General features: G+C 47.4%; 8 protein-coding genes across 14 annotated transcripts; 5 read left to right on the top strand and 3 right to left on the bottom strand.

Annotated features, from left to right (window-relative positions):
• The first annotated feature begins 3,971 nt into the window (after positions 1 to 3,971).
• Positions 3,972 to 5,553, top strand: LOC112875624 (peroxidase 51-like). Its single transcript, XM_025939545.1, has 3 exons — positions 3,972 to 4,306; positions 4,399 to 4,593; positions 4,679 to 5,553. Exons 1-3 carry the CDS (start codon positions 4,082 to 4,084, stop codon positions 5,246 to 5,248), a joined length of 990 nt encoding a protein of 329 aa, XP_025795330.1. The 5' UTR covers positions 3,972 to 4,081; the 3' UTR covers positions 5,249 to 5,553.
• Positions 5,554 to 8,418: 2,865 nt separating this feature from the next.
• LOC112873592 (peroxidase 35-like) lies at positions 8,419 to 11,305 on the top strand. Its single transcript, XM_025936601.1, has 4 exons — positions 8,419 to 8,944; positions 9,099 to 9,299; positions 9,464 to 9,629; positions 10,551 to 11,305. The coding sequence occupies exons 1-4, from the start codon at positions 8,735 to 8,737 to the stop codon at positions 10,946 to 10,948; spliced, it is 975 nt and encodes a 324-aa protein (XP_025792386.1). The 5' UTR covers positions 8,419 to 8,734; the 3' UTR covers positions 10,949 to 11,305.
• Positions 11,306 to 16,982: 5,677 nt separating this feature from the next.
• LOC112875676 lies at positions 16,983 to 17,991 on the top strand. The gene is made up of 2 exons (XM_025939613.1): positions 16,983 to 17,257; positions 17,412 to 17,991. Exons 1-2 carry the CDS (start codon positions 17,176 to 17,178, stop codon positions 17,612 to 17,614), a joined length of 285 nt encoding a protein of 94 aa, XP_025795398.1. The 5' UTR covers positions 16,983 to 17,175; the 3' UTR covers positions 17,615 to 17,991.
• A 2,399-nt stretch (positions 17,992 to 20,390) lies between these two features.
• Positions 20,391 to 22,138, bottom strand: LOC112873525. The gene is made up of 2 exons (XM_025936504.1): positions 21,983 to 22,138; positions 20,391 to 21,885 (listed from the first exon to the last, which is right to left on the bottom strand). The coding sequence occupies exon 2, from the start codon at positions 21,834 to 21,836 to the stop codon at positions 20,916 to 20,918; it is 921 nt and encodes a 306-aa protein (XP_025792289.1). The 5' UTR covers positions 21,837 to 21,885; positions 21,983 to 22,138; the 3' UTR covers positions 20,391 to 20,915.
• A 4,971-nt stretch (positions 22,139 to 27,109) lies between these two features.
• LOC112875918 (QWRF motif-containing protein 2-like) lies at positions 27,110 to 32,024 on the top strand. Its single transcript, XM_025939926.1, has 6 exons — positions 27,110 to 28,663; positions 29,574 to 29,693; positions 30,594 to 30,710; positions 30,810 to 30,899; positions 31,427 to 31,534; positions 31,626 to 32,024. The coding sequence occupies exons 1-6, from the start codon at positions 27,134 to 27,136 to the stop codon at positions 31,689 to 31,691; spliced, it is 2,031 nt and encodes a 676-aa protein (XP_025795711.1). The 5' UTR covers positions 27,110 to 27,133; the 3' UTR covers positions 31,692 to 32,024.
• Positions 32,025 to 33,488: 1,464 nt separating this feature from the next.
• On the bottom strand, positions 33,489 to 37,660 carry LOC112876334. Of its 2 annotated transcripts, XM_025940421.1 has the most exons (10): positions 37,338 to 37,660; positions 36,958 to 37,038; positions 36,430 to 36,826; positions 36,185 to 36,291; positions 36,018 to 36,103; positions 35,839 to 35,929; positions 35,309 to 35,740; positions 35,093 to 35,221; positions 34,495 to 35,008; positions 33,489 to 34,415 (listed from the first exon to the last, which is right to left on the bottom strand). In XM_025940421.1, the coding sequence occupies exons 1-10, from the start codon at positions 37,530 to 37,532 to the stop codon at positions 33,634 to 33,636; spliced, it is 2,814 nt and encodes a 937-aa protein (XP_025796206.1). In that variant the 5' UTR covers positions 37,533 to 37,660; the 3' UTR covers positions 33,489 to 33,633. The 2 variants fall into 2 exon arrangements, with proteins under 2 accessions (XP_025796206.1, XP_025796205.1); XM_025940420.1 differs by having other exon boundaries at positions 36,185 to 36,826.
• Positions 37,661 to 37,716: 56 nt separating this feature from the next.
• LOC112876336 (casein kinase II subunit alpha-2-like) lies at positions 37,717 to 42,647 on the top strand. 6 transcript variants are annotated; one of them, XR_003225292.1, is made up of 12 exons: positions 37,859 to 38,181; positions 38,273 to 38,402; positions 38,956 to 39,150; positions 39,699 to 39,856; positions 40,228 to 40,318; positions 40,391 to 40,456; positions 41,256 to 41,338; positions 41,417 to 41,480; positions 41,565 to 41,633; positions 41,723 to 41,799; positions 41,883 to 41,926; positions 42,309 to 42,647. XR_003225292.1 is itself a non-coding variant. In XM_025940425.1 (11 exons), exons 1-10 carry the CDS (start codon positions 37,859 to 37,861, stop codon positions 41,780 to 41,782), a joined length of 1,239 nt encoding a protein of 412 aa, XP_025796210.1. In that variant the 3' UTR covers positions 41,783 to 41,799; positions 42,309 to 42,647. The 6 variants fall into 6 exon arrangements, 4 of the variants coding, with proteins under 4 accessions (XP_025796208.1, XP_025796210.1, XP_025796211.1 ...); XR_003225291.1 differs by having other exon boundaries at positions 41,723 to 41,926; XM_025940425.1 differs by lacking the exon at positions 41,883 to 41,926.
• Positions 42,648 to 42,815: 168 nt separating this feature from the next.
• LOC112876335 (protein transport protein Sec61 subunit alpha-like) lies at positions 42,816 to 46,480 on the bottom strand. Its single transcript, XM_025940422.1, has 7 exons — positions 46,324 to 46,480; positions 44,937 to 45,284; positions 44,562 to 44,789; positions 44,121 to 44,475; positions 43,917 to 44,041; positions 43,665 to 43,800; positions 42,816 to 43,403 (listed from the first exon to the last, which is right to left on the bottom strand). Exons 2-7 carry the CDS (start codon positions 45,278 to 45,280, stop codon positions 43,164 to 43,166), a joined length of 1,428 nt encoding a protein of 475 aa, XP_025796207.1. The 5' UTR covers positions 45,281 to 45,284; positions 46,324 to 46,480; the 3' UTR covers positions 42,816 to 43,163.
• Between the last annotated feature and the right edge of the window lie 4,570 nt (positions 46,481 to 51,050).

Below are 51,050 nucleotides of genomic sequence, written 5' to 3'. Positions count from 1 at the left end.
TATGATAAGCTACTCCACTTTACCGATAAGTTTGTGGATGGAGGCACTAAAAATTGCCGCTCACATTCTTAATCGAGTATAAACAAGTTGGTTCCAAAAACACCAAGTTGGTGGATGGAGGCACTAAAAATCGCCGCTCACATTCTTAATCGAGTACAAGCAAATCGGTGCCAAAAATACCGTATGAGTTATGGATAGGAAGAAAATCCACATTAAATTATTTACATGTGTGGGGCTGTCCAGCTGAGGCAAAAGTATTTAACCCAAACAAACATTGGGAAGGTAGATCCCAAGATAGTTAGTTGCCATTTTATTGGCTATCCAGATAAGTCAAAAGGTTATCGATTATGTTGTCCTGATAGAAATTCGTAGAAATGAGACACACTGTCTTCTTGGAGGACGAGATTGTCAGGGGGAGCATGGTAGCACGAGAAATTAGTCTTGAGGAGAAGCGGGTGCATGCACACACTTCGATGATTCAGAAACTATTCTTCTCGATACCTGCTATTGCTGCATCGACGGTACATGACACTGCGGTGACAACACCTGTTGTTAGTTCTCCCGTGGCAAAATAAGGAACCTGTTGTTTAGGATCCTATATAACCCGTTATCGAGGATGAGCAAGAGCTACAACAACCACAGGTAAAAGAGGTGTCAATTAACGAAAGCCCAAAGAGGTCTCAAAGAACTAGAAAACCAACTATCTATAAAGACTACAAAGTCTATGTTAGCGAAGAAATTCAAATGGAAGATGATTCCACCATATTTGAAAAAGCCATGAGAAGCGCTCACTCGTCGAATTGGCTTGAGGCCATGCAAGATGAGATGAAATCAATGAGTACCAATAAAGTTTGGGACTTAAAAAAATTCCTAAAGAAGCCAAGATAGTAGACTGTAAATGGGTCTACAAAATAAGATGTGACTCAAGAGGGAATGTAGAAAGATATAAAGTGCGAGTCGTGGCGAAAGGCTTCACGCAAAGAGAAGAAATATATTATAATGAGATATTTTCTCCAGTCTTATGCAAGGATTCTTGTAGAATCATAATGACATTGGTGGCACACTATGATTTAGAATTACATCAGATGGATACGAAGATGGCACTCTTTAATGGGGATTTCTATGAAAATATTTACATGGCACAACCTAAAGATTTTGTCGTGGAAGAAAAAGAGCGTATGGGATACCGTCTGAAGAAATCCATTTATGGATTGAAACAAGTCTCTAGACAGTGGTATTTAAAGTTTGATAAAATAATAAGAAAGTTTGGTTTAAAGAGAACGAAGAGGACAATTGCATTTATAAAAAGTTTAAGAATGAGAAATTTATTTTCCTAATCCTATATGTGGATGACATCTTACTCGCCAGTAGTGATGTTAATCTGCTGTTGGAGACGAAGAAGTTCTTGTCCTCAAATTTTGATATGAAAGATGTCGGTGAAGCTTCATTCGTATCAGGAATAGAAATTCTTCGAGGTAAAAGAAATGGGGTATTAGAATTATCGTAGAAGGCATACTTAGAAAAGATTCTAAAAAAATATAGTATGTACGCGAGCAAGCCAACACCTGCTTTATAGTTAAGGGCGATAGTTTTGGAAAATTCCAATATCCCAGGAATCAGTATGAGATCTATCAAATGAAAGCGGTTCCATATGCTTCAACTATCTTACAGTATGCTCATGTAAGCTTACAGTATGCTCAAGTATGTACGCGCCTTGACTTAGCATTTGTTATCGGGATACTTAGCAGATATCAGAATAATCCAGAAATAGAACACAGGAGAATGGTAAGAAATGCTCTATGCTAAGTGCAAGGCATAAAAGGTCTCACGATAAGGTACAGAAGATCTGATTCCTTAAAGATGGAAGGGTTCTCAGATTCAGATTTTGCGGAAGACGTAGATGATAGAAAATCTACATCAAATTATGTGTTCACTCTCGCAGAAGGAGCAATATCCTAAAAAATCTCTAAGCAAACCGTCACTGCATCATTGACGATATGACGATGTATGCTGAGTTTTTAGCTTGTTATGAAGCCACAGGACATGTAAAATGGTTAAAAAAATTTGTACCCGGATTGAAAGTGGTAGACACCATTCAAAGACCTCTTAAAATATACTGTGATAATGAGCCAGTAGTATTTTATGCTCACAGCAACAAGTCAAGTGGTGCTGCCAAACATATTGATATAAAGTTTTATGTTGTAAAAGAGAGAATCTACAACCATATGAGCATGTAAGAATAAAGAAAATACTTGCGGATCCACTCACAAAATTTTTACCACCTAATGTGTTCAGAGAACACTTAGCCGGTATGGGTTTATAGGAAAACCTATGATTCCTGGATAGTAAGGGTCTAGTTGAGAAGCTGTTTCAAAATAGAAAGGTGTATTGTGGCTATTAATCTATTGTATTAACTGTTATGCCGAGGCATGCTCTATACACCTATCTGTAATAAAATGGATTGAGTTAAGAATGTAACAAGTAAGTAAGATGAGATCAAGGGGGAGAATGTTAGGATTGATCTCGTCCGACTCGGTTGTGATCGAGTCGGAGTCCTTAATCGCGTCCTGATCGGGGCACCCAACCGAGATGTGGTTGGTGGACCTCCATTGCGCAGCGCTATATAGAGGAGGTGAGGGCTGCGGGAGCACGTATGCCAAGGTTCGTTGTGCCCCAAAACCCTAATAACAAAATCCTAACCGATCTGCCGGGAGCGCTGAAGTGGAGGAAGCTCACCACCGTCTGCACCGCGCCACCGTCATCATCCACGACCACGCCGCCACCTCTGACGCGGCGTCCTCGACCACCGATATCGCTCCCGCCTCCACAACACTAACACCGTCGCCATGGCGAGCTCCTCCACCAAGTCCAATGATTATTCATCCTCTCTCTCTCCCTCTGCCTCTATTTGTTGGTGTAACTTAGGCCTAAACCTTGTTGTTTATGTCACTAATAATGCAACCCTCTTGATCTACTTCTACAGGTCCTGTTTAAGCTAACACCGACACGTAGCTTGAGACTTGAGTGTTCAGTCATAAAATTCGAGTTGGCATAGCTCCGTTGGTCAGATAATTGCACGCAAACCTGGCTTCCTAGCATGGAACCGTCTACCATTCATCCAACACAAAAAACGTGATGCATGGTTCAACGAAGTTGTCTTTGAAGTTTTAAACTACTACGGTTTATTGATGTCTGAAGAGGTAATGTGCTGACATATTTATTTAAGACATCTGCAAGGAAGCTTCTCGTTAATAATCAAATGATGCAAGGAGTAACGTAGACTAAACAAGAAATGCTTTTCTTTTTGGAACAAAACAAGAAGTGCTGATATGAGACAACAACAGCATATTATGCTACCTAGCATAGATGAAAAGGACATACCTTTAGACTTAGACAAAAACCAGGCAAAGTATTAGGCTTACGAAATCTGAACTTTACAGATAACTTACGAAAACAGAGCTTCGATCTACTTAACCCGTGTGGTGCAAACCATCTACAGTATGCTAGTCGACGATAAGGAAAGAAAGCCTTCTTGAACCATGGTAGATCATCAACCAGAGGTTCTGGTTGCAGTAAAAACGGCAATGTTTTCAGTTAGTTCAGCATCGCATTTTGACTCGAAACAGTGAGAACCGTCAGCAGATTCTAGCAAGCACTTGCCCTAGAAGCATCTTAGCCAGAGACTTACACTTCATTCCTTACAGAATAAGGTAACTCGTCAGTTTATCGCGTGATATTCATATTCCACGCATGACCTCAGCACCAAGATCGGCAGCATTATTCAACCATGCATGTCCCATTCAAGAAAAAACTCCATTTTAGATTTTTGACGCATCAAAGAATCAGCCCAAAGAGAGTTCAAAGCACACGAGTGGATACAATACTGAAGGGCCATGACATAGCTCTCCGTTGTGTCAGGAATGTCAACTCTTCTCGGTTTCGTGCACTGTTCGTCAGAGTCTTTTATTTCACGCTTGACACTTCACCACTTCGCATCCTTGGAACACCGCATGATATATACCCACCAATTTTGCATCACCTGGACATAGCCAGAGCACGAGCAAAGTAAAAGGCAACCAAGATGGCCAGGCCGTCGCCGTCGCCGTCGCTGCTCGTCCTCGCGGCCGTCGCCGCCGCCGTCTGCCTCGCGCAGCCCGGCGCGGCGGACCTGAAGGTGGGCTACTACGCGAGCACCTGCCCCAACGTGGAGGCCATCGTGCGCGGCGTGGTGCAGCAGAAGATGCAGGCCACCATCCGGACCATCGGCTCCACCATCCGCCTCTTCTTCCACGACTGCTTCGTCGAGGTCCAGATCGATTTTTTCAGTTGAAACTGTAGATCGGGCGCGCCACGTAGCTAGTAGGAAGCTAAGCAGAACGGTCGATACTACGCGCGCAGGGTTGCGACGGCTCGGTGCTGATCGAGTCGACGCCGGGCAACCAGGCCGAGAAGGACGCCTCCGACAACAAGTCCCTGGCGTTCGAAGGCTTCGACACGGTGCGGAGCGCCAAGGCCGCCGTGGAGGCCGCCTGCCCCGACACCGTCTCCTGCGCCGACGTGCTTGCCCTCGCCACCCGTGACGCGATCGCCATGGTACGCGCGCGCTATATCTGAGGAGACACCATGGCACGACACTAGTTTGCAGTAACTAACTTTCGCGCCCTTCTCGTGCATGCAGAGTGGCGGACCCTTCTTCCCAATGGAGCTGGGCAGGCTGGACGGGCTGAGCTCCACGGCCAGCAGCGTGCCCGGCCAGCTGCCCGAGCCGAACCAGACCATGGACCAGCTGCTCGCGGTCTTCAAGGCGCACGGGCTCAACATGTCGGACCTCGTCGCGCTCTCGGCGGCGCACAGCGTGGGGCTGGCGCACTGCAGCAAGTTCTCGGACCGGCTGTACAAGCACCGGCCGGGGAAGCCGACGGACCCGACGCTGAACCCCAAGTACGCGCGGTTCCTGGAGAGCAAGTGCCCCGACGGCGGGCCGGACAACCTGGTGCTCATGGACCAGGCCTCGCCGGCGGAGCTGGACAACCAGTACTACCGGAACCTGCAGGACGGCGGCGGGCTGCTGGGCTCCGACGAGCTGCTCTACACCGACAACCGGACGCGCCCCATGGTGGACGCGCTGGCCAACAGCACCGCCGCCTTCTACAAGGCCTTCGCCGACGCCATCGTCAGGCTCGGCCGCGTCGGGGTCAAGTCCGGCAGGCGGGGCAACATCCGCAAGCAGTGCGACGTGTTCAACTGAAAGGAAAATCCGGGGTGAGCAGCGGCGCATGTGTCATGCCATCATGTGTGTGCACACGGAATTGCGTGTACATTTATTTGTTGACATGCGTGTCGGGGGCGCAGAGGGAAATTAAAATTCGGTTGGGGTTGTTTCCGGTAATGTGTCTGTACATACACACATCTCTCTTGTTTGATTCGTTGCATGCGTTGGTTGTTGAAAGTGTATGCAGTGCACACAAGATGTTCTTCCGCAAATGTACACAGTGACGAGTTAATAAAACGTTCTCCAGAATAATAATTATTGGATTGGGCATAAAGCTGTCATATCGCGTCCATTTTTTTAATTTTTAGTGTGCCAACTGAATTACCCGAAACTTGCAGCAAACAGCTATAGTTTTTCGGTATGCAACTGCTAGAGTAAAATACTTGAGCAGTTTCCTGATGAAACGATGACCATTGCTATCAAAAAAAAAAGGAAAGGAAGCGATGATCGAAGTCTCAAAAGACTCGAACATTCCTCTTGCGAAATCTATCGCGTGCTGAACCTTCCATCTTCCTGCAGAGGGACTATTGGTGGGGATTTGAATTTGTCAATCTTATGATCAATTATTGTGCTGGAGGTCGATGTCAAACACGGTATTTCGTCGTGATAAGTAAAGCCCGAAAGTGAAAGGGGCGTGAAAACTTACCCTGCGTACAAATTTTTACTGAACACTTGCCGGTGTCGCCTTCCGTACAGCCAGCAACAAGTTGTGCCGGGAGTTTTCTTTTCGAAGTCCACCTCCTCTGAAGCGCTCGTTCAAGTCCAAACCAAAACCCGCCTCGCCGCCGCCGCCGCCGGGCTCGTTCCTTCAGGACACGCGGAGCCGCCGCGCCAGATACCTTCGCGCGGGCACCGCACCAATGGACAAGACCTGCGAGATCCATACAAATGGCGCACGCGCGCGTCGCAGAAAAGGCCAGCGGGGAGAGCAGAGCCTTGCGGTGCCGTGGCAGACCTGGCGCTCCGACCGGGCACCGGGGCACGGCAAGGAGAAAGAACCCCGGAGCCGCCCATGGGGTGCCTGCCTGGCTGGCTGCTTGGTAGGGACCCTGCAACTACCCGGGGAAATTGACAGCTGAACCGAAAGCATCAGAGTCGCCGCTCGCTCCGTTTTATTGTTTACCTTATCTCGTGCCGCGTCGGCCGTTGGATAACTTCCCAGGTGATGTCGGCCCGCATCGCGTAACGATCAGCGCTCGTGATGTGTGATCCGGTTGAGCAACTTGAGCTTGCTGTACGAGCACGATACAGCTGATGAGCTGATCCTGATGGGCGCTCGTGTTCTCTTTTTTTTTCCCCCTTTTTGGCGAGGAATGCCTGTATGTTCGACTGTTCGTGATTATGACTGGCGTCGAAAAGAAAAGGCCCGGATTAGAGTTTAGTCAGCTTTTGGGTTTTTGCTTGGGTTACCTGGCCCGCGTGTCATACCATGGGCCAGCCCATTTATGGTGCAACATTTCCGGCCCATTTCCAACAGTTTTTTCCATGCCCGTACGGGTCCTAGGCTCTCGCTGCTGCTCACGCCCATGTTTCTTGCAGCATCACTAGGCTCTACTGTAAGCCGTGGCCCATGGGCGTGACCAGCAGCTAGGAATCAGAGGGCGGCGTGTCCTCGACATGGGAGGACGACCAGGAACGGCGGCTCAGGTAGTCAGGTGGTTATGCGGCGTGGCACTGCCATTATCTGCCGCCCTAATCGCCACCGAAGATAATCCACCGATGGAGAAAGACAGCGACCGCAGGTGCAGCGGTAGGATTAGCATCAACCTTAACCAACAAGCCGGCGATTGCCGTTGGGACCTTGGCTTGGGGGGGATCAGTCCAGTGGATGCTAACATCACCGCCAACGTTCAAAAACACCCGTCATTTTCCTCTCCGACCGTTGCACTGGAACCAGCCTCAGTAGACAAGTAGTGCGCGCAGCTGCCAATCACAACGGATCGAGAAGGAAGCAGGAAGCAGTCTAGCTAGCTGACGCAGCAGCCATGTTGTTCTGGAAAAAAGAGGGGGCGCTGATGCTAGGATCCAAGCAAGGCGCCCAGAAGTGGCGCGATGGCGGCTGCTAGGGGCTACCGTCGGAAGGTTGAAGAAGCAACGGAACTCTTTTCCAGGCAGGTGCTGCTTTTTGGCTGCGAAGCGCTAGCTGCGATGGGGCACACCAATTATGCGCACACCTTTCGGTTCTGGCCGTCTAGCTAGTAATGGCCGGCTCCGGATGCCTCCAATCATGGAAAACCTGCCCCGGGATGCAGGCCGGACGCCTCGCCTTGCTTGGCCGCATCCGACTTTCCAGAGGGGCGGAAGCTCTTATCTGATTCTGCAACCTGTGCAAGAGTCACCACGGCATCCGCTAACGAACGTGCACGGAACCGCTGGTGGCGCCCATACGCCGCGTGATACATGTGCAATCTTGGCGTGCAATGTATTACCGTGTAAGAGTGATGGGAGTGGCACACTGATCCTATCTATAGTGAGTAGTGACATCGTTTTCAGTTCGTTCGAGTTGGGTCAAGTTGTGTTTAGGTTTCCCGTAGCCGGAGCGCGCATTACGGCCAGTGCACTCAACAAGGTATGCTTCTGGTCTTACAGTACCACTCGACCACATCAGAACCTCAAAACACATTCTGCTCTGGTTTAAAAAAGTTTTTTTTTAAAAAAAACGCATCGTTCCAGCAAGGGGGCGAACATTTTTAACTACCCTGCTGGTTGCTCCTCTCATGTGATCCCTGCGATTCTCTGAAGAAAGCGTGAGCTGCTACCTACCACTTGCTACTGCCAATTACGGCATTGTTACTCGTGCCTCTGGCGGTCACGGCGGCTGCAGAACGCGAACCCTGTCGTGAGCACGCAGCATGTAGTTCCAGGCGCGCACCAACCGCGCCATGTGGAGGTTGCGTTCGCACCACATGTTCGCCGCGCGGCCGGCCAGCTAGCCATACCGCATCCGCCCACGGGCCGCGAGCCGCCGCGCGCCGGGCGGATAGAGGTAGACAGGCGCATGTGTCCCCGTGGGCGCCGCTTCTAGATCCCCCGCTCCTCGCCATCCACCGCCGCGCACGGATCTCGGCGCCCCCCGCTGGCCGTCCGATCGCGTACGTCCGGCAAGCCGCCGCCGCGCGTATTAACTCTCGCAGTCTCGCTGACTGACTCCCAAGGTACGGCTGGCTCCCCCCACTCCGAGGAGACTTGGCTTCTACTGCATCGCAGGCGCGCACCACTTCGCTCGCTCGCTCGATCATAACCTCACCGGTCACCACCAGCAGCCGCAGCCCAACGCTCGACAGCGCCATCATCACTCGCAGTACCCCAAGCCGCGCGCGCCGCTGCCTGCTGGTGTGGTGTCATAAGCCGCCGCGCGAGAGTGCGAGACGCCCGGCGCTGGACAAGGGGGCGAGTGAGCGCTGCGTGCGGAGCCGGTGGGAGGCGCGGGGAGCGGAGGACAGGAGAGAGACAGCGCGCGTCATGGGCGCCGGGATCAGGATCCTGGCGGCGTTCCTGGCGGCGCTCGCGGCCGCCGCCGGCGTGGCGGCGCAGCTGCGGCAGGACTACTACACCGCGGTTTGCCCGGACCTGGAGAGCATCGTGCGCGACGCCGTGTCCAAGAAGGTCCAGGACCAGCCCGTCGCCGTCGGCGCTACCATCCGCCTCTTCTTCCACGACTGCTTCGTCGAGGTCCGTCCGCTCCCCCTCCCTCCATCGCTTGCAGCAAAGAGATTTTCCTTTTCTTCTCCAAAGATTTCGGTTCGAGCGAGCGGCCCAGGGAACCTGGACGGCGCCGCATGTGCGCTTAATTGCTCGCCATGTGATGGAGACTGTGATCCCCCAGGGATGCGACGCGTCCGTGATCCTGGTGTCGACGGGGAACAGCACGGCGGAGAAGGACCACCCGAACAACCTCTCCCTCGCCGGCGACGGCTTCGACACGGTCATCAAGGCCAAGGCGGCCGTCGACGCCGTGCCGGCGTGCACGAACCAGGTGTCGTGCGCGGACATCCTCGCCCTCGCCACCCGGGACGTCATTGCCCTGGTACGTCGTGGAACCAATGCCGCTGCCGCAGGAACCGAACCTTTCCGCCGCCCCAAATCTACACCTGCAAAGGCCCCGAGCTTTTGAGGATTCCTCTGCGTAAAGCGCACAGCTTTCTGGGCATTATTTGCGGTTCGCGTGCGTAACGCTCTCGATCCGTGCAGGCTGGCGGGCCGTCGTACGCGGTGGAGCTCGGGAGGCTGGACGGGCTGGTCTCGCTGTCGACCAACGTCGACGGGAAGCTGCCGCCGCCGTCGTTCGACCTGGACCAGCTGACGACGCTGTTCGCCGCCAACAACCTGTCGCAGGCCGACATGATCGCTCTATCTGGTAAGCAAATTATTATTACCACTACCACCCCAACAACTAAATTACTGTTGCTCCAGCGCCTTTCTTCTTTCATAAAGAAAATAGTATTTACTCCAACCGCTGTACTAGCCGTAGTGAAGTGCACAGACAGATTTCCATGTGCTCTGTTCTGCTCCATGTCTTTCTAGTCAAGCAAAGGGTCCAAGCCCAACTCCCCCCTAGTCCGCAATCAATTGTGTGGGCTCGAGAGATCCGTAGCACAATTGAAAAATGCATTAACATCTTATCCCTAGGTTAGAACAACAGAGATGACCAGACCAGTTGATCATCACAGTAAACGAAGGGTGTTAGTGTTAGGAGTGTGCTGCACACTTGCACTGTAGCTGGTCGACAGATCTGAAAGTGGTCAACTGTGGCGACTAGCTGTCATGCCGGTTGCCGCTGGATTGATTGGTAGCCTTGCTTGCACGTGAAAGAAAGGTCAGCATGGCATTATTGTACTCCATGTACATCCTTCTAGTCCTCCACAGCCCGCCCATGATCATCCAACCCAGACCGTTTGCGACTCGGGGAGCGTCCACCTCCATAATTTCGGCCCACGCATTGAGGCACGACGGGCCTGCCTGCCAAATGAGCTGTCGAAACTCGAAAACTAAAAAAAAAAAATACTCATGGGATCAGTGTCACGTAGCAGCAGCAGCATCGTGCAGGACACATTTTTGAATGGGCTGTGCGTCAGGTCCTACGTGTACTACAAGATCATCCCACTCACAGAATTTTTCTGCGTCGTCAAAAACAAAGAGAGAAAAAATTTCTGAGAAATAGAGAGAACTTTTTTTATAATATTTTGTACAAGAATTTGTGTGCTCCAAACAGGGCAGGGGCAATGGGACAGAGATCTCCCAGTATAATAACGTGCCGTCTCCCTCTGGTGCGTTGCAGCGGCGCACACGGTGGGGTTCGCGCACTGCAGCACGTTCGCGGAACGGATCCAGCCGGCGTCGGTGGACCCGACGATGAACGCCACGTACGCGGCGGACCTGCAGGCGGCGTGCCCGGCGGGGGTGGACCCCAACATCGCGCTGCAGCTGGACCCCGTCACCCCGCAGGCCTTCGACAACCAGTACTTCGTCAACCTGGTCAATGGCCGGGGGCTCTTCACCTCCGACCAGGTGCTCTACTCCGACGCCCGCTCGCAGCCCACCGTCGTGGCGTGGGCGCAGAACGCCACCGACTTCGAGCAGGCCTTCGTCGACGCCATGACCAGGCTCGGCCGCGTCGGCGTCAAGACCGACCCCTCGCAGGGGAACATCCGCCGGGACTGCGCCTTCCTCAACTGATCTGATGACTGATCTCGTGATCCGTCTCTGAAACTCTGAATGAAAAAAGCTGCAATGCAACATAACGAGGGGCTGGTTGTCTCAAAGTGTTCATATAGAATCTAGAGTAAAATTTCATCACAACTTAAGGTTAATGCTAAGAAGATTGTTTGATTCAGTGGTTGATAGTGGCACTTGGTAGGGCAAATGCATTCGTTTTCTTCTCTCTTTTTTTTGTTCAGTTCCGGAGTAAGATTTGTTGAGCTGTTTCTTCTTCTTCTTCTGTATGTGTGTGGATGTTAGGCTTTGGCTCATGAATGAAGAGCCTTTTTGTAGTTTTATGCTTTTTTTATCCCAAAACAACCTTGTTCTTCTCAAGCATTCAAGCAATAGCACTCCTTGGGTGCGAGGCAGAATGAAGGTGAGAATGCGTGTATGCTTCATCCAGACAGGCGATAGCTATAGCAGAACAGCTATTCTTGTGATGGATCCATCAGGCGCGCATAATTGTGTGGAAATGACTCTCTTGTGGCGTTCTTCCAGCACGGCTGCACAAGTGCACAGGGGTGCTGCATACAAAAACACAAGCCATATTCAACTCCAAGAAATCTGAGCTGCAAAAAACGCGGAAAGCAAATGCATTTTTTCTGGACAAAACACGGACGGCGGCGGTGAAACTATCGCATCAATCACCATTAGCCCGCTAGATAAAGACAACAACGTTCTCAATCAACTGATCTTTCAGTTTCATCGAAAGCATCTCTACCAGGTCAAGAATCACGAGGATATATGCCAGGGCAGTAGTGGGATCCTTTTTGTCATCAGCTGTACAAGAAATTACTATCCTAATCTTTCTTTCTCGAAAAGAAAACTATCCTACAATGACATCCATCGACATGACATCCATGATCAACACCATAGGCCAGGAATTGCAGAGCATGGATAAGGCTAGAGGGCCGTCGTCACAAACAAAAGGCGACGAAAAGAAGATCAAAAGGGCCGGAAAGGAACAGAAAAGAAAAAGATTCCTTCACTTCAGTGGGCACCCCAACAATCTGCAGAAATTGATTTATTGTCCACGCAAAGCCGATCGTCAGCACCAATCTGCACCCGTAATCCAGGTGCCTTTAAGCAGGCTGCCTACCAGCAGCAGGCTATCAGCAGCCCTATTATTCCCTTGATGACACCAGAAATGGTTTACTGGTAGGCACTCCAATTTCCAGTGATCAGAAAAGGTTCAAGGTGAGGGCAGCACCACTACTAGCATCCATTGGTAAGCATTCACCCCGAGGAAGCCAGCTTGTATTTGGTCAGTGGCGGCATCTGAATGTCCAGGCAGGATGCCAAAAGGCCTCACGCATACGTGGTACGTAGACGTTCAGATACATGGGAATCTTCCCTCAGATCAGCTCGAGGGCGATGCGGTAGGATAAAGTTTAGCCCGGCATATCAAACGAGAATCTTGCTATTAGAAGTATTAAATAAAATATGTTTATAAACTTTTTACACAGATGGGTGCTAATTCGCGAGACAAACTTAATGAGCCTAATTAATCCATAATTTGCCACAGTGATGCTGCAGTATCATCCGCTAATCATGGACTAATATACCTTATTAGATTCGTCTCGCGAATTAGCCCTGAGGTTCTGCAATTAGTTTTGTAATTAGACTTTATTTAATACTTCTAAATGATAAGATTCTATTTAACGTGATAGGTCTAAACTTTAGACACTAGGAAACGAACACACACTAAATTATCTTTCGTGACTGGACGCACTAGCATGAACGATGGATTCCATCGCTAAAATGGGAGAAAAAAAGACACGCGAAAGATACGAACCTGACAGGACACCTCTTGTCATCTTGTTGGCACCCATCTGAAGGAGTGAAGGTGTGAACCTGACCAATCAGCGTCGTCAAAGACTGGGTTCAGATCACTATTGACAGTAGGGCTCTGACCAACAAGGACGAGCCGGTGGGAGTCCAATTTGACTAGTGGGGTATGACTGTTCACACACGCAGCAGCACGCGTGACGCGACGCGGACAGGGCGCGTCCAAGGCGGGCTCACCTCGGCGCCGTGCGTGCACGCGCAACTGGCCAGCGGCTTTTTTACCCTGAGGCCCAGGGAGGCGCAACAGACCCGGCAACTGCGAGTCGGCCGGCGAGGTGAGTGACAGCCGGCGCCGCGGTGCATGCACGACGCCGGTCACACACACGGCTACAGCGCCATGTATTCACATCGGGGGCGGGATGGCGACGGCTGAGGGCGACGCACTCGGCGCCACTGGCCAAGTGATCCGCCGCGGAAGCGACGGCGCTACGCACTCACGGGAAAGGGTCGTGATGATGATGAGTAGCCGGTACGACTCCGCTGCAAGGTGCCAAGTTAAGGGCAACAGAGAGCTTTGTAGCAAGGCACCTGAGGTATATCCAGCAGAGATACCAACAGCTGCATGAGGCGCTTCAAGTGTCCTGTTGCAAATCAGTTCTCTTCTTGGAGACAAGACAAGGTGAAGATACATGCTGGTAGATCGTACATGCCACTAGGTACATCGTCAGAAAAGTGTTAGCCGTTACATGAGTGTGAGTTAGCTTGGGCGCCCAGAACTACTGGCTAGTCATGATCGATGAGACAATTAGCAAGGAATCAGCCGATGAAGAGCAAGGGGGGTTTGTACTGGTCATGTCACCATCTCAGCAAGTCGGCCGATGCAACCATTCATTGGGAACGCATCATGCTCCATCCATCTTCCATTTCTGTCGGGATCCTCGATCGCGCTCGCCGCTCGCTCATCGATCGTGCAGTGGGTGCGGGTGCGGCCGTACGAAAAGGTGAACGGCGATGGAATGAAAGCGAGCAGACGCTGGAGTCTGATGAGACATCATGATGTTGGAGCATGAGTTGGCGCCGATGCAAGCTGACCACTATAACAAACAAAGGCAAACCGGAGGCTTCGAATAATTTCCACGGAGAAACGCAAAATTTATGTTCTGGGGAAATCCATTTCGACAAGAGTACTTTTTTTGCGGGTATTCGACAAGAGTACTTACACAGATTAAACATGTTTTCCATCAAGGGCCCGCAGGTGAGATTATTTTATAGGTTCACTCTAGTGGGGGCGAAAGCTAAATAAAAATTAAGTGTGAAAAAGCACTGTTCCAATCATTTTTCAGATTTTCAATTAGGTCCATGAACTTTTGGAATGAGGATATCAGTCCTTGAACTTTTTAGGGCAAAGAATGCAAAAATACCTACAAGTCCGGAAGGGTTTCATACACCACTTGCATCTCAATTCCTTATAATCTAACTCCTGCAAATTTATGTGTTTTTATATAAAACTAGTAAAATAGCCCGCGCTAATAGCGCATGTAGCTAGTTTTTTTTAATTCTTTAAGGTTCTTTATCTTAACAAAAGAGATGTATTAGTTATTTCATTTACCTCTCGTTCGCTCTCGTTAAATACCACCTGCAGTTTTCTATATATAGAAGTTCATATCAATCATCGATTTTTAAGTTGCTTTGTTCTATAGTACATTTGCATATTTAATATTTAAACTTGCAAAATATAAATTTGAGGATTGAACTTAATATTGGGTCACCTTGAATAGATGTTGGACGTTAATTTGTGCCTTGTAATATTTTGATTATTATTTAGTGAAAGAATCTCTAGTCTAATTTGATTATTATTTAGTGAAAGAACTTGTTAGAAATACATGAGTAGCATCTAGCAACCTAGATCTGACTCATTGTGGGAGAAAATTAAAAATAATTATGGATTAAACAAAAAGTTATAATTAAAAATAGCGTTGGGCCTCCTTGCTAACTTTGGTCAAAAAATATTATATTTATTTATTTTCACTTGTCCATAGAAAATTTATATATATGCTATATTAATTTATATACATATGTTTTAAAAAAATCAGCCGAACCCATTGGTATTTTTTCCCACTTTGGTTACTATACATTTTCTATTTACTTTTAGCCTATTTGACTAACTACATAAATTGGTCCACTTTAGAATTTTTCCAACTCGGTGATATATAGTTCCAGGCATGTATTTGTTGTTGTTTCTAACTCTTTTTTTTTTGCTTCCATTTTCTTGAGCTATTTCGGCCGATTTCTCCATCTTCCATTTTTTCCTCCACACATTTGATATCAATTAGTGTGTTTCACATTCGATGCATCTAATGGAGAAGTTAGTTTGACTCAATTATTGAGTTTAGATTGTGCCTCAAAACTTGATGTTTCTTTTGAGAGAAGAGGACTATAACAATGACTGTTTGAATCATTTGTTGTGTATTGAAGGCTATCAACTTAGAACTAGTGTGCCAAGGCTCCAGCTATGACTGAAAAAGGTTGCTAGAACGATTTCTCCTATTTTTTCATGAATACATGGAAAGATGTCAAATGTCCAATACACCCCTAGCTATATGACTCGTTGTACAAATAAATTTTATTATTTTCCTACAATTTATAATATGATTTTATAATAATGTAGTTTCATATGAAATAACATAATAATGAATATAATTATAGAATAAACCAATAATTTATCTTTTCTCCTTTTCTTTTTCCCCTCACTTTTGTCATTTTTCCTACCTTTATTTTCTCCTCTCTTTTTCTACCTTATCTGTTCAACTTTGCTTTTTATCCTTTCCCCAGCAAGTTATGTGTAGGTTATGAAATATTTAATATATGGTGTAAGCCAAGACACTGTATCTGCTACATAGGGAAACGTGGATTCTTAAATGCGGACTCTGTATTTGCTACCCCACACAAGTTATGTATAGATTATGGAATATTTAATACATGGTGTAAGCCAAGACACTATATTTGCTACATATGGAAACGTGGATTCTTATATCATGCGAACTCTGTGTTTTCTATGGACTCTGTTATAGCTTTAGCCTTAATTGGATACGAACTCTAGGTAGTTTAGAATATTGCATCTTCATTATTGAATTCTATATGGACTTTTCTAGTTAGTTTAGACCGATAGATCATCATAAAATCCAACGGTGGAAATCTTTCTCTTTTTTAGATTAATGTGGAAATTTTTAGATGCTCTCGGTGAATGTATCGCCTTCTTTTAACACTCATTTATTAATATAATAGATAGATACAATAAGCAAGGAGGAGAAGCCATAGCTCGAAGTGTTAACCAAATTGGAAGGTGAAAATTGAATCTAATTAAAAAAAGATAAGTGCTCAGACCATGACAATATTTTGGAGAACAATATCTACGACTAATAAACCTGAAGTAATTTTGTAGTCTCCACCGCAAATCTTTTATTATTCCTTATAGGCATCAATTCATCTCTCACTAAAATACGAGCCTCGCCTTGTCACTTGTTCATGACGAAAGTTACCGATTTCTCAAAAGCCCAATGGCATGTGACCGATCAATCATCAACTAGTCACAGGTATTCCTAGTCCTAGCTGAAAATTCACCTCACCTGCCTCATTTCGATCGGGATAAAAAAGATCTACACCTATGTGTTAACAATCCGTGGTGACGGATGAGTGGCACTTCTGTAGTCGTGCATGACATTGGTTCCCACGCCAGACCGTTGACTTCGATCACAGTCCCCGTCACCCACCAGAAAGCATGCGCTGGAGTAAACATCGGAACGTGATCGATCACACGCCGCCGGTTTCACGGCCTCGCTCCACCTCCGCCGGCGCCCGGGCGGATGAAAAGGCAAAATTGGGAACCAAAGCCTGCCTGACCTCGCCCCCCTTTTTCCGATTTTCCGCCGAGCAGTTACCAGCTCACGGCGCCCCGGCCGTCGGATCGCTCACGCGGCAGCCCGTCGGGCGCCAGGATCGCAGGGGAACCCGCGCGGAAGCCGCGCGAGCCGGGGACAGCGACACCTGGTGCGCGGCCGCGGGACAGCGACCAACCCGAGCCGCTCGCGCGTCCAAATCGGACGACAGCGCCGCGCCGACGGGCCCGGGGCCGGATCGCACGCGCATCTCCCTTGTCTCCCCCCACTCCCTCCCCCTCTCCCCCGCGCCGCTACCGCCTCGGCTATAAAAGGTCGCGGCCACGACCGAGCTGGCCACGGCTCAAGCTCGATTGGCAAGGCAGCAGCTGACAGGAGTAGGAGTTGGTTTCTTCCGCTTCAGGGCATCTCGAATTCCCGATCTGTTGCAGCGGAGGCAGCGAGTGACAGGGGATTCGCCGGGAATAGAGTGACTTGGGATCATTCAGCGGAGGGGAAGAAAGCCGGAGATCGGGGAAGATGTGCATGGACAGAGCCGCCGTGCCGGTGAAGAGGGTCTGGCTCGGCCTCGTTGCGCGCCTCGGCCTCCGACGAAAGACCGGTACGTTACCTGCCGCTTCGAACTCGATCCCTGGACACCCTCCGATCTAGTTCTCAGCCGCCGCCGTGGCGGCGTGTGGCGCCGTCGCTGCTGTTCTTTCTATATACTTTCATCGAGCTTGTTTTCTGATCGACGGATGGGTTGATGAATGCAGGCCTGAGGAAGCTGAGGAAGGAGGTGCGGACGTGCGAGTACCGCGACGTGCACGTCATGTGGGAGATGCTCAGGACGACGGACGGGCCGGTGCCGCTGGCCGAGAAGGAGGCCGCCGCAGCCGCGGCTGTGGCGGCGGCCACCAGCGCCAGGAAGAAGAAGAACGCGTGGAGGCGGTTCATCTACTACTGCTGCGCGTTCTGAGCGGCTCATCGATCAGCCTCAAGGATGAACCTTTCTACTGATCCTAGCTCCTGAAAGATCAAAGATCGCTAGCTTTCTGGTCTCTGGACTCGGATCTTGAGCTCGATCGCGGGTTCTGCTCTTGGCCGGTGTCGACAGCGAGCAACCGAGGAGCTCAGCTCGTCCGAGACTACTGCTCCCCGGCGAAGATCGATCGCCCCGGCGAGAGAGGATGTGGTACATAGGAAGAGTTTGGAGTAAGTGTAGAGGGAAAGAAGATCGCGAGTTGATCGAGATGTATACAAAAATAACTCGAACAAAGGCTTTTGGTGTTGATCCGTGTCAGTGCAAATTCTCCTCAAAAAAAGAAATTACCCACCCAGGTGTTTCCCCCCCTCCATCTTCTTGGTAGTTCTTCTTGAGTTCGTTACCGTACGTGTGTCAATCAAAGGGAAGATCATATCGTTGACGAGAGGTAAGATATATAGCTACAGTACAACTGGAATCATCGGAATGAGCGTGTGAAGACGAGGAAAGCACGTAGTCCAGTGGCTTCTGCCAGATAGAGCTGGAGACCTGGAGTTGGTGATCGCTACCTCCTTCTGCAGCTGACGTACTCAAGCGGTCAAGATTCAGACTCGCTCAACCAGCGCATAACATACTGGTGTACTGGTGTTTCTTGCTTCCAAGCGATGGCAACTTGAGCTTAACGTACGCTGTTTTGCGGCAAATCCGTGTCGCCGAAGACTATCTGGATCCAACGGAAAGCGAGCTGTTATATACACAGCAAAGCAGAGATCAGGGGGAGATGTGTGAACATTTTACAAACAAGCTGGGGTTCATTATGAACTGAACACAAGTATTTGGGTCCAAAAACCTGAAAAGTATATTGAAGTCAGGAACACATTTTTACCGGGACATTAGGTGTTAAGTCTGAACCATGTAGTCATGTCATATTGCAGAAATGCTACATACCAATACCATGTCTCAATTTCTTCAGGATAAAAAGAAAAGTAATAGAAAAGTAAACTACTTAAAGCATGTCACAGAAATGGAGAAAGACCTGGAGCTTTTTTTTCAATAATAGAGAAAATAATTCGGTTTAAAGCACCGGCCTTTTGAATATGTTAATAATAAGCTTGTGCTCATATCACGTTCACTAGAAAACGACAGATGTGGGGAAAGAAAGAATCTCGTGCCGTATTTGTTGAATGATGTATTTCCATTTCCTTTGAAAGTAAATGAATTGCATGTGCGCATAATATTTTTAAATTCTAATGGGCTTGCTGCAAAATTAGTAATCAATGTATAATAAAAGTGCGGATTACCAAACGACAGGTTATTTGTTTATCTCCACCCTGCCCGAATCATAAGTTTAGAGTTTGTTTGTCCTGTATATGTATCAGGCCATGAAGATCTGTCCGATTCCGGCTTCGTAGAAACCTAGATATCAGAATTTTTAAAGCCCGGGCAACCAAAGAGCTAACACGGTTCGACAGAACTGAAACCACCATATCCGTCGTGCGATACTCAGGGGGGCACCTTTTGCAGCATAATTCATTTTTTTTATCACCAATACTATATTCCGTTCCAATTCGGATCACCTAACGGAATCTATAGCATTCGAGATGTGGGTACAAGAGAAAACAGAAGGAAACTGAGGCAATGCCCCGAAATGGCACGCGTAATTTTCAATGCATGCAAATTTAAAAGTTCCAGGTACAGTTGTATAATACTTTTGCTGGCTTACTCACTTGGGAACAGGTAAAAGTGTCTCCAGCAACGCTAACCAGAAATCCTGACATTCATGATTGTGAGCTTTTGACTCTGGACTGGGGACAAAAACTCAACTGGGATCTTTTTGGTTGACAATTTATTCCAGAAAATTTCACCATTTGATTACTTGTTTTACATCAAAGGATCAATATGAATCGGATGATGACATCCATAGGTGAAGAATTTTGGCTGCACCTTGCTATCAAACAAATACAAATCACAAAAAGGAAATGATCTTAGATAAAATGATGATGGGCAATACTAGCACATCAGAATGGGGGGAAAGGCAGAATTTCTCAACTGCGTAAGACTTATGAGATCAAAGACAGCAGAAGGATCCAGTTTCAAAGCCAGAATGTCAACCGAGCCACGTTTGATGTAGTGATTCTAACCAACTTTCAATAAGGATATTCTGCACCTGGTTGCATCCAGACCTGTCATCCTGGGTATCCAGAAGGGTCAGCCAATCTATGGAATCCTCAAATAATAAGACAACCAACAACAACAAATACTCGTAAACATTATGTGCAGGAATAATAAATCATCAAATTAGAGTGTGTGAGCACATTTGTCAAGTCAGATAAATATAGCAAAAGGCTCAACAAAGACACGATGCTTCAAGAAAAGAGGATAGCCAGAACTTACTAAGCATTAACATTTCAGAGGGTAAAATCATCATGTTACAGTCAGTCACTATGCTACTTCTTTAAGATACCAAAAAGAAAACATGGTCTGGACAAGCAAATTGTCATAAGAACAAAGCATATATGATGCAACTCAAATTAGTCAACTGTGACATACATTGCTGAAAGAACAGGGGCAGTCTTTGAATAGGACCACATGCCGACAAATAGAAGAATAGAAAGTCAGAACTAACATTAAAATGTTACCAAATAAACATTGAGTATCTATCGAGCAGTTCATGGATACCAAGGTGTATACTGCATTCAGGTAAACAAATTACATGAACAGTAATTCAGTTAAATGTATGTTTAAAACATTAGGAGAGAATTTGTAGTCCTTGAGCAAACAAGCTTATATATTTATTGAACAGGGGGAGAACTCGTATCCTAATCGCAAGCAGCCATTGCCATAATCTGAATACAATGTACAAGAGCAATGAGCCATTGAAGGCATCTCTTATGATCACTGCGAAAAATGATTCCAATTAAGTCTATAATAAGGGAAAAATGCTCTATTACAACATCACAATAAATCTCTAAAAGTACTATCAGAACATGCTTTTCGTGCCAAGAACTGAGGGTATATTTGTCGACGAGTTCCTCAGCTTGACCAGGACATCAGCCAACCCTATTGATTCTTCAATTTATTATTGATGGCTATATATTCCCAAGAAAGAATTTATGCTAAACTGTCCAAAACAGCTCCCTTTGATCACTTGTTAGGCCTTGGACTTTCTTGCTTGTGAGTACTGCAATACTCAGATTTTGTAGCCCTATTGTTGGTTTGCCGCTTCATTTACTTCACTGCCAGCAAACTGCATCTGCTTTTGATAAGTTCATCGACTATAACAGGGCAATCTGACTCATTCTCCTCCAAATGACATTGTCTGTATCTTCTCGATTTGTGTGGGCCAGTTTGGACCAAGCGAGTGTGGCTCAGCTTGAACAGCAACTGCAAAATCTTGCAAGGTTGTACAATGACCCAGATTTTGCTGTGGCAAGCCATTCATTCTACCAGCAAACTTCTCATTGACTTTACCAATTCTTCTACTGCTGGCTCTCACCCTCGACAAATCCATGCATGGTTTAATCAACCTACGCAAGAACTCATCTAATCCACGATTCAAAGCATCAACACCCTGCACCGTCACTCCCATGCCATCACTGTGCAACCTCCTCTGCAAACCCTCACACAAAGTAGCCGTATCCAGCAAATGGCCAGAATCATAGCACGACGCCTTCGGATCATCCATCCTCCTCCGCATCCTCAGACCACTGCTCCCTGCCACCGAAATCCCCAATGGCGCCGTTATCGGGCTCCGACTCTGAACGCACGGAGCAGACCTGACCTGCTCCACCTCCTCCCCATCCTCCACGGACACCACCTTCCCAACCGGCGCCCCCCGCTCCCTCGCCAGCTCACCGTCACCCGAATCCACGACCGCCCCCACATTCCCCACCACCGGCAGCGCGACGCCGACGCACTGCCCGCTCGGGGCGGTGGTCGTCCCCGACTGCCCCGTGACGGCCTGCCGGCTCGGCGGCGGCACCCCCGACAGCGCATTGCTGATGATCCCCCGGATGAGCGCGTTGTGCAGCGCGATGTTCTCCTTGCCGATGGTGGCGAAGCAGAGCCTGTCGAACTCCACCTTGGTGAGCTTCAGATTCAGCAGCCTGGTGAGGTGCGCGAAGTACTTGCCGGCCCGCTGCCGGCCCAGCCGCTTCACCAGGCGCTGCTTGAGCTCGGCGACGTCGACGCGCGCCATCTTGCGGCAGGTCGCCATCCCCCGCTCCCGGAATGCGCCCCCCGCGCAGCTCGCCCCGACCGGAACCCTAGCGATGCAAGCCCGGGGGTGCTCAGATCTAACCGAACCAGCAGGGTGCGGAACGAATTGGGGGGAATGGAGAGCAGGGGGGAGAAGGAACTTACTTGGAATCCTCGATCCCCCGGGGGAATTCGACGCTAGGGTTTCGTCGTAGCTGCTGCGATCGGGAGAGGGGAGGGGAACGAACTCGGCGGAGGGGAGGACCGGGTGTACGACGAGTCGTGGGCGACGCGGGGGAGGCTGGCGGGGAGGAGTGTCAGCGGGCGCGGGTGTATGGGGCGCGGTGCAGGGAGGGGGAGCGGGGTGGTGTCTGGTTGGTGGCTGTTTGGGCCGCGAGGGCAAACGGCGGCGGTCAACGGGCACGTGCGGATTTGTGGTGTGACAACTGACTGGCAGCTGACGCCAGGTGAAACCTTGCGCTTGCGGTGCCAGTCTCTGAGCTGGGCGGCCTGCGGGTGTACGATTTGATCAAGCACTGAAACTTTTACGCGTCTGATTGGGACAAACAACAGGAGGTCCCGGACTAGAGAGAAAGCTGAGCTTGGCTGCTGGAGACGGTGTCACCTTTAACACCGATTAGATTGACTAAATAAAAATTAATTATATAAGTCACGTCTAATTAGCAAACGAATCTATTGATGCTAATTAGTCCATAGTTAGTATATATTTATTGTATCACAACGTTACCATGTCTAATTAGATTTAGTGGATTTGTCTCGTAAATTAGCTTCCATGCTATTGGTTTTATAATTAGCTTATATTTAATACTTTTAATTAATATCAAACGTGACGGGACTGGACTAAACTTTAATCTTAGGGTCGCGAGTGTTTTGGTGCGGTCACACTGTTCATGACTTCATCTTCATCTATTATGTCAAATCAGATGATTTTCCTAAGATAACATTTAATCTCTGGGTTTTATTCAGAATGTACAAGTGTTTTGGTGCGGTCACACTGTTCATAACTTCATCTTCATCTATTATGTCAAATCAGATGATTTTCCTAAGATAACATTTAATCTCCAGGTTTTATTCAGAATGTACAAATATCATTGGACTTTGAAAGTTGGAGCAAGATTTCGTGTGTGCTGTACTCCTCCTTCTGCCCCCAAACAGGTCCGAAGTGTTCGTATCCAGAGGAAGATAATGCGAACTGCAAAAGGACTGAAGCTACTTTTTTGAAGAATCAACCAATTCGAAAAGTTTTGTTGTGTTGTGGGCAACAGTTTTTTTAGTGTGTCAGTAAGTTGTTGGAAAGATTCCTGATATGACGTAGAGTAGTTTCCTTTCTTTACGGGTGTGACGTAAGCAGTTCTTTTTACGTGCTTGTGCAAGTATACGGGAAGCCGCAGCATGACACAGATATTACCCAACAGCCTAATTTCTGAACGAAAAGCCCAATGGACAATTTGGCCTGGTAGTAAATAAATTGGGCCGCACTAGGACCAGCTGAGTAAACTTTTACGGGCCCAACTTATAATAGTTGTCCTACTACCAGCTCCAACTTCCAACAGCATCTCAGAGCTTGATTGGTTAGGTGTCAAAATATGCCTGCCAATTTATGGTAAATCCATAAATTTTGGTATTCATGTGGTTTACTTCCAAAAATTGGCATGACTTTATATCGGCAATGTTCAGCTTGCCCATATTTTGGTTGTTTGTGCCAATTTCCTCTTATGGTACTTATATTTTGGCACAAAACCAATCAATGGTCAAAATTTTAGCTATCATATTTAGCACCCAACCAATTGCTATTCTTGCCTATATTTTGGCAAACAAATTTGGCATGCCAATATTTTGACCTGCCCATGATTTGGTAAATTTTGAAACCCAACCAATCAGACTCTCAAAACCAAAACGCATGCCAATGTTACTGCGTAGGATAGGTCCCAAGCAGAAACAGGCATACGGTTTCCTCATCCTACCAGGGGTGAAGGTAGGTTCAAATTAGAGAGTATCTATGCATCCACGAAATTTTGCTATGCATCCATGAAATTTTGTAAAAATAGTGATTAGATCTATTTTTCACCATATATGCACTTCACGGTTTAATTTTATGCATCCTACAGGATAAGTGCACCCTTTTCAATTTTCAATTTGCCCTAGCTTCACCACTATCCGCTAGACGCAGCCGTACGGCACAACAGCGAGTCGGTGATGGCCTCTCAGAGTGCCAGTAGAATATGAACACCCGTGGAGCCAGCTCTTTTTTGCTTTCCACTGTGAAAAAAGGCACCGGCATTATTTCGCAGTGAGAACCAAGCAGCCAGCCTATTCGCGATGGCAATGGCATCTCGAGCCGTCGTTACAGCCTATCATCCGGTCACCGGATGATGCATTGCTTCGGCTGCACACTGGGGGGGCCAAAAAGGGGCCAGATTGGTCAATGATGGCAGGCACAAGAGCAGTGATGCACAAGTCTCGCAAAGGGCTGGACCGGCCGGGGCAGAGGAGCTTCCTTCTCAAGCAATGCCTAGGCCTAGCGAAGAAGAAAGACTCTCGCTCGTAGCTTGCTTCACGGTGCACGCCTGGCTGAGTGCTCGATTCGACAGCTCGACCATCATTGGATTTTGGAGCAGATCGATCGATCGATTGATCAGCCACTAATTGGATCATAATGCGTGTCATTTTCAGTAGGGTCAGTGAATCCTAGGTAGACAGTTACTATATTACGTGTTCGTTTCCTACCCTCTGAACTTTAGACCCGTCACATCAAAAAGAATTTTGTCATTTAGAAATATTAAATAAAGTCTAATTATAAAACTTTTTCACAGATGGGTGCTAATTCGCGAGATAAATTTAATGAGCCTAGTTAATCCATAATTTGCCACATTGATACTACAGTAATCATCCGCTAATCATGATCTAATATACCTTATTAGATTCGTCTCGCGAATTAGCCCTGGGGTTCTGCAATTAGTTTTATAATTGGACTTTATTTAGTAGTTCAAAATGATAAGATTTTTTTTGATGTAACGGGTCTAAATTTTAGACCCAAAGAAACGAACCCACTTAGATCGGCTTAGCTGCGCGGTCGAAGTCCCATCCCCTGACCAGGCAGACCGGCACCCAACTGCAGCTTGAAAAATCATGCTCACTTGCTCAGGCAGTCGAGTCGAAGCTCTGTCGTTTTGAGCAAGGCCCTGCTGCAGCCCAGCACCCTGCAGAGGAACAGAGAATTTTTGCAGTCGTACACCTGTCAGCTCGTCTAGTTGTCTCGACTCCAGCACGGCGCGGCAGCATCCAATGATCCAATCATCCAACCATGCGCGCAGCGCAGCTCGGCGGATCGGAGCGCCGGTCGCGGCCGTGCGCCGGCGGGGCCAACCGGCCAACGGCCAGCGGACCAACGGGCGCAACACGCGTAGTTCGTGCCAGTACCAGGTCGCACCGGACCGTAGCGTGCCGGCGGCGCGTGCCGGGATCCAGCCATCATCAGAGGCCCGGCCCGGCGTAACGTACGGCGGGCGACCGCCGACCCAGCCGCGCGCGCGGCGTGCCGTGCAGATTCGGGGGCGGCGTACCGGGGACTACGGGTCCTACGTGACGATAAAGTGGTTAGCGGAAAAGCATCGTCGTGAGTCGTGACAGCGTCGTAGCGTGGCAGTCCCACCACACATGGATCGCAGCTCGTGTAGCGGCGGCCCCAGTGCCCCACGCACGTCGCCCCTCGATCGCTTTGGGCTTTACGTGACTGAATGGAGATTTGCTTGCTCCGTTAACAGAGACGTCTAACTGTCTCGTGTTCGTGTGTGTACGGTTGCTTATCCTGTCTTGCACGCGCGTGCACAGTTTATCGTGCTTTGTCCGATCCAACTCGTGCAATTGCTCCGTGACATCGGTAGCAAGAATACTGATTTGGCTCCAGTACGCAAATTAAACCTAAACCTGCATAATTATGCTGCCCAAAGGGACGCTGTAATTGCTTGTTCTTTTTTTTTTACTACAGTGGTAACTCCACGAGCTATAGAAATAGGATACTGTACGTAACAAAAATAAAATAAAAGAAGAAGAAGCAACGAGAGCCTTGCAAGCTGCAAACTTGCAACTATACACAAGAATACAAGATACTACTACTATATGCAAACGGACGAGACAGGATCTGACCAAGTTGACTCCGCGTGTCATTCTCACAGACACAACAAAGACACATTACCAATAAACTAGCAGCACGCCAGAGCATTAACTACCAAAGCTAGTTTGCCTCGATACGGTTATAAAAAGGTTAAAAACTGCGGCACTAGCCTAGGCGCACTCGTCTGTTCTTCTCAGGTTACCACACGGAGGAACTGTGCCAGCATCTTGTATGCATGCATGCTCGACACCTGCGTCCGGCCGCAGCTACGCACCGTCTGCTTCATTCGCCAGTAAATCCACTGTTGCCTGTTGACGCACACGTTGCACTGTCGCCTCTCTTAGCAGTTAGCAGTAACTTGACAAGATTTATGTCCCATTTGTAGATACCACACGTGACAGTTTGTTCCTATATGGATTTACTCGAGTCTGCATCACGATGTTACTGAAACTAGAATGTACTAAGTATCACCGAGTTGCTACTAGTTATTTCTTAAGAGTTTTTTTTCGAGCACGCATGAATTTTGCCCGGAGCATACCCTAGTATTTGCGCATTTGCGTTTGTTTTTTTTCTAAGTCCATTTGCATTGTTGACTACCGAGGCAAGAAAGAATCTATTAAATCTTCAATTTTCCTAGGTTACTGAGGTATCCAAATCTTAAAATCTTGAATTCTTTTTTCCTAGATGAGTGCGTGGAGGCAAAGGCACAAAGGTCCAAATGGCCAATCACGCAGCGGATAAACTAGTAGCCCGAGCACACTTCCCCTGCCTGCGCTTTGTTTAGAGCCTCGGAGCCCGATTCCTCTCGCGCCGGCGCGTCGGGGGACATGATGGTGTCAGCCCGGCCCCCTAGCGACGCCGTCTCCACGCCGTCGTCGCGTTACCAATCGCTGCGGGACAGCTCGAGCCGCCCACATGAGCGTCTTGGCTGCGCGGGCGTCTCGTCAAGCCGGAGCACATGCCGTAGTGAGCCCACGACGAGGAAAGCGTAACCAGGACGCGAGCAATCCTCCGGGTTGACGACGCCGGCGAATGGTCTCGCCCAGGCGGTCAGGCCCAGCTGCCCAGCGGCAGCCATCACCGGGCGGCGTCAACCTGAGCAACCAGCTGCTTCCGCCGCCCCACCGGCCCTTTATTCCGCCCGCTTTTCCCCTTTTGCCCTCGCGACGGAAGGGAACGGGATGGGGACGGACCCATCACCCTTCGGCCTTCGCCCATGTTTCACTTGGCTCCCACTCCACTTCCGCTGCCGTGCGGCGTCGGCTCCGCTCTTCCGCTCCCCCCATCTTGAAACGAAACGAAACCCCTCCCTCCCTCAAACCCCAGAGGCCCCAAAACCACCGGGAGTTCCGCGAGATCTGAGCGCCATGGTGGCCGCCGGGGCAGCAGCGGCCGCGCCCCGGCTCAACCCGTCGCCGTCCCCGCATCGCCGCCGCGCTTCCTCCGCGCTCTCCCCGGCCAAGTCCAACGCCAACGCCAACGCAAACGCCGCGGACGCCGGCGACGCGCGGCCCAAGCCCAAGGCCAAGGCCGTCTCGTCCCGCTACCTCCTCGCGCCCTCCTCCAAGTCCACATCCACATCCACCTCGACCTCGACCTCCACCACCACCACCTCCTCGAGCTCCAACTCCACCTCGACCTCGGCCTCCACGCCCTCCCGCCGCTTCGCGTCGCCGCTGCCGAGGCGCTCGGTCTCCGTCGACCGCCCGCGCCCGGGACCCGCGGCCAATGCTGCCGTCGGGGAGGCCGGGGGGCCCAATGCGGGCACCACCACCACCACGAGGAGCCTCTCCGTGGCGTTCCAGGGCCGGTCCTTCTCCTTTGAGACCAGCAAGGCGAAGCCGACCACGTCCCCATCCCCGTCGCGGCGGCCGGTGGCTTCGGCGGCGGGGGCCATCACGCCGGAGCGGAGGAGGCCTGCTATGGGGACAGTGCCGGAGAGGGGGAAGGGGTTTGAGGGGGGCCAGAGCCACCACAGATGGCCAATGTCGGCAAGGTTCTCGCAGGGGCTTGAGGGAAATCCGCTTACCAAAAGCTTGGATTGCTCTTTGCGCAAGAGGGACGCGGCTGTCTTTGCTGCTGTCCGGTCGCTGCGGCAGTCCATGGTGTTTGAGGAGGGGGTTCGGCGTTCCTCGTTCGATGGTGGGGACTACTTGATGTCGTCTGACACAGAGAGTGTGTCGTCTGGGAGCAATTCAGGGTCTCAGGATGCAGGCATTGGCATTTCCCATAGAGCACACCCGTTGCCTAAGGGGATGGGTGTGCCAGCACGGTTCTTGCAGGATGCTGCCGCCAGCAGGTCGCAACGATTTGCAGATCCAGGCACGCCATACTTGCCGTATACCTCTGGCTTGGCCACATCTCCCAGGACAGCTCCTGTCAAGAAATCACTGTTAAATGGCTTTGTCTCATCCCCACTGAATCGGCCAATCAGGCAATCTTCACCAAGTAAGCTTACAGGTAATCCATCGAGGAGGATGTCAAGTCCATCACGGGCGAGAAACTTGGGGTCGGGCACTTCATCATGGGATCATCAGGGAAGAAGTTCATCTGGTTATGGTTTGGATGGTGAAGTGAGGAGGAGGTGGCATGGGGGTAGTAAAGTTGACTGTGAGCACCTATTGAGAATTTTGTCCAATCGACATTTGCAGTGGCGGTGTGTGAATGCACAGGCTGATGCTGCACTTGCTGCACAGAAACTGACTGCAGAGGTGAGTATGTATGTTCATTTACAAAACACTCACTATTGAATTAAAATTTGTGAATTTTGTTTCGCCTGTATATTTAACATAAACTGTCGTGCAGTCTTAGAATTCAGTAGTATGTGGTCATGGGCTTATGGCTGTAGATTTGGATTCTATAACTTGCTTGTTTTATTCAATTTAACATTCATCAATGATTTGTGCAAGATGTAACTGATTAAATTTAAGGGGCGGCAGATGCTATCTGGGATAGCTATATGCAGGAGCTGTGTGCTCACACTTACCTTTTGATTCACTTATTTTCAAAAGCAAATTTTGCTTTGTGTAGTGTGCACATTTTGGTTGTAACTACCTTGTCTTTTCTGCCATAGTTTATGTTATTCTAATCTTATTGAAGTTCTTTTAATCCCTTGGGAGTAGCTTCTTCAATAAAGGCAAACCATGCAATCTATGCATATCAGATAGAAAGTGAAGAGTAGTTGTCACACACACACACACACACACACACACACACAGAGAGAGAGAGAGAGAGAGAGAGAGAGAGAGAGAGAGAGAGAGATTATAACAGTTGGAAAGACATAGAACCAGGGCAGCTTTGACAACGACATGCCTTTATGTTGGAGCTGTAAGCAAAACTGATATCAATAAGATCTGTTCAAGGTGTATCAGATGGAATGCTGAATATATCCCATGTTCTTTATGTTTTAGAATGGGTGTTTGTAGTCTGCACCCGTTCATAACCAAATGGAAGTCTGGCTGCGATTTTTATTATCGTACTGATTTAAGTACTAAGTAGCTATTTTAACGAAAAATATTTCTAGTCAAAGTCTCAACTTAAGCAAATTGTTTTGTATAGCCAATGGTGCTTTTTCTACCTTACTTCTTCTCAATAACCATTCTTCTTTGACCTTTTCACCAGAAATACTTATCTGATGCATGGATTACTACCCTAGGGATGCGTAAATCTGTTGCTCTTAAGAGGTTCCAGCTACAGCTATACCGAAACAATTGGAAACTCATGACAGTTCTAAAGGGACAGGTAATAACCAGTTATTGTCTCCCACAACCATGTTTTCATTAAACTTTAGAAGCCTTGCTTTCTGATAGTTCATCTGATTATCTTGAATTACCCTCCATGTCTTGCTGCCATTGGCCAGCCTGACAGACATTGTTAGTAAGAGAACATTTTGCTAAAAGGAGAAGAAGGCCCCGTTTATTTCCCCCGGACTAAAGTTTAGTCTCGTCACATCGGATGTTTGGACACCAATTAGAAGTATTAAATATAGGCTAATTACAAAACCAATTGCATAAATGGAGATTAATTCGCGAGACGAATCCATTAAGCATAATTAGTCCATGATTTGGCAATGTTGTGCTACAGTAAACATATGCTAATGATGGATTGATTAGGCTTAATAGATTCGTCTCATGAATCAGTCTCCATTTATGCAATTAGTTTTATAGTTAGCTCATGTTTAGTTTCCCTAACTGGCATCCAAACACCTGATGTGATCTGGACTAAAAATTAGTTCTTGGATCCAAGCACCCCCGAAGTCTCTGAAAAAAAAATTGATTACCTGTTAGTTATAGGCATAAGGCCATCACCCATCTGAATACATATTTCAAATATCTACACAGTGCTCCACCAAGCCTTCTCATTCATGTAACGGTAGGACCATGTAATCACAGGCTGGCCATTTTGATGCTTATTTCCTCTGCTCAATAGATTGCACATGGCCCCTTCCTATGAACAACTGTAAGTTAAAAAGGGAGAAAGACAAGCTCACCAGCATGCAGACTCTGTAGTGCCGCCCTTAGATATAACTGTAAGCTATCAGTAATCAGTTTTTGGCCGGTCATATCTTAGCCTGGTAGCAATTCACATTTCAGTTCACATTTGCCTTGTCTATAAATTTCTAATGAAAATTGCATGATACAGATGGCATATCTTGAGGAATGGTCTATACTAGAGAGGGACTATGCAGATTCATTATCTGGAATTGTGGAATCTCTAACTGCCAGCATTTTGTGCCTCCCTGTTACTGATGGAGCAAAGGTTGTAAATAGCATACCGTTATACAAAATTGTTTGCACATGTTCCCTTCCCTTCTGTGTATTAAAGCTCAAGTTCTTCTTTGCTACTTTGTATTTGCAGGCTGATATCCAAGATGTGAAAAATGCCGTTGGCTCTGCTGTTGATATCATGCAAACAATAGGAAGTTCAATATGTACTTTATTGGCTAAGGTACTGTGTACATTAAATTGCTTTCCTGTTCCATTTGCTGTCACTATTTGCTTGTCCACAACTACATTATTTTTAATTTATGACTGGGGGGCCCTGGCGTATAGAACAGAATTAGCACCTGCATAATAAGGCTTTCCAACTTGTCTGATTCATGATGGATAGTTAAATTGGTTGAGACTTTAATCTGATCCCAGCCAGCTGTTTCCTATATCAGATGGCTTTAAAAACCTTCCAAGTTTTTCAAGCATAAGAATTTCTCTCTTCTTGAGGGTCTTTGTACTTCTGTAGGATAAGTGCATCCATATATGTATTTCCTAGTTGGGTGAAATTGAAGATCCTACAACTGAACTCATTTCACGGTTCCAATCATCTTAATAATCAACTTTGCAATAACCATACCAAAGATATGTACTATTTTTAGGCATGCACAAAAGCACAGCAATTCTTACATTTGGTGAAATATTTTTTCTGTGATGCTGTATTTATATTGTTTTGTTTGACTGATGAAATCACCTCCCTGTCTGCAGCTGGCTGGAACAAGTATTTTGGTTTCTGACCTTTCCAAAGTTGCTACCCATGAGCGCACTCTAATGGAGCAGTCCAGAGAATTGCTGTCCACACTTGCAACAATGCATGTAAGTACTGAGATCCACCTGCATTCGGTTCTGACCCAATGCATATTATATCATTTCTAATGCGCATATCTCAACTATTTTGCTGAAACAGGTCAAATACTGTAGCCTACAAGGGCAGAGAGTACAGACAACTGACAAGAGGTCCAAGCATTCCTAGCAATGCCACTATAACCCCACTAACGGAAGAATGTAGGTGCAATTGCAAATTCTGGTGGCTTGGATGGTGCCCACTAAGCAATTTGACTCTGAAGATGCTAGCTAGTCTAGTTCCAGTGGTCTATGGCCCTCAAGTTCTGAGTGCTGAGTTGATGTATGCTAGGAAGAGCAGAAGTGCAGAACAGATGGAATGCAATGTATATAGATGTATCTCATTTTGTTGGTTTTAGCTGAGGATTAGGTCAGATGCTAACTAGCTAGATTGGGTTCCTTTTGTTCATCAGATGACTAATGACCACCAGGGCAATGCAATATAACTTCTAGCAGTACATTAGCTTGTTCGCCTTCGAAAGAAACAGATGGTGACTTTGGAGTATCATGGTTTCTTGCAGCCGATCCAGCTGGTGGCTCCATTGTGTATGGATGTCGGTTGCTCTCGTCTGATGCTCCAACTGCGGATGATATACCATTATTGTTACATTGTTCGGCTTCGAAAGAGCAGATCGTGAATTTGGAGTAGGATGTCTCAAAAACCAAATGATATGGTTTGTAACTTTGTTCTTCGGTTCCTCCATGAATCCAAGTCCATTGGCATCCACGTTGAGACAAGATCTGTCCCTCCGGGTCTCGGTGGTGCTTCGAAGGTTCCAAAAACTGAAGGGAACTGAATTACTCCGCTCCAAAATGCAGACGCAGCTGTTACTGCGACAGCGCGCGCGGCCATAGATCAGACCCAGATTTTGCTCAACAATCTGTACAAATTACCCTTGGCGCGGTGGTCAGTGGTGGACTGGTGGTCGAGGAATGACCAGGATGGGTTGCAGTGAAAGCACGACAGATCACGACGAGACGGCACCCGATGCGCACGAAGAGGACACGACACGAGCGCTGAAAGCGAGGGGGTGACATGAGCCGGGGCGCTTCACTGCAGTCACGGGCACGCTCGAGGCGGGGCAGCCAATCATTGCAGTTGCAGAGCGCGACCGACGGGCTCACAGGTCACAGCTGCCTGGGCCTCGGACCTCCCGCGACACCCGCAGCGACCCGGCGGCCTGCGGTCTGTGCCCGGCCGGAAGAAACGGCGCCCGTTGCAGGAGAAGAGCCGCGGCCGACACAAGATGAATCATTATGGTCGATTAGCTTGCTGGTAGCGCCTCTTGATCTTGCTACAGCGCCTTCCGGTACCGTGTCTCCTCTCCATGTGTAAATCTGGAGATGTTGAAGATGAAGCAATGGCTTCATCTTACTGGTTGTTGAGGTTGCAGTAGGGTCATCTACTCATCTAGGCCTCTAGCCCTCTAGGGGGAACAGACAAGTACATGGTTTCTGTATGGGGAAAAAAGCTAATGCACAAGAACCTACCGAGTGATAATACTTGCTCCGCTACAAAATTTATGTTTTAGTTTTATCCAAACTCAAACCTTTATAACTTCGAATTTTATAGGAAAAATATATTAACATACACAACACCAATTTAGTTAGTGATCAACACATATTTCATGATGGATTCAATGAAATGAATTTGATGTTATGTATTTTTAAAATGAACTGGGTCAAAATTATAGAAGTCGGACTTAGGGAAAATCTAAAATGTCTTGTATTTTGGAATGTAGAGGGGTAATATTATTGGGTTTTGCACAAAACCTGGTATTGCTCAGCACAGCAGGGTTAGAAAAGTGCCATGTTTTTATAATTGGGACTGGATATTCGATTCCTGGCTCCTGCAAGATGAAGGTCAGAGAATATTACAGGAAGAACAAGTCTGGCTATCTTAGTCACATCTCGGTTCAGATATTCCTTATTTGAAAAGGATTCAGATATTCCTTTGGCATGACGCCTTGGCTACACATCATGGTAAGAAGATTCTGAATTCACATCCATTGTACTCAAACATACATAAACAAAAAAGCTTCTGAAAATATTGCCTAAAGTAACAAATAGTATTAGGAGTCAGGGCGATGATTGCATAAGAGCTTTCGTTTCCTTCTTGTGAATGCTATCAATTGGCCACTGCCACTTCTTACATTCTGATCTGTTTTCTCATCTGTTTTTGCAGTTCCCATTTTGGTAGCCTCTATGGTTAAACAGAACTCAGAATTTTCGTGGGAAGGAACCATCAATTTCCTCCTTTTAGATAATTCGTTTGGACCTAGATTGCCAAGGTCCTCATCCCCAGCGGATTCCTCCCTTCCAATTGTATCATTTCCTTCTCCAGTGAATGAATTAACACTTCTCCGAGTTACCTCTCCAGCACCACTGATAGGCAAATCTTCAGCAGGTATAGCAACAAGTTTCTGCCAAGGGCCATTTTCAATTGGGTCCTTGGTATTCTCTTGAAATATTTGATTTTGCATAGCATCGGCTCCACCCTGATCAACATTGTCCTCAGGCTTTGTCTGGACAGCATCTTGCTGTTTGTCAGGGCCTGGAATTGCAGCATCAGGTTCTTCCTGTTCAGAGACATAGGGATATTCAACATCACTTGGCATTGAACTTAACTTCTTCTTAGATGTATTCAAGGTATCTCCAGGTCTACTGGCATTAAAAGGTCGACCCATCGTTCCCGGACCTGTAATATTCTTTGATCTTGTCTCCACAGCTTCCTCAATTATAACATCATTCTCAGATGCACCAGTGATCTTCTGCAATTGCTCACTATTTGATGATATACCCAAAATCTTTTCGAATTCTGGAAGGACTGAAGGTTTGCACACTGTTCCTTGACCTGCAATTACCAAAATTCATGTGAGTGATCTCCACCATGTGATTGTACACAAATACAACAATGACTTCATCAACTTTACCATTAATCAAAGGTGCACCAGCAAACTCCTGCAATTCAGCTGTAACCTTTTTGTAGATTTGGTCCACTGATCCAACAGTCTCCTGCACTTCCACAGTCTCTATGGGCACATAATCATTCTTCACTTCTGAATCTGAAGTATCCTCCAGTGTAGCATCCTCTGCAGATGTGTTCATAATATCTATCATAGCATCCTCAGCAGGTGTGCTAATAATGTCCTGGAGATTTACTTCTGTCATGGTTATATCAAGAGGATCTTCCTGTGGATGCACATCCTCAGTTTTGTTGCTTGTGGTATCACCTGTTGTGAGAGGTGCTAAATCAGCAGTTCCTCCTGTGGGTTGAATTCTCCTCATTTGATCCAATTGCAGTATAGTGTTTCCCTCGACATGATCATCACCAATCTGTTCCATCTTCGCAACAGTAGCTTGGGGAGGATCCACGTTATTCGAAAAGATCATGGCTGATTTAGCACTCCCAATTCCCGTGCCAGCTGGAACACCACTTTGCATAATCTGCACGCCAATTGAGGACATAAGCATGACTTGTCTCTTGCAATTTAAGTAAATAGATTCATTAAGACACGGTGAGAGAGCAACCTGCTTAGCCTCCGCCATTTTAATAGTGATGTACACATCAATGTCAGTAAGTGATTCCTTCATTCTTTTCGCATCAGTTTCACTTAATAAAGTTCTAATCCGTCCCTGTACTGTACTTACCAAATCAACCTGCTCGTGGTTGAAAGTGTTTATGAATGACATGTAATAATTAAATTTAGCACAAACAGAATGCAAAATTCATTTAAAAATTGTTACCAGAATTTTATCAGTCTGCCCAGGTAACTCATACGATATAGTTGGACATTCAACAGGAGTGGAGATCCATCGACGTGTAACTCGCCAATACCATTCAAGGTAACAATTCCTTGTATGAGTAGGATCTGAATTCCCTGTATCCTGTTGCTCGACAACAGAGAAGAGCCTGTTCTGCCATTGTTTAATGTACTTATCATGGTAAGTAGACCAATCTTGATCAGCTTTACCCTGCATTGTAACTCGTTCAACAGCCTCAACCAGGTCTGGTATGTGCTGCACCATTCCAAATTGTAGTAAGACACGATCAGGCACGTGCATTTCCACTATCTGGAAGCATATTAATGGAGTCCTTGATCGCCAAACTGCAGATCCAAATGTACATGTTGCAGGAAGCCCAGCTATCAGGTTTGGTGTGTATGGGTCCCATGTGATCTATAAAACATCCAAAATATACTACTGATATCATTTTGCCTCTTTTTTGTGAGCATCTAACAGCACAAATGCACATCCTGAAGTCATGAAGCTCATACCTGACAATGTGATATAGTATCGAGCCCGTGCCTGTAGAACTCATGGTCCATGGATCGGACATTTTCACGGTTCTTGAAGGCAACATTCCACCTAGTTATCAGATGTTTTTCATATCATGGAGCATATATTGAAGTAAATGGAAGTGGTAATAAAAAGCATTCTGAGCTAAAAAGAAAACCTGCATCCAAGGGGCGAGTCATCGGGTAGAGCCTTATTCTCTAGTCGTTCAGGACAGCCTATCTGGATATGCTCCCATGCCCATATCTGCAATATTTGTTGCATTGAACATCAGGTCGAGCATCCATCGAGAGTGAAGTTTTCTGCAAAACTAAGAAGACATACTACCTGAAGAAGAGTGAGAAACGCACAGCAGTTTGCTTTGCCCTTCATGCTGGCCTTTCCAAGCTCTCTGTAGAGGTGGGCAAGAACAGCAGCCCCCCAGGCCATCTCTCCTGAGGCATCAAAATCACGGAGTAGGGCCAAATATCGCAAGTGCACTCTAGTTCCACTCGGATCAGGAAATAAACTGCAGCCGATTTGATACAGTATGTAGGCTCGTGCAGCATACTCTACATCTGACTGATTAGCACCTTCTGGTAATGTTTTGAAAGTGTCATGGAGCCATGCAATGTTGATAGAACCACCCTTGATCTGTGGAGGCTCTTGGCCCAGAAGCTGTGTGCACAATTGCTCCCAATTACAGTTTGTCGGGCCAGTGATAGGAGCACCATGTACACGAAGCCCAGTAAGAATTGCCACATCCTTTAAGAGCACTGTAATTTCTCCAAAACGCAAGTGAAATGTTTGTGTTTCACGCCGCCACCGTTCAACCAATGCATTTAACAATGCATGGTCCAACTGAACCCGCTTCAAGAAAGAGAGATGGTAAAATCCAGAACGCTGCAATATCGCAAGCATTCCCTTATGTCTCACTTCCCACTGGTTAAGCCTGGTGCCATGTTCGATAAATCTAACAGGTTTGTAGATCTGCATTTTTTTCAGGAGAAGTTCATTAACAGCAAACTCTTTTTTTGAAAGACCCAATAACTGAGAACTGAATGCATTAATGGGAAATAAGCAGGTAGATCAAAATTTAAGGACAAGTTTTAAACTTTTACCTTCCCAACAAATATAGCTTCTGATTTGTGAAACTCCTGTTCCACCAGGACAGATTTATCAACAGGACCAGGGTCAAGGTTCTGCTCCAGATACAGTGAGTAGATAGTTAGCTGTGATTATGCATGTATGCTGAACCAAAATGGCTATAATGACCAACATTGGATAACTTGTCGGTTCATGCTTAAATTTCTGTATGAGTTAGTAATTACGAGAGCATGGTCATTTGAGCGCATCCCGTGAACTCACATAAACTCAGCGCACGAGTGGCACGAACAGTCTACAAGGCTATACGGCGAGGAATTCCAATGCCAGTTAAGAAAAATGGTTGTCGCTTGTCCCACTAGAGGAAGGCGAGGTTCTAGGGTTCTGTAAAACTGACCTGCGCTTGGGGCTGAGCTGCTTCGCCGAGCTCCTCAGTCCCCGCGTCCATGGCAGCGCGCGCGGGGGCAAGGGGATTTTCTCGCTTTTCCTCGTCCGTTTTGGAAGAAGCTTGGAAGACGGCGGCGTGTTGCGGGTGGCAGGTGAAACCGGCGTCTAGTTGCTGGCGAGCTCCGAGTAGCAGGGGAGGGGGCATGCTCCGAGTATCAGGGCCGGGCCAAGCTCTCCATCCTCGTAATCGCGGGCTGGGCCATCATCAGGACGATCCTATCCAATCACCCGACGGCACACGGTCATGATGGCCCAGCCCGCGACTACGAGGATATTTTCTCGAGATTTTTACGTGCGACAGCGAACCCACCATCCGGGAGAGGCGAGCGGAGCGCCGGAGCCACGGCCGAGCGCCCGGCGCGCCAGGCCTCCGTGCTTTTGCTCCCGCAGCCGAACTCGCACGCCGCAGCGAGCCAGCCAGAACCAGCGACACGCCCGTCCGGATCCCTCCGCCCCCCGCGCCGCGGTTACATGGCCTGGTGCGCCCTGCGCAGCCGCGTCCTACCGCTTCCGGCATCCGCCGCCACCGCCACCGCCGCGCCCCACGGCCTCCTGCTGCGCTTCCTCCTCTCCACCGCGGCCCCGCGCCACGCGCACCACCACCAACGGCGCCGCCGCGTCGCCCCCACGGCCTACGCCGCCGCAGCTGAGGCGCCGCTCCCCATGACGCCGCGCTTCAGCCGGGTCACGCGGCTTCTCGGGGGCGCCGCCTCCGTGGCGCGCGTCTATGCGGACGCCAACGCCCAGCGGCCCAAGGAATACTGGGATTACGAGTCGCTTGACATCCAGTGGGGGTAGGCGCACGGAGCTGGAGCTCAGCTCGTCCGTGGTCTCCAGATTTGGGGGTGGGGTAGGGTTGTCGTTCTGATGTGCCTGTGCGTGCAGAGAGCAGGATGGGTACGAGGTGCTGCGGAAGGTGGGGAAGGGAAAGTACAGCGAGGTGTTTGAAGGTTTCCGGCCTGGGAGCGATGAGAGATGCATCATTAAGATCCTCAAGCCCGTGAAGAAGAAGAAGGTGACGAAAGTTTGCAATGCTCTGTTGTGCTGGTGGTTGCATTTCTACTCACTGGAATCATAAATCTGGAAACGCAGTGGCTGCCATTTATTTGGTTAGAGTTGTACGAATGGCCACCAGTCTCAGCTGTTTCTGTGTTAGATTTGAAGATTATCTTGTCGGCTTGTTGCTTCTAGTATGTATCCATCTAGGGTGCCAGTGAGAGCGGGAGGCAATATTGTTTGAGTAAATCCTTGGTTAGTTTATCTTGGTTGGAGACATTGCAGTTGCACAGGACTGTTGTATGGCTATATCATCTTGTTCATACTCAACAAATTCACAACAAAAAGGACATCTTATGGTTTTTGTATATGAAAAAGTAAGATAGGAGCAAAAACTGAGAATTTTATTTTTCTGTGGCATTTACTCGTGGTTATTTGATCCCTTTTTTAGGCTTACTGAATAAATTTTAAAGTCATTTGAGTGAAATTGATATTTATGTGTGTGTTTTTCTACTTGATTAGATTTCTATGACTTCACAGCGATTCATGTGATTTCTTTTATGATCATCCAGATAAAGAGGGAAATAAAAATACTTCAGAACTTATATGGAGGGCCAAATATTGTAAAGCTGCTTGATGTTGTCAGAGATGAGGAATCAAAGACGCCTAGTCTGATCTTTGAATATGTCAATAACACTGACTTCAAAGTGCTCTACCCTGCACTATCTGATTATGATATCAGATATTATATTTTTGAATTATTAAAGGCAAGAATCTGGACCTCATAATTTCTCATATCCGTTACTTGTGTCGTCTTGTTCATGGTTCAGCTATTTCAATCTTAACTTCTTTTTGTGTTGTACCTGTTTGATTCTGAAAGTAAAATTGAATTCCCACGGTTTTTCTCGCATATCACAGATCCTAGAAATTTTAAGAGTTGCATTGGGCCAATAAGTATGGTTTTATTTATTTTTCTTTAGCTGATAATTCATGTGAGGGCAAAAATGCGTTGTTTCCTTACTATGTGATTTAGAAGCATCATAAAGATATTTGGAGTTTGGGGAAAAAATGAAACTGATTCCTGATCTATTTGGGTGGGCATCATAAAACCCAAATGAAAATGCAGTGTGTGGTGCTATGATGTATGAAGGATGATCTTTTCATGCCCTGTGACCTAACCCGGACCAATAGACTCTCCTTTCTTGATGAGCTAGCTGTCCATTTTGCATTTTTACAACTTAAACGTTCTAGCTCTCCTATTTCCTTCAGGCTGCATTCAACTTGATGGTCTTAACTTTTCCAGATATTTGTGTAGGCACTAGATTATTGTCATTCACGGGGTATCATGCACCGAGATGTCAAACCTCACAATATCATGATTGACCATGAAAAACGCCAGCTTCGTCTTATTGATTGGGGTCTTGCAGAGTTTTACCATCCCAAGATGGAATATAATGCTAGAGTTGCTTCAAGGTCAGCTGCCCCAGCCCCCTTCTTTGAAAATTGTCTGTTTGTGGACTTGTTCGGTTCGTTAATAAAGATATTTGTATTTATTCACGTATTCATGGTAGCAATTATGCACTGATAATAAAAATATGAAAAAAAAATATTTATTCTTATGTAGACTTAATCATAATAGATTAATGCATCTTTATATTAGTTCTGGCTTATCTCTCGTTAGAATGTCATGCGAGTGCTGGATTTTCCACAGAAGGTTATGTTATACCCTGAATATAAATAGTAAATTAATGTGTACTGTCTCTTGAAAGTTATATTACTATCTGGCTGCCTCGCGTTGCCTTCTTTCTCTCCTTGAATTACCATGTCCTTTTTGCTATTTACAGATGCTACAAGGGTCCTGAACTTCTTGTGAATTTGTTAGATTATGATTACTCATTGGATTTGTGGAGCCTTGGTTGCATGTTTGCAGCAATGGTAAGTGGCAAGGCCCAATGAATTATCTTCACTATCAGACCTCTGTTGATGTGCATTATGATTTTCTAACAGATATTCCAAGTGGACCCATTCTTTAGTGGCCAGGATAATTATGACCAGTTAGTGAAAATAACCAAGGTAAGTTTAAAGCTTTCTGTTTGGAAACATCTGTCAAAATATTTTTTGGCTGTTATTTAATCTAGTGCTTTAAATCGAATGGTACAATGATTACAACTCTAATGAGTTGCCACTTCATTATGTTTTTAGATGTTGCATAAATTTAATTTAATCTGTCAAAATTGCACAGGTTAATTGATTCATGTGAAATTATTGTTTGCATATGTTTCGCACCAATTTAGCACAATATCTCAGCTTTAGAGTCTCACTAATGGCAAGTTCATATGTTGTGTCGACATCTTTTATTTGGACCAAAGTAGCAGTCTAGCAGACCATCATAGCCTTGCATGTACATAAAATCACTGACTGCATGTAAAACGTTACTACACTAGCTTTGTATATTGTTGGTTTCTCAGGTACCAATATATCAGTGGTATGTGTTGTTCTGATTGCGAATTTTATAAACAATAAACTAGTGTATTCTATGAGTCCAACTCTCATGACTGTTGGACTGTAGTACTGTACGTCAATCAGCGTATAAAAGCATATCATTATCTATGATCTCCTTGTGTTTCCTTTGAGTCCATTGTGATTAGCTACCGCATCTTGTATATATGGCGCACCACAGTTGCAGTTACGATATTGACGAAACCCTTAAAACATAAAATCCTAAGCCCTAGCCATTCTGGTTTCACAATTTCCTCTCATCCACTTAATCTTGCATTGCCCAAAGAAATGGTTCTTTGAAAGCATGATATATCTGATTTGTTTGCATATTGTTTGGTGAGTAATGTATGCGATCCCCACTGCTGTCCTGCAGGTTCTTGGCACAGAAGATTTCTACGAGTACCTTGAAAAATATGGTCTCCAGCTTGCCCCACAGCTGGAAAGACAAGTTGGGAGGTCATTGCTTTGGATCATCTTGCAGACTATGAATGTTCTTTTATTTACGATGATCTAACTAAGTTTTCATGGCTACAGACATGAGAGGGAACCATGGGCGACGTTTGTCAATGCTAGGAACATACACCTATTGAGCCCCGAGGTGACTCCTTTTGATCAATGTGTCCTTTTACTCCTCATTTCTTGTGTGTGCGCGTGTGTTTGACAAAGTTTCTACCTTTTGTAGGCTATTGATTTGGTCGATAAGCTACTCCGGTATGATCACCAGGAAAGGCCTACAGCAAAGGAAACCATGGTACCTCTCTCTTGCCAACATGCATGAAGAAAAGTTGATTCATCCTTACGACATTTATAACTTTAGAACTTTTTTTTTAATGTTTGCAGGCTCATCCATATTTCAATCCAGTAAGAAGCTCTGAAAGCAGCAGGAAAAATTCACAATAGCAAAAAGATGTGCAAAGGTGCACCCTTCTTTTCATGTGGTTCAATACTGCCATGCAAGGCAAACAGCATATTTGACAATTCTTTTAAACTGGTGCGAAAGATGTATTTCAAGGCAGGTGCATGGTCTGCCCTGCATAACGGCATGTAAGTGTCACAATTTGTGTCTGAGTTAATTCTTTTCCTATGCTGAGTGTTCTCCAGAGAATAATTTATATCACCAGTGGGCTTGAATACCGCATCACTTGGAAAAAAAATTCGGGACATTTGCTTCAAATGGTACCTCAATAATACCATATCCATATATTTGTACTTGTTTGTACCCGGTAGAGACTTGTAGGTTACTGTTAAGTGTTTATTTATTTATTTTGTGGAACATACTATAAAAGCATATGCTAACAGAATGTATAAAATTCCTATGGACCGGGGGTACATCTTTGAGATTGTGGAGGTTCATAAGCATCTTGTTACATCGTCTACCACCAAAGGAAACGCTCATCTATTTGCTTGTTCTTTTAAATGGTTTCAGTGATGCTGATCGTCTCTCCAAATGATGCCCGCGTCTTGATATGGGTTGAGAGCAATAAGATAGCCCACGCTTTGTCGTACTGGACTTCACAACACCAGATATCTCTGCGCGATGTCCAGATTTCCAGATAGCTGAGTCGTCAGGATCAGCTTGAAGTTGTCCTGGCCTACCTGAAGGCAAAATGTAGACTATCCTAGTCATGATCAGTTTAAAGTTGTTGACATGCTGGAAGCATTTCTCACCCAACAATTTGGCCTCTGGTAGCCCGAAAATTTGCCACATTTCGGCTCAAGCCGTGCCTTCCCCAAGTGGGCAGCCAACAGAACAGTTAAGTGGATCCGATGTCTCGCTCAAATGACATCATTTTTGTCCCGCAAAGGTGGGTCATCTGACTTGCCAGGAAGCAACGAAAAGGAGGAACAGATAAAGAGTGGCCCAACAATTCTCATCGAGATGAAATGAAAAAAATATATAGTTAAGATCTTTGTCGCAAACAAAGAACATATATTCAGTTCAAGATCATTATCGCAGACAAATAAGAACATATATTCAGTTCAAGATAACTAAGTTCTTCCAAAATCATCCGGGTCACTATATAGTCAATACATGAAAAGACCGAAAAAAAGGCCAACTGATGAAGACTGCGGCTGTACTTTGGCAGAACTTATGCCACCATACTGGCCTCAAAACGCATGCAGAACCTGCTACAAGTTTCCCTGATTCCCTCTGTAAATTAGTCTGCAACCTAAACTGACTATAAGCTCTCCGATTACAACAATAAACAGCCGGCCAAACAGTCTGACTTGCAGGAAGATTAAGCCTATACCCATAATACGACTCCTGCAGCTACGGAGATTAGAAACCAAAGAAACCAAGCTCGGTTGCCCTTTCCTTCTCGAATGTCTCAAAGTACTGGTATATGATGGTGACAGCAAGCAGAATACCCGTTCCAGAGCCAATTGCGCCCATGAAATCAGCTAGAACAGTCAATGCACCAATGCATACTCCACCAAATGCAGCAGCAGTTGGGATGTATCTGTTCAGTTCCTTCTGCAGGTTCGACTCACGATGGCCTGGCATCACCATTTGTTGTTCCTGTTGAATTGCCAGGGTACGGAATTACAGGTCACTCTAGCATGGAAATCTTGCATGTGAATACAATGAATGCTCTCACACTATTAACATTTCTAGTACATAACCAGCAGAGGATCATATAGTTGCATGACAATTTTGAATTAAATAATAAAGTAATATAGCCCAAACAAATACAACAGCATGCCCCTTGCAAGGTTATTACTTATGAACTATGCTACAGATGGAGGGGAAAGACAGATCATGGATATGCATTAGTTTTACCTTCAGCTGCTTAGCAACATCCTTTGCTGATGAACCAGAAACTTCAATCCATGTCTTTGAGAAGAGAGCACAAGCTGACAGCATGAAAACCACATAGAACAATGCATGGAATGGATTTGCCAGAACATCAGCCAAGCTGCAAATTTGAACATTTGAAGTAAGCATGGTTAGTACTTCATTGATTGTTAACAAAATCATAAGCAAAGAATCGTAAAAGAGAAGGCAGCAACATAAAAGAAACTAATTATTCACCTTGATGGTGCAGTAACATAGTAAGCAAGACCACCAACAGGGACAGAATGGCCAGAGTATTCGGATTCCTTCCATTTCCCAAGAAGGTTAACAAGGAAATTTCCACTGTATTTCCTGTAGAGAAGCTGCAACAAAAACATTTTTAGCACTTGCACATTCGTGTAAAGACCAATTGTACGACAGCACTGGAATTGAAGCCCTTACCTGGGATATGAAATAGAGGTTGGTAATCAGTGCAGAATGCAGAATGATAGGCATGTTGGAAGTGTAGAACAGCTTGATTGGGTATGAGCCTTGTTGACCACGAGCATTCTTTGATCTCACTGGAAGCACAACACGGAAGCCTTGGAAGTAGATAACTATGAGGAAGACCAAGACAGTAGCAAGTAAATTGGTCACATTTGGAAGATTCTGACGATAGAAAGCCTCGCGTAGAGCTCGGACTTTATCAGTTCGAGTAATCAAAAGATGGAACAAAGCAATGACAGCCCCTTCAAATTCAGCACCACGCCCACTGTTGATGGTTGTTGGGCTAAATGCCTTCCAGATGATGTTCTCACTACATGGAAGGAAGTTTACCATAAGACAGCATGTACATAATAGCAAAATCAATCATCATCAAGAGGTGACATTTAACATGCTTACCAGATATTAGTAGCAATGAACAGAGAGATACCAGAACCCAAACCATAGCCTTTCTGTAGGAGTTCATCCAGACAGATGACAATGATGCCAGCAAAGAAAAGCTGAAGTATAATAAGAATAGCATTCCCAGTTCCAAGTTGGCTCACACTGCCATACATTCCAGAGAGAACATATGCCACTGCTTCTCCAATAGCAATGAGGATACCAAGCAACTTCTGTGCACCATTTCTGAGTAGAAGAGTAAACTATGCATCACGAAAAAATCACCAGATACAAAATAACCAAGTTCTTAATGACATTCAATTGATAAAAGGATGGATATGACCCATACATATAAAAGTAAAATTGGAGATCATACTATTCAACAATACTTACAGCAGAGCACGATCCTCCCTCACACTGTTGTCAACTTCAATAATCTTTGATCCCACTAGAAGTTGCATCACCATCCCAGATGTCACAATTGGAGTGATACCCAGCTCCATAACAGTACCACGGTTTGATGCAAGAATAACACGCATCCAGTAGAAAGGGTCGGCCCCAGTAGTAGAATGAATGCCATAGAGCGGGAGCTGGCTGCAGACCAGGAAAATGAAGAGAGAAATGACCGTGTAGATCACTTTTTCTCTGAATGGTATTTTCCTATCAGCACTCTGAACTTCTGGCAAGAAAGCCAGAAAGGGCCTGACAAGATGCAGTACTCGAAACCCGCCAGCCATCTCTCTATATTAAGAGAAAAGATATACATCAGCAATATGTACAATGTCCGTTACACCTAATAAGCATAATGAAACCCTGCCTACTTGCCTAGTCTATTGGGCAGTCATAATTTTGATTACTATAAGATGCATCCATTCGAGTAAATGAACCTATTAAAGTATGTATATTCAGATAAAGGAAGAGCAGACAAATAAAATAAAAACCAACGCTAATATAACTGCTAGGCGTTTAATGGGAAAAAACTGAGCAGAGAAGAAATTTCCTTTCCATAATTTGCAAATTAACACGCTTGTTTCCTTGTAGTGACTTGATAGATGAAATTTAGTCAAGAAAAGTGATTAAAAGCTAGACCAAAGCTGCACAATACGAAGCAGCGAGTTTGTTGTAACACCTAATGTTTGCCAGCCCAGCTAGAAGGCCAAACAATTTGCATCATACGAAAATTATTTTGCTGGTAATCTTCATTGGTGAATTAACTCAGTCCCCAAACCAATTTATGTGACGTTCAATGTAAGCTCTATCTACGATCTGCAAGACTGTTCGGCTTGACACCCCGAATTAACAAAAGGAAACTATTCAACGCTCAAATCAAACATAAAGCACACCGCATATAAAATCGTCTCCATTACTCGCACTATTTAACCAGGTGCGAATCAGAAATTCTACCGAACATACCGGCCAATCAACCGTCTTAGCACCCTAGATTCACATGGATCTGGACGTCTCACCTACTAGCTCAAATACATAAAAGCATGTCGAATCCTTCGAAACGCAACCCTCGAACCGCATGACACGCTTCTAAACCCCACACCCACAGATCTCGGAGCGAAGGGACCAAAAATTCAAACCAACTCGCGCATCCCCCTCCGTAGATCCAGCAAGCACATCTAGGAACGACAAGCACAAACGCGACGCAGATCAACGAGCATCGACACAAATCGCCAGGCAAACAAACCAGATCTGCGCCCACAGCACGCGAATCGGGCACAGGTAACCATTGGATCACCTCGAGATCCGGGCCGTAAGGTGCGAGCAGCTTTACCTGGCCGACGACGCAGACGACCGCCCTACGCCGGGCTGGGTGCAGGCCTCGCCGGGTGACGAGGGCGCGAAACCCTAGGCGAGCGGAGGATGGGAGAGGAGGAGAGAGATGGGATCTCCCAGCCGAGAGGAGTGCGCGGAGAGCAGAAGAGAGGCGATGGGCAAGGTTAATAGGAGGGGGTTAGATGGCCAGCAGACCACGACGCTCGCTGCGCGTGGGCCCGGGCAAGTGGGTCGTGGACGCGCAGAAAAATCGCGTGGCCATTGGGAGCCTCCACAGCCGTCCGATCGGGAAGGAGCGCTGCAGATGGGTCCTCATGACGTAGGAGGGGATGACCACGTCGACCAAGCGACCACGGACAGGACAGCTGGACAGTCACACTCTCTTGTCATTCTGGATCGTGGGCTGACAGATGATGATTGTTGGCCCAACCAACCCGGCTGGTCACTCTTTGCCACTTGCACAGCGGCCCACGGCCCAATCAGTTGGAGCTTCTTCTGCAGCGCCTGAATGAAGCGGAGGCAGTGTCTCGCCAGTCGCCATGTTTCTGCCCATCTCAACCGGCAGGGCCATAGGGCTAGGGAGCAGAGCACCATCAACGCATTACAAGCACTCCAACACATAGCCAATACCTAATGTAATCTCATTTATGCAGCAGTCCTTTTTTTCTAAAAACGTGTACAATAAGTGAACTAAAGAAGATAAAAACCTGCATCTTCCTTTGTGGCTGTAGGAAATGTGACTAAAATGGAGCCTTTGTAGAAACTTGCAGCCGGCCCGACCCTTCACACGCCATCGAAAACATCGAGTTCCCTTGTGTGCCCTGTGCCACTGCTATACCATTTCTGTCCGGTCACCATTAGAACAAGCTAAAGTGAGGAGGGAACTAACAATTTGCCCCTCTAAATTGAACGAACTAATTATTTTACTGACTCTCTTGAATACCAATGCACTGAAACAAACAAACCATGAATGAAACGTCCGCACTCGCTCAGCCAGTCCGCACACAGCTACACCCACACTTCAGAAGAAATCACTGCTGCTCATGCTCCGGCCTCTTGGACATAATATGCGCAATGTGAATAGCCACACCAATAGAGGGGAGCAGTCCAAGATGATATATTCACCGTAAATTAAAGCTAATGACGCAGTACCTCCGTATTAAAGTAAGAGTGATTCTGTAGCCAAAATTGTACTTATTTTTGAACAAAGATATAGGTCCCGTTTGGATCCATCCAGCTAATCCATTAGCTGATTAGCTGAAATTAGCTAGGTTGAAGGGCTTTGGTTGCGAATTAGCTGGTTCCCTAGCTAGAATTAGCTACCTGCCAATTTAGCTGTTGGATCCGAACAGACCAATAGTATTGGATAAAACAATTATTCAGGTAATCATCTGCAACCACCAATCATGTCATATCGGTTGAAGGATTGGAATCTCAGCCCGGGGGGATGGCTGAGCAGGCCTGGCTGAACAGGTTGAGCGAGGCCCGGCCCATCGATGAAAGCGGCCTAGAGACCCAGAGCGAACTGCCTTTTGTCACTGAACTCGTTCGCATTGACAGATACCGACAATCTGCCGCTTGTCGCCTGTCGGTGTTAAACTGTTACTGTTCCGCGACAGAGTGACAGTAGTAGAGCATAATAAAATGATCGCCGTCCCCCGGCCGGGCCCCGGCGTCAAGCTCGCTCTCTTGCTGCACACGCATCACGGCAAGTTGCCAGCAAGAGCCTGTGCTTCAGTGAATGCGAATCCCACGCGCCCTCACACAACAGTAGAACTCGTGCTTCCAACACTGTCGCCTCCACCGAGACCAGCGAAGAAAACGCCGTACTTTTACGTCCAGATGCTACCCCGGTTGGAGTGCATTGCATGCGATCGATTTCGTCCCGGGCTCCCGGCCGGCGCAGCGCGCCCGCCGAGCGCGGCGGCCATCTCGACGCGGGCCGGTGGTCAGCCGGTGCCCCTCCCGAGCGGTGCCGGGGGCCAACACCACACGCGGCGATCCACGCGCCCTACGGCCGGCCCCCGTGTGGTCCCGTGGCTAGCCGTAGCTACACGGAAATTCAGCAGGACACGCGCCCTCGCTCCGATCCTCGCTCACATGTCGATCGGCGACGGGAACGACGACGACGACTGCTGGCTGGCATGCACGCTAGGCTGGTGGCTCTGTCTCTCATCTGCTGCTCGATCGCCGTACTTGCCTGATGGCACAGCGCGCGCGCACAGGAACCACCCCCGTCGGCCGGCGCCTCTCTCCTCCAGGCCCCCGCCACTTGGGGTATAGTGCATGGTGCACGCTGTGAATGCATGGCATCATGCTGCCAAAGCCAAACAAGTCCCGCCGGCGCCGCGGGGTTCACAGCATCGCCGCTAGGACGACTAGGACGGCAGAACACTGGGTTCACGTTTCACTCCATGCTGTGCAAGTACACATCGAAACCTTTGCCCCTGCTCTCTGCGCACTGAGCAGTGACCGGTAGTTGAAAGTGAACTTATGCAATGGAAAAGGCCAAAATCAAAAATGAATGCTCAAATCAACTCCTCCTCGTGCTGTACGTGAGATTTTTCTTTTGGAACCAGAGTTGTACGTAAGACTACTCTAGAGTGTAGACTGTAGACCATGCATTCACAAGTACATGCATGGAGTAGTAGCTAGCTGAGTGTCTGTTGTTTAAGGTTGGAGAGGAAATTAAAATGGCATTTTTTTTTTGAAGTAAGAAATTAAAATGGCATTGCTCGTCTGGTTAACGATCACAACGCAACCAACAACGAACACGCAGCAGGCAGGAACGTTCAACTGAGTACAGGCCGGCAGGAATCTTGCATGGGGCAAGAAAAGCTTCCTCTCAAATTAAGGGCGTACCGGTGTGAAACAAACATACCCGCTGCGCTGGGGGTGTCTCCTGCCGCAACCCTACCCTAGCACGCACCGCATTGTCCGTCCATTTGTCTCGTTGTGAACAGTTAATTAGGGTCAACACATGGAGGACCACCATTGAGGAAAACATGATGTGTGCACTGTAGGAGGAGCTAGCTAGTAGGCAAGCAATAGGACCGTGAGGTGTCCGTTGCAAATTGCAATTGATTGTATACAACGTGACCTAGTAGTAGTAGGCCCTGTGGAAATGCACAACGACGGCCTACAGCTACAGGCCTACCTACAGCCGTCAGGTCTATTGTCTACTTGGAAGCACGACAAGCTACGGTTCAGTCAACTCCATGCAAAAAAGTAAGACATGGATACCTTTTTGTTGGTTTCTGCACTTCCATTTCCATGTACCCTGCAGAAAAAGTAAGAGAGCCATGCATTCATATATAGCTCTATGCTTGCAAAATACTCTACATTGCACGTGAACTGCTCGCATGGGCACAGCTGATTTTCTAGAATTATGCTAGATGTCTGCTAGTTGTCTACTAGTAACAACTCTCGAAAGTGTTAATCAAACTCTTCCCTTTGCTGGGAGAAAAATTTTATCATTGCGCTACTTACATAAAATATCACAATCATCCGATTTTGAACCCGGAACTATAAAATCGGACGTCCCGCACCAGCCATCTATTAAAACCGTGCAGATTACCCCTCAAGCCCAAAATACCCGGTTTTGGTCCACATCACCCGTTCGACGTGGCGTCAGTTGCCACGTCAACTTTTCTCCTTCAACCCTCTCCTCTCCTTTTTCTCTCACAGACAGGTGGGCCATCCACCTCGCTCGCTGCCGTCGTCGTCGCCCCCTCTCTCTCCCCTCGCTCGTCTCCCCCTCCCCGCTTGCTGCCGCTATCGCCCCAGTCCCTCCCCCGCATCGCTCGCTACCCCCCTTGCCGACGCGTTGCCGCGTCATTAGCGTCGGAGACTCAGCCGTCGCCCCTGCCGACCGGCGCTAAGGATGGCATAGCCGCCATGGTGGGAGCCGCGCTCCCTGAGGGAGCCCACGCCGCCGGCGCCAAGCCCGTCCTCCCCTCCGGCCTCCTCACGCCGCACGACGCCTCCACGAATGTGGATGGCCACAGCCGCCGTGTTTCCTCCCTTGCCGCGGAAGGCGACGAGCTCGGGGACACAGACGAGGACACCACCACGGGTACCAGCAGCGAGGGAGCGGTCGGCGCGGGGATAGGTGCGGTGAAGGTGGAAGCTAACAGGGTGGACGTGCCATGGATGCGAGGGATTGGAGGGAGATATCCGGAGTTGGCCAAATTTTGATCTGCAATGGTTCCGGTTTGAGCTTGAGGAGATTGTGCGAAGGAAGAAAATAGGAGCACGGTGCTGCTTTCTAGATTCTGCAAATTGGGGCTGCCTACTTCTTCTCGTCCGTGGTTGGGACTGCCGCTCCAGTCTCTAAAGAGGGGGAGGATGGGGATCCCTGGAGGAGGGCCCTTGCCGCCCTTCCCCTGGCGAACTTGCCACCCTCGGACACATAGGGGTGGGGCTGCATGGTGGGGAGCGTCGAGGCGATCTTTCTCTCCTCCCATCGGTCCTCCGCCTGCCGCCAGGGATGGTTGGCGGCCTCACAGTGCTACAGGTGATGGCGGAGGAGACCAGGGCCTCACAGTGCTAGAGGTGATGGCGGAGGAGGAAGGGAAGGTGCTCGCGCAATGCGTGATGAGTAGAAGTTGTGGGGCTGGCGGCCCAACTCTAGCGAGGCCGCGTGCGGCGAACTGGCTGCCATGCTCGTCGTTATGCCGTGGCCATCGCCGGGAGCAGAGAGAAGAGGTGGATGGCCCACCTGTC

The sequence above is a fragment of the Panicum hallii genome, chromosome 9 (assembly GCF_002211085.1).
Source record: "Panicum hallii strain FIL2 chromosome 9, PHallii_v3.1, whole genome shotgun sequence".
NCBI classification, from domain to species: Eukaryota; Viridiplantae; Streptophyta; class Magnoliopsida; order Poales; family Poaceae; genus Panicum; species Panicum hallii.
This window is presented reverse-complemented; position numbering and strand designations above follow the sequence as displayed.

What these genes read in the sequence shown, in the direction of transcription:
- LOC112875624 (XM_025939545.1), top strand. Translation starts at nt 4,082, where the DNA reads ATGGCCAGGCCGTCGCCGTCGCCGTCGCTGCTCGTCCTCGCGGCCGTC. An exon ending in TCCACGACTGCTTCGTCGAG is followed by an intron (nt 4,307 to 4,398) that starts GTCCAGATCGAT and finishes CTACGCGCGCAG; the next exon opens with GGTTGCGACGGCTCGGTGCT. An exon ending in CCCGTGACGCGATCGCCATG is followed by an intron (nt 4,594 to 4,678) that starts GTACGCGCGCGC and finishes TCGTGCATGCAG; the next exon opens with AGTGGCGGACCCTTCTTCCC.
- LOC112873592 (XM_025936601.1), top strand. Translation starts at nt 8,735, where the DNA reads ATGGGCGCCGGGATCAGGATCCTGGCGGCGTTCCTGGCGGCGCTCGCG. An exon ending in TCCACGACTGCTTCGTCGAG is followed by an intron (nt 8,945 to 9,098) that starts GTCCGTCCGCTC and finishes GTGATCCCCCAG; the next exon opens with GGATGCGACGCGTCCGTGAT. An exon ending in CCCGGGACGTCATTGCCCTG is followed by an intron (nt 9,300 to 9,463) that starts GTACGTCGTGGA and finishes CGATCCGTGCAG; the next exon opens with GCTGGCGGGCCGTCGTACGC.
- LOC112875676 (XM_025939613.1), top strand. Translation starts at nt 17,176, where the DNA reads ATGTGCATGGACAGAGCCGCCGTGCCGGTGAAGAGGGTCTGGCTCGGC. An exon ending in CGGCCTCCGACGAAAGACCG is followed by an intron (nt 17,258 to 17,411) that starts GTACGTTACCTG and finishes TGATGAATGCAG; the next exon opens with GCCTGAGGAAGCTGAGGAAG.
- LOC112873525 (XM_025936504.1), bottom strand. Translation starts at nt 21,836, where the DNA reads ATGGCGACCTGCCGCAAGATGGCGCGCGTCGACGTCGCCGAGCTCAAG.
- LOC112875918 (XM_025939926.1), top strand. Translation starts at nt 27,134, where the DNA reads ATGGGGACGGACCCATCACCCTTCGGCCTTCGCCCATGTTTCACTTGG. An exon ending in TGACAGTTCTAAAGGGACAG is followed by an intron (nt 29,694 to 30,593) that starts GTAATAACCAGT and finishes TGCATGATACAG; the next exon opens with ATGGCATATCTTGAGGAATG. An exon ending in CTGTTACTGATGGAGCAAAG is followed by an intron (nt 30,711 to 30,809) that starts GTTGTAAATAGC and finishes TTGTATTTGCAG; the next exon opens with GCTGATATCCAAGATGTGAA.
- LOC112876334 (XM_025940420.1), bottom strand. Translation starts at nt 37,532, where the DNA reads ATGCCCCCTCCCCTGCTACTCGGAGCTCGCCAGCAACTAGACGCCGGT. An exon ending in CAGCTCAGCCCCAAGCGCAG is followed by an intron (nt 37,039 to 37,337) that starts GTCAGTTTTACA and finishes TATCTGGAGCAG; the next exon opens with AACCTTGACCCTGGTCCTGT. An exon ending in GACTCGCCCCTTGGATGCAG is followed by an intron (nt 35,930 to 36,017) that starts GTTTTCTTTTTA and finishes TCTGATAACTAG; the next exon opens with GTGGAATGTTGCCTTCAAGA.
- LOC112876336 (XM_025940425.1), top strand. Translation starts at nt 37,859, where the DNA reads ATGGCCTGGTGCGCCCTGCGCAGCCGCGTCCTACCGCTTCCGGCATCC. An exon ending in AGCCCGTGAAGAAGAAGAAG is followed by an intron (nt 38,403 to 38,955) that starts GTGACGAAAGTT and finishes ATGATCATCCAG; the next exon opens with ATAAAGAGGGAAATAAAAAT. An exon ending in CTACAGCAAAGGAAACCATG is followed by an intron (nt 41,634 to 41,722) that starts GTACCTCTCTCT and finishes TAATGTTTGCAG; the next exon opens with GCTCATCCATATTTCAATCC.
- LOC112876335 (XM_025940422.1), bottom strand. Translation starts at nt 45,280, where the DNA reads ATGGCTGGCGGGTTTCGAGTACTGCATCTTGTCAGGCCCTTTCTGGCT. An exon ending in TATGTTACTGCACCATCAAG is followed by an intron (nt 43,801 to 43,916) that starts GTGAATAATTAG and finishes TCAAATTTGCAG; the next exon opens with CTTGGCTGATGTTCTGGCAA. An exon ending in ATGTTGCTAAGCAGCTGAAG is followed by an intron (nt 43,404 to 43,664) that starts GTAAAACTAATG and finishes GCAATTCAACAG; the next exon opens with GAACAACAAATGGTGATGCC.